This window comes from Sebastes umbrosus, chromosome 2 (genome assembly GCF_015220745.1).
Source record: "Sebastes umbrosus isolate fSebUmb1 chromosome 2, fSebUmb1.pri, whole genome shotgun sequence".
Taxonomy (NCBI): Eukaryota; Metazoa; Chordata; class Actinopteri; order Perciformes; family Sebastidae; genus Sebastes; species Sebastes umbrosus.
This window is the reverse complement of record NC_051270.1, coordinates 36,297,111-36,369,199: the sequence shown is the minus strand read 5'-3', so window position 1 is coordinate 36,369,199 and position 72,089 is coordinate 36,297,111. Positions and strand designations below refer to the sequence as shown.

General features: G+C 41.2%; 2 protein-coding genes and 1 pseudogene across 6 annotated transcripts; 1 reads left to right on the top strand and 2 right to left on the bottom strand.

The window, feature by feature from the left end:
- The first annotated feature begins 30,618 nt into the window (after positions 1-30,618).
- On the top strand, positions 30,619-33,619 carry LOC119478845. Its single transcript, XM_037753860.1, has 5 exons — positions 30,619-30,651; positions 32,067-32,269; positions 32,371-32,849; positions 33,078-33,206; positions 33,336-33,619. Exons 1-5 carry the CDS (start codon positions 30,619-30,621, stop codon positions 33,617-33,619), a joined length of 1,128 nt encoding a protein of 375 aa, XP_037609788.1.
- Positions 33,620-36,720: 3,101 nt separating this feature from the next.
- On the bottom strand, positions 36,721-37,695 carry LOC119477871 (annotated as a pseudogene).
- Positions 37,696-47,360: 9,665 nt separating this feature from the next.
- LOC119482665 (alpha-1,3-galactosyltransferase 2-like) lies at positions 47,361-57,119 on the bottom strand. 5 transcript variants are annotated; one of them, XM_037760448.1, is made up of 8 exons: positions 56,850-56,905; positions 56,569-56,631; positions 56,096-56,156; positions 54,472-54,549; positions 54,257-54,352; positions 49,834-49,971; positions 48,555-49,243; positions 47,361-48,256 (listed from the first exon to the last, which is right to left on the bottom strand). In XM_037760448.1, the coding sequence occupies exons 3-7, from the start codon at positions 56,113-56,115 to the stop codon at positions 48,559-48,561; spliced, it is 1,017 nt and encodes a 338-aa protein (XP_037616376.1). In that variant the 5' UTR covers positions 56,116-56,156; positions 56,569-56,631; positions 56,850-56,905; the 3' UTR covers positions 47,361-48,256; positions 48,555-48,558. The 5 variants fall into 5 exon arrangements, with proteins under 5 accessions (XP_037616376.1, XP_037616348.1, XP_037616357.1 ...); XM_037760420.1 differs by lacking the exon at positions 56,569-56,631 and having other exon boundaries at positions 56,850-57,119; XM_037760429.1 differs by lacking the exon at positions 56,569-56,631 and having other exon boundaries at positions 56,096-56,195; positions 56,850-56,924.
- Positions 57,120-72,089: the final 14,970 nt, after the last annotated feature.

Genomic DNA, 72,089 nt, shown 5'->3' with positions numbered 1-72,089 from the left:
CTGGGCTTTTTATGTTTTTTTTTTGTTTTTTTTTTACATTAAAGCATATAACCACGTTCTGGAAACCATAGATGTATATAGAGAACTGGATACAGTGTCGGAGCCGGGGCCCCGTTCATTCCCATGAAAGTTGCTCAGTGGCGCATGAAGCCGAAATGGTTCAAATGCAGAGTGATAAAGTTGACTATACATTGTCCAATCAACCCCAAACTTGACATGTTTTACAAGAGTCTTTAGCGTCACGCGCTCCGAGCAGAAAATACCCTCTAACTGTTGCGTGTAGTGCCCGACTTATATGGAAATGCACGGCAGCGGGTAACCCAGACGTTCACAAAGGGGCGAGGGCCCGTTCAAAACTGCTTGCAGCTTTAATTATTATTATTTGCGATGTGATTTAAAAAAAACAAAACACTTAGTTAGGTTTAGGTAAATACAACATGGTTAGGAATTAAACTACTAAGTTTTTACAGTAAAAAATGTGACTTGACACACAAGACATGAACAGACAGCTGATTGTAATGTGAAAGTGTAACGTAACTCACGGGACATGAACTATAAAAGCCTTGGGTTTGTTGGACCCATCCACCTCCCCTCCCATCTGCCCTACGTGTCTCTTTTGCTCTTTAAACTACATCACCACAGCACTATCACTGTGCGTTTACTGTTGCCGCAGATGGGTTCACATTGTAGTTAATGGAAAGCCTGGTGTGTTTCATACGCGGGATCGGCGTTTGACGCCATGGGAATGAGAAGGGCTGAAGAAAAAACAAATGACCATTAAATTGAAACAAAACAAAAATGCAACAGAACTACTATAGGTTTAGGCAGCAGAACTACGTGGTTAGGTTTAATAAAAAACATCATGGTTTGGCTTGCAATGACTACGTTTACATTATTAAGGTGCAGGCATAAATTCAATTAAGTGTTAACCTTTAGTTTCACAAGGGACAGCGGCCTCCCGGCTGGAAGTCCTGTGTTTGTTTGACCCATCCAACACCCCGACCTCCTTCCTACGCGGACTATTAATACAAACCTATTGTGACACGTCAAAAACAAACTTAATCTGTGACAAAATACACTTCCCATGAAACTGAATTCACAATGCAGTTTTGCTGTGTGGGAACGTAAGGTGATGATGTGTCACTGTTGTGTCTACAGCTTGTTTCTGCTGCCCCATAAGTGGCCAAAACATCACTTAATGTTGATTTAAGGTGAATAGACAAATTTTTATTTTACTAACATTCAAAATAGCACACTGTTGTACATGAGGATGATGGTCATGTGAGTGGGAATAACAGACTAGCATGCAGATGTTGATTTAAAAGAAAAACTAAATTTATTCGGACCGGCCACAAAAAAGTGAAACATAAACCATTTCATTAGGTTTGTCACTTGGGTTCCTCTGCAGACAAATAATGAGCGAAAACCTTCCGGTGCACAAAAGACTGGCCTTCCTCCATTTTCTGTGAAAAACACAGACCAACCAGATGGTTGTCTTCCATGACATTTTATACCCTGTCACCTGCTCTCTGTGGCCAATCAGGGAGGAGCTCTGAATTGGTGCCACTTTAGCCCAGGTGGCATCAATCTCCACTCATTTGGAGCCAATTGGTAGTCAAATGCACTTTGACAAAAGATATTAATAAATGTACCCTCTCGAACATAAATATTGTTAGTGAGGTAGAGAAACAAGTAAACGTTCTCTTCTTTGGAACTGACTAACATTACCGCAAGAAAAACTACCCACAAGTTCACTCCTTCTTCTTAAAGGGTCAGGCAGGTCAGGGAATTAAAGTCCCCCTACAAGAAAAACCTGTGTGAGCAGGAACACAAGGGAACAAACATGTCTCTAACATCACAAGTTCACGACTCATATAAATGTCGAACAGATGAGCGAGAGGAATGTGCACCTTCTTCTCAGCATACACACCACTCCTGGAAATTATATATTGGGTGTGGAGAAAAATAGGCTCCATGACACACACACATATTGTATGACTCACAAAATACAGAGAGCAACACAGCATGTGTTGCATGTGAAAGTACATGCATTCATTCAATAATAATTTGATCAGAAAAAGAAAGGAAATAGAGGAACACATTTGGAATTGAGACACAGATGGAGAGTCATGGGCAACAGTTTTAAGTGCAGCAGAGAAGGTCAACTTTCAGAGTTAAGTGATTCAACCGGGATGAACTTGTTTATGAAATAATAATCTTTAACTCACAGCACTATTTTTCAATTTGCAAGATGGATACGATACAATTTACTTTTTGTCCCCATAGGGAAATTTGTCTTGGACTCAAATGCTGCACACATGATTTGTAAGCGTAGACTGTATATAAGAAGTGGACGTAGTCAGCGTGACATCACCCATTGGTTTGTGGATTGACATTTTGAAGCCTAGAGTTCGCCATTTTGGCCGTCGCCATCTTGGTTTTTCGCAACCAGAAGTGACCCAAGAGGGTGGAGCTAAGTACAACCTAACGCTGAATAAGACATTTTTAAACGACCAAAAACTATCAAATTAACTCTGATGAACTGAAAACATACTGTGAAAGGGTTAAAGTTGTAAACGTCCTAAAGCATCCCCTGCTTTATGGTCTATCTGACTCTAAATGGGACCATAATTTACTAAATGAACATCATGCTGTATTGAAGAAGACTTGAAACTAGCGATTGAGACCATAAAATCATGTTTACAATGTTTACTGAGGTAATAAATCAAGTGAGAAGTAGGCTCATTTTCTCATAGATTTCTATACAATCAGACTTCTTTTTGCAACCAGAGGAGTCGCCCCCTGCTGGCTGTTAGAAAGAATGCAAGTTTAAGGCACTTCAGCATTGGCTTCACTTTTCAGACCCCGGAGTTGCCCACTATTTGTAATGTACATGAGGAGGTCGTATTGTGTTTTACTTTTTTTTATTCACTTTGGGCAATAAATTTGAATCAGAATCTGGAAAGGAATTTTCCTTGGTATTTGGTGCATAACAATAAACATTGTACAGAGAGGAAAAAACCCCCCCAAAAAAACAAGTACTGCAAAATCAAGAACCATAAATATAAAATAGAAATGCAAAATCTATATTAAAACATTTGAAAATATATATCTGTTTTCAAAATAAGAGGCTGTCTTCACTCTCAACAATCTCTACCGTTATCAGAAATTTGGAGAAGAAAGTGTGTACAGAGTAACACACGACTATAAATCCCACTTTATACAGAATTGAATGGTGGAACGCGACTTAAATAATCTGTCTTCTGATTTTGTCATTAAAATGTGTCTGTTAACAGTGTGAATGTGTGTCAAAGTTTAACAAGGTTGAGTTTGAGCAGATTCATTTTTCTGCAAATCCAGAGATTGTGGCAATTGACAACATTTTACTGTAGTAAACACAGGTGTGAGTGAGACACATGAAATAACTAAAGAGATATAACTGACACAGAAAAAAGATCTTTTTAAACAACAGCTTGTGAGTTGTGAAACACTTTCCAGAGATCTTATGAAGCAATCTGTGTAGTGGAGCGCACTTTTCATCATCAGACTTCTTTGGGAATTTATGGTACTAGAGAACGCAACGAGGCACAAACGCACTTAAACACACATACACAGAACTAATCACACATAGACAAGCACACACAGTCTAACGCTCAAACATGCAAACACATTCAAAAACAAATGAGAGGCTGTGATACAACACGATGTCTTTAGTTTGTGTGTGCAGCAGCGTTGAGTGCAGGTTTAAACATTTTACTGTTTTTCTGGTAAATTCTATTCCACAGCAGAATAGCCAAGCAAGTACCCTCTGACACGCACACACACACACACGCGCACACCACCCATCCATAATCCTCTTCCATCCGCCATCCGTCGGGTCGGGCCAATTACGGAGACCCCCCACAGCGGCAGCATCTTTTATCCCTCTGAGGAGTGTCAGGACTGACAAAAATGTAATCGTCCTCGTCTGATCGGGACTATGGAGATGTGAGATTTTTTTTATGTTTGTTTAACTTTCCACTTTGGAAACTTTTGAAAACTGGAGCACCAAATAAATGACAGAATATAAGAAAATAAAATTTAAAAAAAATCTGTTCAAACGCAGGCTATTTCTGTCACACTTTTCAATACAGTACACAAACTTGTGAATAGTTACTAAGGAACCCTTTATCTAAGGGGCAACCCATAGGGTAAGAAATGGTCATGTAATCATGAAGTAATGAGGGATTACTTCTACTCAGCGGGATGTATCACTTTACTTTGGGGTACACAAGAAGCTTAACTAAACTACACTCAAGTAATTGGTAACAAATGATTTGTTAGTTTGTGCTTCTCAGTGGCTGATTCAGAGTTAATCAGGAGCGACTCATGAAGAAGGTTGTCGATATTTATTGAACTAATCATTACCTAATGATTCATCATTATAAAATCTCACAGTTTTTTCTCCAGTAACATCATTGTCAACTAAATATATAGTCCTCGATTCAGAGTTATTAAGGAACGATTCATTAATTATCTGACTTGTTCCTTAGTAATTGATGCTAGGATTCCAGGTGAACGTGGAAAAGTATCCTAAAGAAGCGTTTGTTGTAATTGAAGATATCAAATCTATTTCCTGATAATAATTATCTTTTTTTCACTTGCACTATACCCATGTAAACGTCATTCCAAATAATTCCATTTTACACAAGTAACTACAGTTTTGATGTGCACAGTGAAAACTTTTCAAAATCTCAAATAAAACTATGAAAAACTGTGTAGGATGATGGGTTGATCTCTTTTACGATTTTCATTCAAACTATTTCATTTCAACTGTGAAGATGTCGCTATAATGTTATGCACACCCTGTTTGGGGAGCTCTTTTTTCGGTATCTGGCTTAAGTTAAGATATGCCTAGGTGCATTAATCCATTGCTCTCCTTAGAAAAGCCGACAGCGTATTGACATTAATCTTGCAGCACACATCCAGCAACCCTGTTAACAATAATTGGCCTTCTGAGGACGCTATTAAGAAAGGTCAAAATGTTAAACTTAAATGTGAGCTGTCAAACACCTGTGGTGTGACGCTGGTAATGACACAGTTTGGCGCTGAGGACTGCTACACCTTACAGCACAGCTTCCTGTCACCCCCTGACATACATGTGTGTCATTCAGAGAATGAAAAAGTTAAAGTGAAAGTTTAGTTCTGTTAATTTACTAAATATCTGTTCTGCTAGTACAACATATACAAACTTGACATTGGTGTCACTCAGTCAGGGATCAGAACTGCGCAGTAAAAGAAAGAATAGCACAAGAAAAATAGCTAGAATACATGATGGGAGAACAGGGAGGCGTGGAGGCAAATGTCTCTAGTAAAATGTCTAACACTTTCCCTCCTTTACGGCAGAGTTGTACACATTTATTTCCATGTTCTCTGTATACAGATACAGATGTGTCAGCGCTAATGTTGTGTATATTTGTGTGTATAGTTGCCCTGGCAGCGTTGTAAACACAGATGTAGCTCTGGTAAATGTGGCAGACAAAGTTTGAAGTCATAGGAAGCTCATTGTCAGGTCAAAGACACCCCAGCGGGGCTGATTCTGTTGTCCAGCACTGGTCTACACAGACTCACAGCAACACACACAGTGTCTAATACTGTATACTAACAACTCATTCTCATCCCAACTTGTAACATGCTGACGCTTGGTCAGGAACCCTTGGGGTCACTTTACTAACGCATTGGGTAGCCCAGCGAGTCAAACTATGATGCTCCCCAACTGTCGCAGTAAAAACGTGCTTAACGTGAATTCAAACAAAAACACTTTAGGCAACAAAACCACTTCGATTTAGGAAAAAAAACATCATGGTTTGGCTTAAAATTACTACGTTTGTAAAGTGAAATTGAAACTTAATGTTGTAAAGACAAACAACACGTAGTTGGTTTCACACGGGACATGAACTGTGGTCTCCTGGTTGAAAGCCCTGTGTCTGTTGGACCCATCCACGACCCCTCCCAACCGCCGTGCGTGTTTTTTCGCTCTTAAAACTATGTCATCCCACTCCCCGACCACTTTCTCTGAGCATTTACTGTTGCTGCGGATGGGTTTACATTGTAGTTAATTGAAAGCCCGATGCGTCTCACACAGACGCTAAAGGGTGCCTTGTGCATCGGTATCACACGACAAGGGTCGTGAAAAAGTGCCGGTATTTGACACCCTGGGAATGAGAACGGGCTGAAAATGCACCATGTACTATGCAATGCAGAGTAGTTTGGCAGTTAGTAAACTATACAAGAAAAAGTATGGAAAACTGTAACATTGGAGAGCTGCTGTCATTTTCAAATGGAAAAATGAATAGCGACCAAAAATATAAAAAAATTGGCAAGTGCCCCTCGGCATCAGAGACCAACGCACCGAGGCACCCTTTAACAACAGTATGTGACGAATCGGGCTTTCAACTAACTCCAATGTAAATCCACCCGCGGCATTATTTGACGGTCGGAGCAAGTGACGTAGTAATGATAGCATCCACTCAGGGCGAGCACGAGGGGTGGTGGATGGGTCAAACAAACAAGACTTTCAACCAGGAGACCTCTGTTCTTCTCCCGTGTGAAACTAAAAGAAACGTTGACTTATTTTGTCACGTCAGTCTTTAGTCACGTGACTCGTTGGTATCGTCAGTCCTGTGAGTCACGAGTTGCTAATCAGTGAAGTTAACAACAACCACGACCGTTTCCTAACACTGACTAAGTGGCTGTGTTGCCTAAACCTAACTTCAGACAGAACCACTCTCGTCATAGATTTAACCATTTATTGCACGAATGAACATACAGTAATGCTTGGGGTTGATGGCTCCACTCTCAAGATGCTCCCTGGATTAGCCAAGCAGCATGCTAAGCCAAGACAGGGAGCGCGATGCAGAAACCCCCCCTTTAGTATACAAGAGGGGCCCAAGGCGAGATATTGAATACTATTTTAACCTTTGAGCCATGCATGTTAGGACTCTGAAGTAGAAGGTGGAGGCTGGGGCGGTGGGGGCAAAGCTTTGCCAGCGGAAGGGGTGTGTTGCAGCATTGATGTAGCAGTGGTTAGTGAAGAGGCAGCTATATTTAAATGGGCCGCCTTGTTGTGAGAATGGGCTGTGATTGGTGTGTGACTGACAGTGATTCAATCAGCTGGCTGTCAGCTGATCTCAGCTGAGCGTATATTGACACGCTGTCCCCGGTCCGTCCAAAAGTAACGCAAGAGGGGTACCCCGCGCGTTGGTCTCCGATGCCGAGGGGGCACTGACCAAGTGGCGGTATTTAACGAGTTGGGAGTGAGAATGTTTTGACACATCATGCATATTCACACATAATGGAACAACAATAAAGACTATAAAAAGATGTAAAAAAAATAATAATTTGTGAATGTTGAAAAATAGGACGGTGCCAAGCGTGAGCAAAAAGTGCATAGCTGCAAGGTATAGCTTTTGTGCAAACGAAGCATGTTTATTGTACTACCAAAGGAAAATTCAAATCTATTGCAATTTGCCCTGTGAACCTGTACCTCTGGCCTGAAGGGAGAAAAGGTTACGTCTCAAAGAGAGGATGCCTGGCGATAAAAGATGTCAAGGAGGTCTGCTGCTTGCCGATGATCTTGCTGGCTACCTTAACAATGTTGCAGTCTTTTTGTTTTTTTGCTTTGGACACTCAGGTTGACATACCCCGATCCTCGCAGATACAACTGAGAGAAGAATATGTTGTATACTGCACATGATGAATTAAATCATGTAGTGAGTGTGTGTGTGTGTGCGTGTGTGCGTGTGTGTGTGTGTGTGTGTGTGTGTGTGTATGTGTGTTTCATGACTTGTGGTCTGCAGACTTTCCGACTGTGGCCCTCTGAAGCCCAGCTGACTCTATAAATACTGTGTGGAGCTTTACATAAGTGTGGTTGTCATTAATGTGGCAGGCCTTCCTCCCTTCCTCCTCCTCTGCAGCACCAACACACACACACACACACACACGCACACACACACACACACACACACTCAGTGTTCCTCGCAAATAGCTGCTTCTCAAGTTACGGCCCATAGGTCCTCGCTGTTGCTCACCAGTGAAATTTTATTTAAAGAAGCACAATTATGGGAAGTAAAATGTTCCAGAGTTTACAAATGCAGACAAGCGTGACTGCGTTTGAGTGGTTACATTTAAAGCGTAACATTTTTGAAAATCCACTGGTTTTTGCAGACCCGTTCAGTGTTAACTGCAGCTAATGCATCAGAGCTGGAACTGGTCTGGATTAGATCTCTGACGAAACAAGTGAAAGGAAAGTCGGTGTGGAAAGAAGAAGGCAGATGCTTTTAGCACCCAGGTGTCAGTAGCCAACAATACTATTTGCACCTGAGGTGGAACAGCCAATGTGGCTTTTTACACCCGGGTGTATGGCATAGCAGAGACAGGCACCCCATGTGTCGAAACGCACAACACGTGGTTAACGTTGTGACACGATTGTTTAGGGTTAGGCAACAAAACTACTCGGTTTAGGTTAGAAAAAAGATCATGGTTTGTGTTCAAATATTAACGTTACAACGCAACTTAAAAGCCGTAACAACATACAGAGTTAGGGGTAACTACTGTAACTAGCGTAAATAAATAACAACTGAACAACTTGAATAAATAACAACTTAGCGGACTTTCTTATGTAACGTTACGTGACGAGCGTAAAGTCAGCTTTTACTTTTGACTTGTTATAGTCGTTATTATACCACGTAACTTTCAATAAATGTCGCTCGCTGTACACCGCACGCTCTGACCGAAAGCCAGAACGCCCGACATTCCACATATCCCTGGTTTGCAGAAACAATGCTGACCTTTTTTCATTGCGGCTGGGCTGGTATTTACCTCCTTAAACAGAAAAAAAAAAAAATCAAACTTATTAAACGTCCATGAATTGAATTTTGTGGCTATGTGTGGGCTGTAAATACAACATTGATATATGGCAAACACATAAGCAAACAGCTTCTTATGTACCCATCCAGCAGACATGGAGCATCATTCATTTGAAGTCTTGTTTCTGACCACCTGCTGAATGTAAGTAATACTCGCACTCCTTTAAGATCTGGTTTGATCTCTACTGACTCCTAAGAAGAAAATCTGTCTCTTTAGCAGTTAAATGTTCCACTTCGTTTACCAGTTCTGTCTGCCGTTTGCTGCTGGACAGATAGCGCACAATGTGTTTATTAGAGCTTTTGTGCAGTTTTAAAGTGGCAGTATAGGCAGTATATTTTTGGCATCATTGGGCAAAAATTCCATAATAACCTTTCAGCATATTGTAATTCAAGTGTTCTGAGAGATAACAAGACTCCTGCACCTCCTCATGGCTCTGTTTACATGCTTTGGAAAATCTAGCCCCATGACAGAGAGAGAGCGTTCCTATTGAGCGTTCCTATTGGCTGTGCTCCGGCTGGTGGGCGGTGCTTGGCATTTCCTCAACTGATCCCAACATGGCTGCTGGGTCACAAACTTTTATCATTTTACAGCTAAACAGTACACTACAAGATGTTTCTGTTAACATTTGAGGAGAGAAATAGGCATTACAGTAACAGAATATTGATTCATATTTGATCAGCGCTGCCTAGTTTGACCGTTTGGTCGGAGTTCGCGAGTGATTGACAGCCGGCTCTCATAGACGGCAGCTGGACGGCAGACTCCTGATCAGCTCTGATTGGCCGTTTTCCGTATGTGAAATGCTGCAGATGCCGTTAGGAGCACTGGAGGACACCGGAGGAAACAGAAGCACATGATTTTTTTTCAGATTACCTGTCTCATGCACTACTGTCAGGATATAGCGACCGTTTTATAAAAAATAACTTTTTTTAATCACATTTGCTCCGTTTCTACCCACTGCAGCTTTAAGGTCAATAACTACTATTAAAGGAACTATTCACCTAAAAATAACATGAGACACCTGTCCTGCGCCTCCCACACCTTACTGTCAGCTCTGACATCGGCATACACACGTTCACTGTATGATCCATTTTACAGTGTAAAAGACCAAACGTAAAGAAGAAGAATAATAGACGGCAGAGAGAAAAGAGGAAGAAGACGGGAAAGAAAAAGAAAAAAAAAAGGGAAAACATCAAAAGAAGAAGAGGACATGATGGAGCAGGCCCGGGGGAGAAGCAATCAAACACCTCCCTCACACACACACACGCACACACACACACACACACACCCAAAGCCGGCATGTCACTCATATGTCAGAGAGGAGGGCAAACCCCTGTTGGAGATTAATTACTCTGTGCCATTCACAGGGGGAATTTGGGAATTTTTTCTCTCTTGTCCCATTTAGCGGACACAATCCTTCACCCGCCTGGGGGACGTTCGACTCCCAAAAAACCTGCCTGCTCTTTTCACGATGACTGTGGGGCAAACTCTGCTTGCTGTGTCTATTTAAGTATTAATAGGATGAAGAGAACATAAACTCTAGTTCACTTTTCACATTTGACTTCTTAGAGTTGTTTGTTCTGCATCAGTGCCAAAGTTTATCATATTATATTCACTTTTTTATCAATAATAACCACATCGACCCACTAGTTAATACTTCAGTGTGAAATCTTTATCGAACACAGAAACCTTTAAGTTTTAATAAGATCACATTGCTCACAAAGGTATCAAATATATCTGGCTGAATTTTGATGAAATATGCATAAAGTGATGCTCAAGACATGATCTGTATTTCCATTTGATGTAACAATGCAGATGCGTCTTAGAGTTAAATATTTCATCCAATGCAATCCACCAAAGGAGGTTATGATCCTTTTTGTTTGTTTGACTGTATGGTTTGCAGGACATCTCAAAAACGTAATGAATTTCAATGATGTTACTTTTTGTATTTGTAATCACTCCACGCATTACTGTCTCATTCGCACTCACTTATTCTGTTGCTCAGGTTAATCATCACAAACATGAAACAAAAATAATGTTTGATTTGTTTTTAGTGCATTTTTAAAGAAGTAGCATTTCATTTAGTTTTGGATGACCTCATGTTAATATCAGTTTTTAGAAAAGGTTTTGATTTTTGATTTCTATTTCAGTAAATTTATTGGATTGTCCTGTGAACACTTCCCTGCTGGTTATGAATGATTTGACAATTCTACAATTTCATTAGGCAGACGCTTTTGTGAAAAGCGACGTACATCTGAAAGTTCGTACAACACGAGCAAGGATCTAGATAGGAGGGAACAACTAAGTTAAGTGCCAAAAACAGCGTCAAGTCCGATCGGACACAGGAGCCGACAGGCAGTGTACAGAGGCAATGCACCGGTCTCGGAGTACAAAATATAGATTATCTTTATTTCATAAACTACAGTCAAATATTTAAAACATGTATAGGGGATCACTGCTACTGCATGGCTGGGTAGCACCGGGCGGCCGGGCGCAAACTATGGCCTCCCCACCTGACTGCAGATACCACTCGTTGGGAATTTAAATACACAAGGCAAGTTACACTACAAACCCAATAATTAGGCTACGAGTTTAAATGCACACAGCAAACAGGGCAGATTATACTGCAAAACACCATAATGCACACAATACACTGCAACCAGAAAATCTACCCACTTCCACACACCTTAAGGTAGCTCAGCTCTGTCCCCTACACACGGGCTAACATTACATAACATACAGCGAACAGATACAAATAACAATTTACAAATGTTAGCACTAGATAAGACTTAAAGAGTCACTCAACAGACGGAGCCAGTTCTGATAGGGGGAGCTGTTTTTGTTGCTGTTTTGTAAGTGAGCAACAGGGTTTTGAATTTAATGCGTTGCGTGTGCTGTTTTGGGTTGGTTGAAGACCAGTTGCGCTGCTGCGTTCTGGATCATCTGCAGAGGTTTGGATGTGCATGCAGGGAGGCCTGCCAGTAGGGAGTTGTTAGTAGTCAATGCGTGATATTACAAGAGCCTTTACCAGGAGTTGTGTTGCATGCTCCGACAGGTAGGGTCTGATCCTCCTGATGTTGTACACGGCAAATCGACACGACCGAGCAATCGAGGCCAAGATCATCATAATTGTACAAGTCAAATTACCAATAAGATGTGAGAGGTGACCAGACTCTACAACATAATAAGCAATATATAATATAATAGACAAGATCTGAAATGAACCAGTGACTATGGGTTTAAGTCCTGGCTCTTAGCTTTAAACTGAGGGGTGTTAACATCCACATCAGATGGACACTGTGGGAAATGTTGCCAATTTCATACTGTACATACCCCCCCCCCCCCCCGAGATAAAAACACACAGAAAGTACAAGACAATGTAACACACATCACTGTCCTGATGCTCTCTGACTGCACTGTATAAACCATACGAGCAACCAGCCTTATTAAGTCTGTTGCGTTGACAGATATTGACTCTTCACAGCAGAAACACATTCCCAGTAAAAACACAGAGTAGATGTTTCCCTTCCCATGTGGCTCAGTGGAAACCTAAATATATCTAGATGAAAATCCTGTGTGCTATACCTGTTAGAGGGAAAACAACTCACTAAAAGGGAGCTTCAGTCTGTATCTATTTATACAAGTATAAAGGGAAAAACACCAAGCAGAATTTGCTTTCATTCATCACCATAGCTGCAGAATGATAGAAACACACTATCCAGATGTAGAATGTCAGTTGCACTCCACTGCTGTAAAGACGTTCTGTTACTTTACTTGGGTATTTCATTTTTTTTTGGTTACTTGTAATCCAGCTGCTGTTGTCTTGTTTCCACAAAGACATTACCTGGGACTCTGATAACAACCTTGTTTAAGCCTCTACAATACCATGAATTAAAGGCTTATTTAGAGTTTTTAGTATCGCTTTTATAGAGTATACTCACACTTAGTGTCTTTTCAGACCAAACTCGAATAATTTGTGTGAATAAATCACGTGTCAATTTAATAATCCAAACCCATCTATCTCTATGAGCATATCCAAACCGAATCCGAAACTTTCCTATTTTTTTGCAGTGCAGTGCAGTGTTTTTTTTTTTTTTTCCACAGCTGTTTCGATTTCTGCGAATTTGACATGCCGATAAAAACAAGCCAACCAATAAAATAATGACTTTTGCTTATGCGATCATTAGGTTTCTCGGACGTCAGTGTCATAATTCTAGTTCATACTGTCACACAACAATATGGATATTGATTGATTGATCATTTGGTCTAGCGTCCTCTTTGACAAACAAAATAAAGTTTACAAAGACAACGAGCATAAAGACAACATCTCGTAAGTATAGCAGTTGAAGTGGCTTGTGATGGTGCAACCCGATATCACGCCGAAGCGTGTAACAGACCTGCCTGTCCACTAGAGGACAGCGTATCTGTGTCACGTTTTGCCTCGCAGAGAGGTGAATATTACACGCCTGTATTAACGTGCAGTATCAGCAGGGGGTGACAAAGCCACTCACTTAGGATTAGGCAACAAAACCACTTAATTAGGTTAAGGGAAAAAGTCATGGTTGGGCTTAAAATAAGTACTTAAATTAAGTAAAACACGTATGGAAAAGTGGGACAAACATCAACCCCCACTACAAAACAAGTAACCTAAAGAGAACCATTTATTTCCAAGTGCATTAGCTGACGTCATGCTATGGTTATTATACATGTCAGAAATTACATGTTACTTTTCAAAGGCATACTACAGTATGAGACCTGACCATAAACTGTAGGATAAGTGAAAGTACATCTTCCACCACTGACATTGAGTCTCTGATCTTCTAGAGGCTTCTGACTGCAGTGGCTGATGTGTCCCCTTACCAAAATAAGTTTATTCAAGTGTGCTATTAGCATACTTATTTCAAACTTAAAATAAGGGAGTATACTTTCAATTTACTTTTACGTAGTTATCAGAGATATACTTAAGTATACTTAGCTCATACAGACAAGTATACGGAAAAGTCTAAGTATGCTTGGCTTATACTTGTACTGATTATGTATTCTTGCATTTATAGGTCTACAGAAACGTCTACTTGGCTTGTACTTGTGCTTACTTTTTGATAGAGTAGCCTTTGATTTGAATTTAAGGCATGTGAGACATTTTTTTTTTTTTTATCATCACAAAACAAGTGAAATAGCAAAAGGAGGTCTCTTTATGTAATACATAAATCATTGGCTAAGTACTATAAGTTAAAGTATACAAATGTACTTTCTAAAACTAAAAAAGTGGACTACAAGTATACTTGCTGTATAAAAACCATTAAACTGAGAGTACTTTAAAATGTACTTTCATAAACTAAAAAGTATACTAACAGTATACCAATTCACTTGTAGTATAGCTCATAGTATAGTTGCAGTACAAAATACAAATTATATGTAAACTAGTTGTGTACTCGAAATTTACTGTTCTTACACTTAAAGTACACTTAAAAGTATACTTTTATAAACTATGCAGTGGGGCAATTTAGTTCCAAGAAGTATTGAATTAGTACACTTACAAGTACACTGCTGGTACATGGATATTAGTATACTTACTAAGTATACTTTGGGGAAATATACTTGAACTTTACTTAAATATACTTCAGTGAAGTATATTACTTTTTCGTAAGGGAAAAGGACTAGCAGCTATGAAAACTTCACCGTCCATGCACACACGCACATAGAGCACGTCGTGTCCCCTTCGACCACAGGTCACGTGACATTAGAGCCACACTATATCACGGTTCATCCATCCTCCTCCTTTCTTCTCTCCTCATCTTTTGAAGTTCACACCTCCTCTCTTTACAGTAGAGAATCATTTACAGGTGGTATTAAAACTGTCAGCCCATAACTCTGCACAATGGAGGTGGCTCAAGGCCAAACGTGTGTGTGTGAGTGTGTCGTAGTGTGTATGTGGTCGTAGCTTATAGGATAGGTAGCAGCGAGGATATGAGTCAGATCCAGTTCATTACAATGGTGCTTTGTGAGCGTGTCAGACAGGAATGTGTATGATGGGAAGGATGAGCCGTGCCAGATGCAGCTCTGTGTTGGTGGACTTTACTTTCATAACTCTGTTTTTCTTTTCTTTTCTTTTCTTTTTGTCTTGCAGTTTTCTCTGCCTTTCTTCTTCTTCTTCTTCCTCTTTTTCTTTTTCTTCTTCCTTTTTTTTAAACTCTTCTCCCTGTTCTTCTTTCCCTCACATGGGTAAATCCATTCACACGTCCTCCACCGTCACAGAGGAATGTGACCCGTGGAGAGTCAAAGTGATACTTTGGAGTATGATGTTACAGCTTTGACATATATCCTCTCACAAGGGCATGGAATGGTGGTGGTGGTGGTGGTGGGGATCTATTGTGTTTAGGGCTTTGTGAAAGTAACTTTTATCAAAGTCAAAAAATCTGTGTGAGAGTCAGCGGGGGTAAAACCTCTAAGACCTCTTAAATCTGCCTTTCATTTCACCAAACAAAGCTCTACTCTTATATTCTTGTGTCTTATTAGAGTTCAAAAAGGAATAAATGACGAGGATAATCCACAGGGATTCCTTTTTAGGTCAGATTTTGGTTTTCTGTAGACCTCTTGGAAGCACTGGACATTATTATTTGCGTTATTGTGTATAAACAGAGTTCGAGAACAACAGAGAACAAAATCACTGAAGGAATTCAACTGCTATTCTCCTGATGCTTTCTGTCCAGAGAGGTTTGCATAAACTGCCTCCTTTACAATGTGTTGTTAGAAAACCACAGAAGAAGAGATGCTGACAAAAGAAGGGGCCGATGTGCGGTACCCAAGACATGCTAATATGATGAGCAAGTGAGTAAAAAAGGCTCCTTTTCTGATCCCTCAACGATGAAAACTGGCAATCTGACCTCATCCCTACTTGTCATATTTTGCCAATTGGGCAGAAGCTTTAATGACGCTGGGGGCAGCCTTGACGCGCTGACGGTTCACGTGCGGTTAACATTGTGAAATGGTGGCATTTAGGTTTAGGCAACAAAACCACTTAGTAACGGTGAGATAAACGTCATGGTTAAAATAAGTACACGTAACGTAGGGTAAGCTATGGACATAACGTCATGTGACGCCATCAGTAAAAAACACTAAACTTTTCGTTTCACATGGGACACAAACGCTGGTCTCTGGAGTAAAAGCCCTGTATTTGTTTGACCCATCCACCACACCTCCCTTAATATTATGTCCGTTGCTCTGAGCGTCTAATAATGACATGGATGGGTTTACATTGGAGTTAATTGAAAGTCCGGTGCGTCTACTGAACACAAAGTACACATCATCAGTCTGACAGTGGCGCTCAGTCTGACTTTGGTGATCCCCTTACCAAAGTTAGTAAGCTTCCTCCTCTGGGGACCATGAATGTTTGTACAAACTGTAATGGCAATCCATCCAATAAGTGTATTTATAGGATATTTTAGTCAGGACCAGAGTGGTGGACCGACTGACCAACACTGCAATCCCTAGCAGCCCAGTTGCCAGAAAAAAATGTCGGCATTGTACGTTTCTGCAAACCACAGATTGGTTGAATCTGTACGTTTTTGCATTCAGTCAAGTGACGTAGTATATTGAGTGACCATCATTTAAAGTGACGTGGTAAAATGTATAATGTAAAAAATAATAATAAAATGTGTAACGAGTATAACAAGCAACAAAGTCCACAAGTGGGGTGGGGTGAATGAGTCAAACAAACATAGGACTTTCACCCAGGAGAACGCTGTTCGTGTCCCATGTGAAACCAAAAGTAAACATTGACTTAAATTGTTTTACGTTGTGTTGTTTTACGTTGTGTTGTTTTACGTTGTGTTGTTTTACGTTGTGTTGTTTTACGTAACGTTGTTTTTACGCTAGTTACGTTGTTAAAGTTGTTACGTTGGTTCTAACATTAAACAAGTAGTTTTGTTGCCTAAACCTAACCAATCATTTTACAGCGTTAACCACTTGTCATTATACCTTTCTGCAAGCGTGATACAAGGCTGATATGAAATATATTTCTGAATTTTTTTGGGGGGTTTCAGAAACGTATTCTGTGGTTTACAGAAACGTACAATGCCAGCATTTTTTTCTGGTGACTGGGTTGTCCCTACAGCCATGAAGCTAACATGGCTTAAAAATACATAATACAATTTTATTTCAGATCCATAACCCCTCTGACCATGATGAATTATTTTACCAAGTTGGACCTGACTACAAAATGGGACTGGGTATTGGAATCAGCCCCACCTCACACAGCCGACTCTCTCACAGTCTTTGGAAAGCAAAGGGACACGGCCTGCAGTACCATTAGAAGGTTTGATTTCCACCTTCATTCATGTTTGTTTGTTTCTTTGTTTGAGTGGACTGCTCACAAGAGCTTTTAAAAATGCAGCTTTTTCAGGGGGAAAGGGCACAGGGAGGCCTAGCAGATCTGCAAACATAAAGTGCATGTGTGCCAAACTACCAGACGCATGCCAGGTGCACATACACTTACTGCTGACTTCATGTTCACCACGATGTTTATGTGTGATTCCAGTTCACCTCCATATTTTCATAGCTGGGTTTCAACATACATGTCACCTCTCGTAAAACACGAGAGCAACATGATGTCAGCTTGTCCCAACCTGAAACATGTTGCTTCCAAAAACATGGTCTGTTGAAGAAATTAACAACCTCACTGGGTAAGAACACTATTGATTCAGTGGAGGAGTTCGATCACTGCAGAGAAACAGGTGACAGGTCCTTCACCTGTGAGTGACCTCTCCATCAGGTGGTTGTTTTTCTGCATGAATAAAACAGTTCTTTTAGGCTTTCTAACACATTTGGCACTCTAAAGGCTGGGAGACTACATGTACAGGGGTTTTTGGTAGCATGCTGTGCCATTTTGGGTGCCCTGTGTCACAACCCGGCTCAAAGGCCATACTTGCCGACCATCCCGATTTTCCCGGGAAACTTCCGTTTTTCTTTGCACTCTCCCTGTTTCCTCCCAGAGTCACAGTTCTCCCGTATTTCTCCCGATTTATAGCAAATTTTCACACTTTCTTTCCTTTTTCGTTATCTTAGCCTGTTTCTGGAACTGAACAGTTCGTATAATCCCTACTGTTTCCACACTGACGACAATAGAGCTACATCAACTGTCGTTTCACGGCTGCGCTCGCCAAAGCATGCAGCGTCCAAAGTTGGGTTTTGCTCGTTGCCGCGAAAAGCCGTTGTTGCGCGGCCTAAGACATTGAAAATAACGGGTTTCAGAGCGCAGTGGTGCCGTTATTGCGTTGCGTCTGAAAGGACCTTTAGAGAGTGAGAGACAGAAATGGAGAGAGCTAAAAGAAAGAAATACTGAAGTGGGAGCAAAAGTAAATATAACAGATGAATATTAGTTTATGTCAGAGATTCACACGCTGAACTCACACCAGAGGGGAAAATTATTCAGTTTTCTTTCCAGGGAGTTAAAGGTAAAATCAAAAGTTTAGCATTAAAATGCTGTTGCAGTGTACTTATTAATTTGTTATTTTCACTCTTTTAAAGTTACCAGAATGCAGGAAACAAAGACTCTGAAACTCAAATTTTTCTGCGGGAGGACCACCAGACCCCACCGGTTTGGTTTTGAAATCCTCCCTCTTTTTAAGGTCTCACGGTTGGCAAGTATGTCAAAGGCTGCGACAAAGATGGGAGACCAGATGAGTTTAAAACAAGTCATATTGGAAGAGGCTGGGAAACAGTCTTGAGTGACACATTCGCAGTTTAACTGGAGCTGCGGTCATGCGTTGCTACTGGCTCAATTTCAGCGAGTGCAGACCAGATTTTACTGCGCTTGTGTTGTACCCCAAGGATGTGACGCGATGATGACATGTGATATCTCCTTTTTCACCCACATTGGTTTAATGTGATAAATAAGCACATTTATTTAACGAAACAAACATGGTAAAGTCAGTACTCAGTCATGTGTGGATGTGTGGAAATGTCTGCAGCAAACAAAACCAAAACAGCAGCCGTGTCAGCAAGGGAACAGAGGGGAGCTCTGTATGAAGGTGGTGAGCTTTTATATGTAGAACCACACCAGGTAATGCCTATTTATCTCCTCAAATGTCTTCAGAATCATCTTGTACTGTACTGTTTAGCTATAAAAATGACAAAGTCTGTGACCCGGCAGCCATGTTGAGATCAGTTGAAGAAATACCAAGCTCCGCCCACCAGCCGAAGCACAGCCAATAGGATTGCTCTCTCTCTGAAATGACCTGTGATTGGTCAAAGTCTCCCGTCACAAGCTAGATTTCCTAAAGCCTGAAAACAGAGCCATGAGGAGGAGCAGAAGTCTAGTTTTCTCTCAGAACACTTGAATTACAATATGCTGAAAGGTTATTATGGATTTTTTCCCCAATGATGCCAAAAACATACTGCCTTCTGCCGCTTTAAATTCACCTTCATGTTCTGTTTCCTGGAGACTGTGGGCCCTTTGCAGCAGCTCAAAAAGCGTACTTAAATCTTTAACCTTTATGCTTTTTTGGTAGAATTGCTTATTAACAAGATTTTGAAGTCACATGTTTCAGAAGTCTATTTCAGAAAATGACGCATTACTTCTGTTCTGAGGTCTCAGTGGTCAGCTGTCAAACTGTACATCCGTGATTGGTGTTGACAAGTACTTCTTTTACACCGCACTACCCCTCCCAAAGCCCAAATAAGTCCTTTAGGGTTTCACTTACTGGAGTTTTACAACAGTTTATTCATAAAAAGGTCCAACAGGGAGTCGGCCCTCTCTGGGATCTAATTGACCCCAAACATACATCACTATGTAATATGTATTTCTTGTCTGTGAATGACTTTTTGGCAAACAAAATGAATATTAGTTTGTGCGTGGCACATATAACATATACAATATTAAATATTTCCTCATTTTATGCAATTACAATGCTTTATGGTCATTTCCATTTTTTGTCTCCTTCATCAAATGTGCCAGTTTATGTTAGAAGCAAGTTTACTTTACAACACTGGGTTATGATAATGTCAGAAGAAAGGAAAAAATATTCAAAGGAAAGAAAATTGGCTTATTTTGCAATTATTATTATTCTTTCTTTAAAAATACAGCATGTGGGACCCCAAACAATGATAAGCCAGTGTCAACAGGAAACAAGGGCTAATTATTTGATTAAAGTGTAAATCGAAAGTAGTGAAATTGTGTCTTTTTTAAACTATGACATATGCTTGATGTTTCAGCATCAATCTTTATTGTGTGTTTCAATTATTTTTAACCTAATAAATGTGTTTCCTTGTTCTTTTATGCATACCCAAATATAATTTGCAAATAGTTGGATATGAACATAATTTGTTGGCATGAGTAAAAATATGTCAGCTTGCTTTTAAAAGCAACTTGTGGAACAGTTTTAGTGTCTACAAATGTCTCTCTCTGAGACACAAACACACACACACACACACACACACACAGTCCTCACAAAGGAATTAAGCTGAGGATTTATTGTGTTGGTGCTGTTGGAAGAATTTACAAGACAACGCTGTCAGTTCTGTGATCCACGGATAATTCAGGACACGCCCTCCCCCTCCCGCTAGAATTCTATACCAGCAGCTGAAGTCATATACACGCCTGTATTTAGCTGTGATCACTATACATGTCATGTACTACATCTCTTGCTCAGTATTTGCAACTTAAAGGGGAACTATGCTCATTTTCAAAATTCATACATGTTATTCCTGTGGTCTAAGACAGTCCAAAAAATATTAGTAAACATGAACAACTCTCTCCCAAATCCAAAAACTAGAGTGCTAAAACTCAAATTGATGATGTCATCAAGTATAAAGTGTGGAAGTAATGCATAGACAATGAATTGGGAAAGATGTTCTGAGTATAAGGGAACATTTCCTGTTTCACAACTGACAACACTACAATAGAATAAAGCTCATTAGGGTATAAAAAAACACCAAAACATTCTGTGGGTCCACAAAGTCTCCCATTCATTGTCTATGGAGCTGCTCCAGACTTTATACCCTATGACATCACAAGTTTGAGACGTTTCTGGCTTTAAGAGAGAGAGTAGCTCATGTTAACAAAAATGTATTGAAATTTCCTACACTGTTAAGAATTTCCCAGTAAAATAACAGTAAAGAGCTGGAAGCAGGGTTGCCATTATTCTACTGTAAAATTAACATTATTATACTGTCGCTGAAATTTACAGCTTTGTACTGTTAATGAAAAATACAGTATATACAGGTTTTTTGATTAATTTCACAGTATTTTATAGTTAATTTACTGTTTAAAGATACATTATATAGCTGTTTTTCCCCTTTCTTTTACATTATCTTACTGATTTGTTTTAATGCACTATTTAGGTTGTATTTTTTACATACATTTTAATAAACATTATTTTTTGCCTATATGAATAGACTTAGCAGGTTACAGACAAAGGAATAGTCACACTAAATACAATTAAAGGCACTTGTTAAGAAAAAGGCTATAATTAAGGCTATGATGCCCAAAATGTCTGTCTATATGGCTACAAGCACAGAATGCAAACCATAAAAACATGTGAGTGAAGAACAGAGCTAATTCACTGCTTTTACAATCATGTACAATGTGTGAGAAAAGAAAATCTACAGCTTATCTTATTGCACTTTACTTTTTATTTTCATATGAAGTTCAACACAGCGCCAACAAAAACCTGGCACAGATAACAAACCAAATTTCAGAAGAAATAGCATTTCTGAAGACATCTGTCAATCTTACTAACCTTACTTTGTGGAACAGTTACAGACAGTTGAGCTATATCATAGAGTTAAAACAAAACTCTCAAATAATATTTTGCCTTATATCATAATGAGCACCAACACCACCAGACATGTGACATCATGTCCAAGTATGAATATTCAGGCTCTAACAAGGCACATGGATAAGTGTGGAAGTCCAAGTATTGGGCGATAATGGGGGAGTGAGTTAGCGAATGACTTATGGCCCACTCAAAGACACCAGTACTCTCAATCCAGCCTTGGTAGCCCGCTGACTGTGTGAGAGAGAGATATATGAGTTCCAACATAACTTTCATTGTAACTTCTCACATACAAAATCAGCGTGTGTAGCCCTCATTTCCTCTTATCATGTATGTAATGTAAACTCACCATTTTAAATGAAGTCCCACTCAAGTCCATGAGTCCCATCAGCAGAGTGGATACATGTGGATGTACGGTTGTAGTCTTGTCTTGTAGCTCGTGAATTTGCCAGTTTTCTTTGAGAAGACTTTGCCCTGTCCATCCTTGGTGCCTCTCTCAGGGTTTATTCCTACGGTGCACCTGAAAAATGATAGTGTTTCTTCAGGTACTGTGTAAAAATCAAGTTGTGTGAATCACTTAGATTAATGCCACAATAAAAATACAGGTTTTACTGAAAGTATCTAACCTTGAGATTAACTTGAGCGTGCAGGTGTAGAAGGTGGAAAATAATGCAGCAAGCCCCATCAAGAAGGTGGGCTGGATCCCTTCACATATGAAGTGGCCCTCAAGGCTGACCATCCAGCGCCAATAGCTTCCTGCTGTTTCACCTGAAACTTAGAAAGAATTTTCCTCAGTCAACTTCATGGATTTTTAGTCAATGTTTTAAATGAATTGTGTTGAGTGGTGTGCATTACTGGTTGAGAAATCGTTTTTTGATCAATTATGAATATTCTGACCATCTGATCTATAGAACATGTGGTTTTCAGATATCATTCAAAAACACTAGTTAGCTAGTAAATAACCTTGCCTTCAATTTTGTATCTGCTCTGCTGAATTACCACCCAATAACCAACGTGCACTGAAGTCTTAATGTTACTTTAAATGTTGAAGGGACTTCCATAGACTGTAAAATGTATACACCGTCGTTATGCATGAATTCACTGGCAAAATACATGTGTCAGCACATTAACTTAGATATTAACTTGAATACATAGATATTAAAATGAGCTCCTTGTGTTGTCCGATTAATAGCACTGTTTTTAGAAATAACAGGTTAATACTGTTGAAATTCTGCTGTAAATTAACAGCAATTGTTTACAGTGTAGGCCATGGAAATAACATACTGAAATTCATAATTTAGGCAGCGTTCCCCTTGTTTTCATATTTCTATGATAGCTGCACTGGTTTTGTCTACAGCTTTTCCATCTGCCATACATAAACACATATATAAAGGCATATACTGTTTGTATAGTGTCTATACAATAAGCCTGTGGCCTGTGCAGAAGGTCTGCACTATACTTAGTGATAGCTTTTCCATCCTTTTTTCTCATTAAACTGTGTTGCATAATGAGTAATTCGCTGTAATACGTAAGTGGAATACTGTAGTCTTTACAGTCATGCATTTGATACATGTAGCCTATGGATACCTTTTGAATTATTTGGAACACAAGCTTTGAAATCTATGAATGAACGTGTCTTTTTAGTATTCAGTAATGATCTGCAACTGTATCAGTGTACACACTTCATTATTTGTAGTTCATTTCAATTCTTTATTTTTGTTTTTTTCAATTGATTAATTGTTTCTGCACATCTGTCCGTCCTGGAAGGGGATCCCTCCTCTGTTGCTCTTTCTGAGGTTTCTTCCATTTTTTCTTTTTTCCCTTTTTTTGGCGGGAAGTTTTTCCTTATCCGATGAGAGGGTCGCACTGTAAAGGGCAGAGGGTGTCGTATCCTGTACAGATTGTAAAGCCCCCTGAAGCAAATTTGTGATTTTTGGCTATACAAATAAAATTAACTTGACTTGACTTGTTTGGTTTAAAATCTCAGAAAATTGTGGAAAAACGCATCCCTGTTGTCCACAGCCCATGTGATGTCTTGAAATTGCTTGTTTTGTCCGGACAACAGTCCAAAACTCAAATATATTCCATTAATAACAATATAAAACCGATAGAAGTAGCAAATCCTCAACACTGAAATAGCCAAGAATGTTTGTCACTTTTGCTGGATAATTGACTCAAATAATTATAAACATTGTTACCTCCACCAAGGCCAAAGGCCTAGGAAGGAGGTTATGTTTTCATCGGCGTTGGATTGTTTGTTGGTTTGTTGGTTTGTTTGTTAGCAGGATTTCTCCAAAAGTCCGCAATGGATTTGAATGAAATATTTTGGAGGGCTGGGGTGTGGCACAATGAACAATCCATTAGATTTTGGTGGCGATTTGGATCATGATCCGGATTCAGGAATATTTTTAAGGATTCCGATCAGCCTGAGCATTAAGACTACAAAGTATAACACATGCGCAGTGTAACTGATGACGCGTTGATGACGCGTGATCCTGCTTCCTTCTGAGAGCAGAGAGATACGTGTGTGGATGTGTGTGCGGAAGCTGCTGTCCGTCCGCGTTGAGAAGGAAAAGAGCGGTAGATGACGGGATGAGAGACAACGTAGTGTAACGTTATACAGACATAACAAGGCTGCTGAATGAGAGAGGCATCCGCCGATACGTTGCACGGAAACACACAGTGTTAATAAGAAGCTGACCGACTCACTGTACCGCCAGCTGTGAGCTGTGATCTGTTTTTAAAGTCACGCGTTGGCGGAGGTCTGCGCTGCTCTGAGTGCAATTCTAGTTGCTTATTATTTTAATTTTTTTTTTTTATATTTTCAGCACCACTGACATGCCTTTAAAAAATACAGATGGAAATTATACAAATATGTTGTTTGTATGAAGTTATAGTATATCTTGATTAGTACCAGAGTACACCCAGAGGAAGAGTTGATGATAAGTATAATGCATCAGACTCACCACGCAGTGTAAACAAAGCTGTGTGTGTTCAGTTAGTAGCAGCATGCATGACCAGCCTGCTGCCTCATTCAAATGGACACAGCAGTTGTGTGCGAGACGCCTGGCATACCGGTGGATATTACTTGAAGGGCCGTGGGCCTGGAGGTGATATCACTTGCTTCACACCCAGGTGAACCACCGAGACTGGAACTACTGTAGTATACCTGCAGATCCAGAGTCAGGTGACACAGGTCTCTACTGTTTCTATTTTCAGCGCAAATGAGGGCACAAGCAGTTCGTGTGAGCTGCTTCTCCTCCTCGAGCTCTATTTCGGCACGGTCATGTGAAACAAACAGGTTTATATTTCTTTCTGTATTTAATGAGAGCCACCATGCCCCGAAACCCTTTTTTCTTGTGTCTTCAGGTGCACAGCTCGACCTCGGCTCTATACTGGAGAAAAGGTCTGTTTAATGTGAGCACAGCTGTGTAGTGTGTCTTGGGCTTTTTTCTGAATACTTTACATGAGCAGATCTGCTCTGGAGGCTGAGTTGGCTACACAATAATGTTGGATTAAAAGAGTTAGAGAGAAGATATGGTTTGTGATATAGGAGAGCACTCTTATATAGTTACAGCTACTTGGTGAACCTCCAGGTAAGATGATCCTCTTAGGACAGACGCATGTCATCACTCTGCAGTCATGAATGTTGTTTTCAGGTTGTCCACATAACACAAGCTCAGTTAGTCCACCAAACCTTTCAGAGATGTTTTTTGAGAAGCCAGCTTGATGTGGCTAAACAACTGTGATTGACTGTGTATGTTGGACCAATGTGTTGTCTGTCATAGGGGAAGACAATAAAACCAAACTTTATGAATACATCATACATCTGAAGAGAGTATAACCAGTTTAAACATTGTCTGTTAAAATATTGCTTAATTGTGCTGTTTTTATAATTTCCTGCTGTTGTCTTTACAGTATTGCTGTATTTGCATTATCTTTTGTCTGGAAAGTGCTTTGTGTGCTTTGAGCGCCACCGTATGGGGTTTCCCAAGTGCTAAGTGAGTAATGTTCCATCCGGTATTTGGCACCGCCTACTGTACTGTATAGAATGCATCTGATCAAATCCAACAATCCATTATCTGTAACTGCTTATCCTATTTGAGGTCGCGGCAGGGCTGGAGCCGATCCCAGCTGACATTGGGCGAAGGCGGGGTACACCCCGGACAGGTCGCCAGACTATCACAGGACTGACACATAGAGACAGACAACCATTCACGCTCACATTCACACCTACGGGCAGTTTAGAGTCTCTGATCAAGTCATTTATGTATATTATTGAGCCCTACATTTTCTTAAAATGTGTAAAAATCCACCAGTGTGGTAAGATTATTTCAACATGTTTGAAATCAACCTGTTTCAACATTCTTTTAGAAAGAAAAGTATTTTGACGGAATAAATCAGATCACAGCACAAGAAAGTGAGCCCCTTGATTATGAAAAATATTTCAAAAAATCTGATTGATCTGTTGAAATAAACAAGATGAAATAATCTCTCTGCACTGTCAGAATTTCACTTTTTCTCAAGGTTTGTTTTCAGTGATGTCAAAAGTTGCAGTGGTAGTGTAATCAAACTCAAACAGTGACATTACCTTTTTTTATTACATTCTATCTTTAAGAGAGGTTGAGCACATAGAGATGTGTAGCAGTCAGTGATGCTGAATAAGTGATATCCACAGCAGAAACACAAATTATCCTTTATTCATAACAATCAGATCATATGACACCATCCTGTGGGATCTGACACAGATAGGTTACCAAAGACTAACTTAACAACCCCTTAAAAAATCTTAAAGCCAATGTGGAAGTGCCTTAAACTTACATTCTTTCTAATGGCCAACAGGGGGCGACTCCTCTGGTTGCAAAAGGAAGTCTGATTGTATAGAAGTCTATGAGAAAATTATGTCATGGTGACTACGTCCACTTCTTATAACACAGTCTATAGTCAGAGGTGAAACATGCTTTAAACTTTCAACCAAAGACGGCAGCAAATCATGTTTAGCTTGGTGTTAATTAATGTGGCTGTGAAGTTTCTGATTTCAGGTGCTGTGGAATGTCACCTTTTAATTTTGCACTGCGAACATCTGCATTACTACAATGCTGTACATACACACACATACTGTACAATATACAACACATGCATTGCTGGAAGGTCTGGTATGAAAGTAGTTGTGTATCAAAGGTAGACTTGACACTTGCACCCTCATGTGGTGGATGACTAAACTACACTTTATTAATATTCAGAACTCTTTGCTCTTCAAACTGGAAAGCAGTGCTGCATAGTGCATTCAAACTACAGATAGCCTCTTACTTTCTTCAGCTTTTTGAGAAAGTGGTGTCTTAATTTATGAAGGCATATACACTGCCTCAGACTGGAGTGTATTGCATATAATCCCCTCACAACCTCACATTTTCTCAAAAACCTATCTATTAGATAGATGTAATCCATCCATCCATTATCCTTTTCAGGGTCACGGGAGCGCTGACATTGGGTGAAGGCGGGGTACACCCTGGACAGGGCTGACACATACAGACAGACAACCATTCACACTCACATTCACACCTACAGGCAATTTAGAGTCAACAATGAACCTAACCTGCATGTCTTTGGACTGTGGGAGGAAACCGGAGAACCTGGGGAAAACCCACGCTAACACGGGGGGAACATGCAAACTTCACACAGTAGGGCCCCAAGCCGGGTTTGAACCTGCGAGTCTCTTGCTGTGAGGTGACAGTGCCTCCAGGTAGACGTTTTTGGAGTATATTACCAGACCCTTAAACTAAAATACCTCTTCATTTGGCCTGTAAACTATAGGCACCAAGACAAAGACTGTTCTGCTGATATACTGCCCTTTTCTTGCTTGTATGTCTTTGACAGGGTGAGTGGTGAGATGGCAAGGTGCACTGATGTGCCAGATGGTGGCAGTCTATGAATAATGCATCATTACTTTCAGTCAGACAGGTCCAAGCTGATCTGAGGTCAGCTGAATGACACAGGTGGCTGCTGTATGGTTCATGCTGAGTGGTGGGGTGGGCCACCCAGGGGTGGGCCGGGCAGTCTGGCCCCTTGACATGCATTACTCATGTCCGTCTCAATTCGGTACCACAGGAGTTTTTAAGTCTTTTAGAGTCTCAGAAAACATTTGAAGACATACAGTAAGTGTGTCTTCTGCAGTCACGTGTACAGGTGCACAGTTAATCACGGCTGCCAGCTAAACAGCTGTCATTATAGGGATGTGTCAGTTTGATTGACAGGCCTTGCTCCAGCCCGGTTTCACAACAAAGCATGTAATAGACCCGCCTGTCCAGTGTCAGTGTAACGTTTTGTGTCGCCGAGACATGAATATTCAACAGTCTCACGGCAGTTCGTAAAATAGTCACAAAGTTTAATCTATTTGATTTGTGTATATAGACACAAATTTCCCTTATTTTTGTGACGCTCAGCACGACTTTCAACAATGGAATTTTTGTGTGTTTTCCTACTAATGTCCAGCAACACATGATGCACGTGGCAATTTCCGCTCCAGTCTTTTAAAAAATGAGACTATTTCATTAGGTTTAGGAAAAGATTGAATTGGTTTGGCTTAGGCAACAAAACCACTTAGTTAGGGTTAGGAAAAGATCACGGTTTGGGTTAAAATAACTCCGGAAGTGTAGCAAGTATGGAAGTTACTCAACAAATGAATCAACTTTGACTTTTTTTTCCCCACGGGACACAAGCACCAGTCCTGTTGGCGAAAGTGTGGTATTTTTTTACACACCCATCCATCCCGACCTCCTCCTTACGCGTTTGACGCTCTCTATACTTCCCGGTTCATAATTACGTAGATCACATGAATTGATTTTGTGCTGACCGTAACGAAAAAAAAAAGTGAAATTCGTGTCTATGTACATGAATCAATACATTAAGTTTCGTGACTATTTCACGAACTGCTGTGTGACTTGGCTGGAGTATTACACACCTACATGAAGGTGCTGTGTTTTGTAGTTACGGAAGTCTAACTTCAGAGCTAGTTACGTAATATATAAAGTGAGAAAGACCCATGGTGGGTGGGTGGTGAGTAGGATGGGTCCAACAAACACAGGGCTTTCAAGCGAGAGACCGTGTTTTATTTGCAAGTTCATTAACGTACAAACGTGTGTTCTGTCCTGACGTTACGTTGTTTCCGTACGTGTTTTACTTCATTTTCGTACTTATTTTAAGCACAACCATTACGTTTTCTCTTAACGTAACTAAGTGGTTTTCTTGCCCGAACCTAAGTCAGTGGCTTTGTCACCGCCTTCTGGTACTGCACGTTAATACAGGCATGTAATATTTATGTCTCTGCGAGGAAAAACATGACACTGACAAACTATCTTCTGGTGGACAGACGGGTCTATTACATACTATTGCGTGATATCGGTTTGCTCTCTCATTTGGCTGTGGTTGTTGCAGTTTGCTTTTTTCCCCCCTTGATCTCCACCTGTGGTTCCACCCTCTACGAGCAAATCTAGATTCTTTTCTCTTTCCAGTTAGTATATTGCAGTAGTAGTATCAAGCTGGTGCTTGATGGCAGTATTGCTCAGAAGTGTGAGACATCATATGGTTCAATATATATTTGTCAATTAATCCCTCAAAAAAATTAAAACATTAACAGCAATTGTGATTTTATTTGGAAAATTACTTTTTATAAAAACATTTACTGAAGACATCTTTAAAATATTAAGTGACGCATATTTGACATCATATCTTTTTACAATCCTTCTGAGACATTCTGGAAAAAAAAGACAACCATTAAGATCTACGTGGGTTGAAATCAATGAAATCAAATTCCAACTTGACAACATCATCAACCAAAAAACACAATTTCTACTTCAAAGACTACGTTATAATAACTTTGCATATAAAGACAAGGCAGGGAAACACTTAGCAAACCAACTAAGAAGAAATAAAGAAAGAAACACTATTGCTGCAATCAAAAACCCCGTTGGGAACACCCATCATGACCCACTAGCCATAAACTAAACTTTTAAAACCTTCTACAGCAAACTGTACACCCCTGAAAAAGAAAATAGCCCTTGCAAAATTAACTCATTCCTCACTAACATCTCACTACCTAAACTGAATGACAAACAAATCAATGCTCTAAATTTCCAGAACAGAATTAAAAAAAGCTCTATCACAATTCCCCAACAATAAAGCACCAGGCACAGACGGATACTCAAATAAAGACCCTACACTGTGCTCAAGCTATCGTCCCATCTCACTCATCAATGCAGATATCAAAATCATCAGTAAAATATTCACAAGCCGGTTAGAACAAGTAATTCCAAATCTAATTCATCCGGACCAAATGGATTTATTAAAGGAAGAAACTCCGATAGCAACACATGAAGCCTCTTTTATCTCATGAACCACCTTCAAAATAAAAAAAATAGAATTAATCATGGTATCACTAGACACAGAAAAAGCATTTGACCGGGTAAATTGGAACTTCCTCTTCACAACACTGAAAATATTCAATATCAGACACTTATTCATTGAATGGATAAGAATATTGTATAACTCATGACTGGCTGCTGTCATCATAATGGAATAACATCACCTAACTTTAGATTACTCTGTGGAACAAGACAAGGTTGCCCTCTCTCACCACTACTGTTTGCCCTCTTTCTAGAACCATTGGCAGCAGCAATCAGACAGAATAATAACATCACCGGCATCTCCACATCTACTACAACCCATAAAATAAGCCTTTATGCAGATGATCATTTTATTCCTCCAAAATCCAACCAAATCTCTCACTGAAGTAACAAAACTCATCAACTCATTCTCTTATATATCTGACAACTAAGTCAATTGGACCAAATCAACTACACTTCTGTTAAAAATCCTTAGGAGGACTAGAAGCTCCGATCTTTAATAAATACTACATAGCTAATCAACTAACATACATCACCACATGGCTTCACTCAACCCCATCCCACCATCCATGGTTAGACATTGAACAAACAGCATGTGCAGAATTATCAATCCAAGACCTCCCATTCCTCTCCAAATCCATCACAAAACATAACTGCTTCAAATACCTCACCATCTCTAACACTCTCCAAGCCTGGCGAAAAGCAAATAACATGATCAATTTCACACTCCGTGCACACTAACCCCACTTTGGCAAAACCCAGATCTCAGAATTAACAACCAACCAATACAGTGCAAAAAATGGAAGGAAAAGGGCATCACACATCCTCATCATCTCTTTATAACTCACTATCATCCTTTGAACAGTTAAACGACAAATTCAACATAGGCAAAGAACAATATCTACAGTACATACCAAAGCAAAAATGGAAATAATCAATAACCCCCTCAGACCATCCCCATTAATAAGAAATATTGCAACCATAGTAAATACCCCAAAACAACTCTCCAAATTTTACAAAATCTTATCTACATCAGACTCCACAATACCCCTACCAATAGAAAAATGGAAAAAGGGTCTCAATATCATCCCGGAAAATAACTCTTGGACGCAAATCTGTCAATCCACCTTTCAAATGACCAGAAATATCAATTTATAACTAATCCAATACAAGATACTACACCACACACATCTCACAGGCCATAAAATGCACACAATGGGATTCACTAATGTACTTCACACATTGTAAACCTGACACCCACGACATTACCTACACCCCCTCTGGTCCTGCCTAAAGGTCCAATTTTTTGCTACAACATCCCACTATCTCATCCATCTACCTTCTTGACCACCTGTTAGACTTAATAACACCAAGCAACACATCTGTCCTTGTGGCTCTAGCTATCGCCAAGAAAACCATTCTCCTCAACTGGAAATCCAGACACCTACTCTCTATAAAACAATGGTTGAACCTCCTCTCAGAACATACAGTATATCACTAGAGCAAGTCTCTGCCAAACAAAATAATCAAATCACGGAATTCAATGAAAATTTCTCATATCTTAATCTGCCGGTGAACTAAAAGCCACCTCGTCACTACTATCATCTTCAAAAAGCCACCTCGTCACTACTGTCATCTTCATATTACAATGAATGAATATTTTTTTTTTGTCACTGTTGTCTGTTTATTGGTTTATATGTCGGCAAGGTGGCCAGTCAATTCACCCCTACTTTTTTTCATTTTGTTTTTTATTATTATTAATTATTTAATTTTTAAGTAATATGGTTTGACTAAGATTATGAATATTATTAGTATCATCACTTATCTTTTCCTTCATTGTCCATTAATTTAAAAAATAATAAAAACAAAGTAAATTTAGTCCTCCGAAGAGGGGGGGTGGTGATGGGCCTAAAAAAAAAAAGATATCCATGCGTTAGATTTACAGAAAAGGTAGAAGGTGTCACGGCTCTGGCCTTGACTCCAGTAGTTTTCCGGTGTTCTGCTTCCCCTGGGTCTCCTCCTCCCCTGCTTGTCTGTGTGGGTGTGGCAGGGGCGCGGCTTCCTCATCAGGCACCTGGTCTCACTCTCCACTCTGCACTCTGCACCTGTCAACAATCACCTAATCAACCCACAGTACAAGAACACCAGCTTTCCTGCAAGTCCTTGCCAGATTGTTCTGCCTACCAGTTGGTATTCTCTCGGCCACTCTGTATTATAATTACCAGAGTTATTCTTGTGTTTCCTTGTGCTTCTGGTATTAACATTGTGTTCTCCTGTGTTCTGGATTCCAGTGCCAGCCTCCCATCGAGCCATCCTCACGCCGCCTCAGCTCATTCCTCCAGCCACTCCACCCTGCTCAGCAGCCTGCCTTTCCCCTGCCTTCTCCAGCACCCTCACCACCTTTGTTATAATAAATCCACCTGCTTTTCAACCACCATCCAGCTGTGTCTGTGTCTGCATCTGGGTCCTAACCAACAGCCCTCACAGAACAATCTGGCCGCCATGGACCCAGCAGACACAGATTCACTCCGCCAAGCTTTGGCCTCCCAGGGTGCTCTGGTTGGACAACATGACAAAGTCCTCCATGAATTGGTGGAGAATCTGCGAGCCCTTTCCTCCAATGTCATTCGACTCGGCAGCCAAATGGACCAGGTCAACGCCCATCTCACAGCCTCATATGCCTCGTCTGCCACAGTAGCTTCACCAGCTGACCCCCCACCAGCGCTCCCCACGCCTCCACCAGGGCATGCCACCCCAGCCCCACTAGCCCGTGAGCCTTTCATTCCGACTCCAGAACGCTACTCTGGGGATTTGGGGGCTTGTGGGCGGTTCCTTCTCCAGTGTTCTCTCGTGTTCCAGCAGCAACCTACCACCTACTTATCAGATAAGTCACGTGTAGCATTTATTTTGGGGTTACTTACTGGTAAAGCTTCTCAGTGGGCTACAGCTTTGTGGGAGAGGCAGTCTCCTACTTGTGATTCTTACCTGTTATTCATAGCTGAGTTGAGAAAAGTTTTTGACCATCCTGTTCAGGGTAAAGAGGCTGCTAACCGTCTCCTCTCCCTCCGTCAGGGCTCTAAATCAGTCGCAGAGTATGCAGTTGAGTTTAGGATCCTGGCAGCAGAGAGTGGGTGGGAGGAAGTTTCTTTACAAGGAGTGTTTGTTCTTGGGTTAGCTGAGAATATTAAGGCTGAGTTGGCAGCAAGGGATGAGACTGATAGTTTAGACTCCCTCATTTCCCTGTCCATTCGTTTAGACAATCGTCTTCGTGAACGCTGTAGGGAGAGAACCGGCCGCCCACATGCCCCCACTTCTCCATTCCTGTCCAAATCTGCCCCCCGGGTGATCCCAGACAGCCAGTCCTTCATCAGCCAGCCCCTCAGTTCCTCAGCTCCACCCTCAATGGAAGAGCCCATGCAGTTGGGACGAGCTTGCCTCTCACCCTCAGAGCGCCAACGGCGAGTCCAGGCTGGTGTGTGTATCTATTGTGGCAAGGCTGGCCACTTCCTCGCCTCTTGTCCTCACCTGCCAAAAGATTAGGCTCATCCGGAACTGGAGAGGCCCTGATGAGCCACACCTCCACCTCTCCATCAGCCCCTCACCCCCGAATGCAATTTAATGCATCCCTTGTGTGCCAGGGTGACTCTATCCCCCTTCTTGCTCTGGTTGATTCTGGGGCTGATGATAATTTCATTGACTCCACCCTCGTTACCCAAGCTGGGATCCCTGTTGAAGCCCTTCCTGCTCCTAAGGATGTCAATGCGCTGGATGGAAGGCTCCTGGCCCGCATTACTCATCACACTGTTCCCCTGAGTCTCATCCTATCAGGTAATCATCACGAATCTATAAAACTGCTAGTTATTCCCTCACCTCATGCTCCTGTGGTCCTAGGTCAGCCCTGGCTTAAACTCCATAACCCCCATATTGATTGGTCCACCGCATCTATTGCTAGTTGGAGCACCTTTTGCCACTCCCACTGTCTCCAGTCAGCCCTAGCTCCCTCTCATTTAACTGCTGCTCCTACTTTTGAGCCCCCTGACCTCTCTTTAGTCCCTCCTGTGTACCATGACTTAGGTGAGGTGTTTAGTAAGCAGCGGGCCCAAACCTTGCCCCCACATAGGCCCTATGATTGTGCAATAGACCTGCACCAGGGTGCCCCCCTTCCCTCGAGCCGTCTCTATAAACTCTCCCGTCCCGAAAGGGAGGCTATGGAGAAGTACATCAATGACTCACTAGTTGCTGGCTTTATTCGACCCTCCTCTTCTCCTGTTGGTGCCGGCTTCTTCTTTGTTGCAAAGAAAGATCACACTCTACGCCCTGTATTGATTTCCGTGGCCTCAACGACATAACTGTTAAAAACAAGTATCCACTACCCCTCATCGACCCCTCTTTCGAGCCCCTGCACAAGGCCACTGTTTTCTCAAAGCTGGACCTCCGGAACGCCTACCATCTGATCCGAGTCAGAGAAGGAGATGAGTGGAAAACTGCATTTAACACTCCCCTGGGCCATTTTGAGTATCAAGTCATGCCCTTTGGCCTCACCAACGCCCCTGCAGTTTTCCAGGCCTTGGTTAATGACATCCTCCGTGACATGCTGAACCACTTCATTTTTGTTTATCTTGATGATATACTCATCTTCTCCCGGAACATGGAAGAACATGTTCAACATGTGAAGTTAGTGCTCTGTCGTCTTCTGGAAAACAAACTGTTTGTAAAAGCTGAAAAGTGTGACTTCCACGTGACTTCTGTGAGTTTTCTGGGCTTCATCATCGAGCAGGGGCAGGTGAAGACGGACCCAGCAAAGGTTCAGGCGGTGGCTGAGTGGCCCAAACCCACTACACGGAAACAGTTGCAGCGGTTCTTAGGATTCGCCAACTTCTACAGACGGTTCATTCGAGACTACAGTAGAGTGGCGGCCCCTCTCACACAACTCACCTCCCCAGCCATCCCCTTTACTTGGATGCGGGAGGTTGACACAGCATTTGACACTCTGAAACAGTTATTCACTAGTGCTCCAATTCTAACTCACTCTGATCCCTCTTTGCAGTTTGTTGTGGAGGTGGATGCCTCTGATTCAGGTGTGGGGGCCGTCCTCTCTCAGCGGTCTCCTAAGGATCACAAGCTGCACCCCTGTGCCTTCTTCTCCCGGCGCCTTTCTCCGGCGGAGCGCAACTACGATGTGGGAAACCGTGAGCTGTTGGCGGTGGTTCTGGCACTTGAGGAATGGAGGCACATGCTGGAAGGGGCTGAGCAGTCATTTGTAGTTTGGACAGATCACAAAAACCTCTCTTACCTCCGCTCTGCTAAACGGCTAAATTCCCGCCAGGCCCGGTGGGCTCTGTTCCTGGGAAGGTTTAACTTCACTCTCACTTACCGTCCTGGCTCACGCAACACCAAACCTGATGCCCTCTCCCGCCAGTCGGTCCCAGAGAAGTCCTGCTCTGAGCCAGAAACCATTCTACCTCATTCCTGTGTGGTGGCCGCAGCTACATGGGAGATTGAGACCTGCATACGGGAGGCACAGCGCTCTCATCCAGACCCAGGTAATGGCCCTCCTAACTGTCTGTTTGTGCCTGATTCAGCCAGATCTCAAGTTCTACAATGGGGCCATTCATCTAAGCTCACCTGCCACCCTGGCTTCCACTGCACGCTCTCCTTCATCAAACGGCGGTTCTGGTGGCCATCCGTGACCCGCGACACCCGTGCCTTCGTGTCCGCCTGCTCCGTCTGTCCCCGCAGCAAGGCCTCCCATCAACCCCCAGCTGGTCTCCTGCGTCCTCTGCCCGTCCCCAGCCGACCCTGGTCCCACATAGCTGTGGACTTTGCCACCGGTTTACCCCCGTCAGAAGGTAACACAATCATATTGACTGTGGTAGACCGTTTTTCCAAGGCTGTGCATTTTGTCCCTCTCCCTAAATTACCTTCAGCCACAGAGACTGCGGACCTCCTAGTCCTCCATGTGTTTCGTCTTCATGGCATCCCCCAGGACATCGTCTCTGACCGGGGACCACAGTTTTCCTCCCAGGTCTGGAAGGCCTTTTGCCAGGTTCTGGGTGCCACAGCTAGTCTCTCCTCTGGGTACTACCCTCAAACGAATGGGCAGACGGAGCGGGCAAACCAAGATCTCGGGGCAGCCCTGCGTTGTGTCACTGCTCACCACCCGTCCTCCTGGAGTAGACAGTTACCCTGGGTTGAGTATGCCCATAACTCACTCACCAGTGCCGCCACAGGTATGTCCCCCTTCATGGCCTCTCTAGGCTATCAACCTCCCCTCTTCTCAGTCCAGGAGGAGGCTGTGGCGGTGCCATCGGTCCAGGCCAACATCCAAAGGTGTCGGCGGATTTGGAGAGAGGTCCGGTCTGCCCTTTTCCGTTCAGCTGCCCGGAATCAACGCCTTGCTGACCGCCATCGATCCCCTGCACCCACTTACCAACCCGGTCAAAAGGTATGGCTTTCCTCCCGTGACTTGCCCCTTCAGGTGGAGTCCCATAAATTGGCTCCCCGATACATTGGACCTTTTGAAGTTGACAAGATCATTAATCCCACTGCTATCAAGTTAAAGTTGCCTTCATCTCTGAGAGTCCACCCCACGTTCCATGTTTCGCTGCTTAAGCCTGTGTCTTCCAGCCCCTTTGCTCCTGAAGGCTGTGCCATCAGTGTGTGAATGAGTATTAGTTTACGTTAAGGTTGGCACCTTACATGGTAACCTCTACCATCAGTGTATAAATGTGTGTGTGAAAGAGTGAATGTTGACATGTAGTGTAAAGCCCTTTGCGTGGTCGGAAGACCATAAAGGTGGTAGATAAATAAGTCCATTTACCAGTCCCAATTTTCAAGTTAAAAATCCAATACAAAGCTTATAATAAACAATCTTGCAAACATAATGCAATTAGTGGCTCTTCTAGCCACTCTACTGAGTACGAAGTTTGGCATGATGTTTTGGTGCCCATATTAGGCGGGTGACGTGAATGTCCTTGTCTTTAGCAACAACCGGGTCCCAGCAGTACTCAGGTGAGAGCATCCTGCTTGGTTTGTTAAGCCAAAAGTACTTGTTCAGATGACTCTCATCATGCCACAGAGCCTCCACACTTTAGTTTGTCCTCCATGATACTCAGAAAGCAGTAATCTGCCAAATCCTTCACATTTTTCCACAAGCCTCCTGTCATAGGTGAACCTATGCTTTGGAAGTTTGTAATACCACGCGTGTTGCAAGACCACAGATTCCCCCTGAGCCTCTGAGCCAAATCTTCCCTTAAACTCCTGATCCACATCTAAGCAGAAGATGTAATTGCAGTGGTGCCGAATCTCTGATTCTATGGCATCTGATATCATTTTCATCCGCATCATGGAGATGTCTTGCCACCTGGAGTACTTTTCCACCGGAATAACCTTCAGGCTTCGATTAGGAGCGAGCTCGATGTTTGGTACCTCCTCTGGCAGATCCGGGAACACGTAATAGGTCACATGTAGTCCCACCATAAAATGTTTTTCTGCAGAGGTCAGGAAAGTCTTGAGGTAGGCATCCAGGTACCTTAGGTAGAGACAGAGAGAAAAGTAATTGCTGTTGCTTATTACTCATTATGATGATGAGAAGAAGAAGAAGATTTTTATTTCATTATTTGAGACAACTATTATACATATGCATTCACGTCTGCTGTCCTTTTAGTCTGTTTTAACACTAGGGTCATTACTTTCAGACTGAACCCAAGCTCAGCAAAGTCTGAAAGTGTTCACCAGCATTCTTAGAAAACAATGTCGTAGTGAAAAATAGAAAAAAAGAGGGATGACGTAGTGGTGGAGCAACGTGAACACAACTGAAGGGAAAGTGAAGAAAAAGTAAAAAAAACACGCATCCCTCCTCTATTACCATCCTAGAAACAAATCTTGTGTCATGAAGTTTGGCTTTAATGTTTTCGTCTTCTCACACTGCGCCACAGTATGATATTCAGCTTTAACTGACCTAATTTTATCTCATTCAGATGGATTCAGGGTTTCTTGATTTACACCCAGGTTTGGAAAAAAACAATAAAGACGCAACGGCGGCAGTGTTTTTTTTTCTCCGACACAGCCTGCCAGGAGATTAAAAAAAGTATTTTTCTAGCAGCTGTATAGCTGACTGAGATCTGTTTGTCTTACTGACCGACTGTCTGACTGACTGAGTGAAGGTATGAGAGGCGACTGACGGTTGATAAAGAATATATGGCTGATGAAGCTGGGAAAGGAGGGAAGGGCTTTCAAAACGCCCGTAGCCAGACGGTCTAAAGTAATATTAAGGATATTATAATTTTGTATAATACTGTGTATAGCCCTCACTAATATCATTGCTGCATGGAACGCTGCATGATGCCAACCAAGAAGCACTGTTAGATTAAATACCTGACCTGAGGTCTGACAGTAGTTGCACTGGGAAGGTCCGATGACATCATTCTGCATAATAAGTAGCCATGTGCTTCCGTTTGTCTGAGATGGAAGATTCAGTGTGAACAATGGACAGATGGAGAAAGATGAATCTGCTTAAGAGTAGATTCATTTCATTCTTATCACTGTGAATGTTTGTTGAAATGATAGTTAACCTAATTTGTTAACTTGTTTAACTTAACAATAATCCGAGGGTAAATAATAGGATTCATTTAATTTGATTTGTTTAGGATATTTCCTTATTATTCATTTACTTTTTCTGAAGAGAAATCGAGCGTAGCGTTAGTTCAGGCAGGCCATGATGTCAAGCTCTGCTCATATGATGGCTATCAGCTGATAACAGCTGATCTTAAGCCAGCCCAATCAGCTGATGCATCAGCTGACGGATCAGCTGATTCCTCTCTATGCATTCATTGGTCAATTTCATACAGGGCGCCCTATTTAAGCCGCTTCAGCCGGCCTACCGTTGCTGCTTCCTCTACAAACTGCTCGCAACATGAGAACAACCAGATTTTCCACGTACAAGCTTCAACTTACCCTGCTGCTCGTCATGTCGATTTCCGTCCATGATGACTGGGCTATGGAGTCACAACAACAGCATCCGAGGCATAGGAAGCCATCGGCAAAGAGAGCCCGTTCCCTATCCGCCGGAGCTCGCATCTGATAAGTAGACATTCAAGTTCTGCTCCCAGCATTTCCTAATGGCCAGTGTCCAGGCTACTACAAGTCCTGGTTGCAAACCACATCACGGCTCCAGTCGGGTCTCCTCATGAAGAGCTTTTTGAAATGTTTTTGGAAAGCGTCCATGGCGAAACTCCACCAGCAGATCTTCTAAAATCCTGCGCTCCCAGGAAAGCCGCTGAGAAAAGGAAAGAAAGTACCCGAAACTCCGCTGCAGTCCCAGCTACGGCCGCTGAGCCGCCTTCCAAAAGAGCACGAGATCCAACGGTCCGAGCCCCGGTCCGAGCCCCGGTCCAAGCCCAGCAGTCCAAGCTCCAGCGGCCCGAGCTACAGCCCCGGCAGCCGGCTCCCTGGAGCAGGAGGACAACCCTGTCATGACAGCTCTATCCAGCATCCAGTCGTCACTCGCCAGTATGACTCCAGATCCAAGTCCTGGACTCCATGTCGGCATCTCCAGCAAGCCGGCTTCTTTCAAAACACGGAAGGGCCGTCACCTCCACGCGCGCCGCAGATCGATGACGTCATTCCATCGAGCTTTGATGACGTCACAGTCCCGCGGAGATTTCTGGGAATTGCAGTCCAAATCTCCACCAGGGTCCATTATTTCCACCTGCTGCTGCAATTTCGCACATCTGAGAAGCCAAATCCTTGCAGCCATCCTTCATAAAGGGTGCTTTGGTGCTTACACAGACCTGTTATTAGAAACTGTTTTCCTCACAGCATTTTCAGGTTTCTTAAAGGTGGCGAGTTCACTACACGCACCAAATTTTCGATCCTTCGCATGATCTCACTATAGCTGACGTAACCATTAACACTCAGTATTTCACCATATTTTAAAAAAAAAAAATACGCAAGACTGATGAAGATCATCTGTTTTAATCTCTGAGTCTAATCCCGTCTTCAATGATCCACTATCTGAGATGCCAACCTCAAGCCAGCCAATGAGAGTCATTCTTTGTCACAGAGGAGGGGAAGCCCATGTCCCAAGCTTGGTTTGCCTCACACCTTCGCCTCCTCTGCCAATCATGCGGACTGCCGCCAGAACGCTGCACTGCGCATTCTCTCCGCATAGGAGCAGAAACAACAGCAGCATTAACAGCTCTGGTCTCCACACTCGAGGCTTGGGGCCGATGGTCATCAACCGCTTATGAGCGTTATCTCCGGCCGGAGGCTCAAGACATCCTCGAAGCTCAAAAGCTATGAGTGCTCAGTAACTTGCTGGCTATATATAGTAAATGTTACGGCATATCTGCTTGACTCTCTCATTTAACTTTCTAGCCATATGCCTCAGCCTGCAACCTGTGAAGAATCAAAAGGCTTCACTGTATATGTTTTAGTCTAATTAGCTTTCCATTAAGTCGTACTGCTGGCCCCTCCTGCTGGCTCTTCCATGTAGGCGCATGGAAGGCCAGGGAGGTTTTCTTGGAGTGGTCATTTTCGGGGCTCCCTGCGCTCCCTGCTTTTAGCTTCCATGTATGCACATGGAAGGGCAAGGAGGTGTGCTCTCCTTGCCTTATGCTTTCCACGTATGCGCATGGAACCACGTATGCACGTGGAAGGGTGCAACCTGTGTAGATGCAGGCGAGCTGAAGCTTCATGAAGCATCAAAGCTTTCCAGCATATTGGTTCGGAAAAGGGTTAATATCTGGATGCATCATGTGCATGAAACCACCTGGTGGTCAAAGATTGTAAAACAGGCAGATATGATCTTAACCATGTGATCTGTGGTATACTATATTTTGCGCCAGTAAAGGCTGTTCAGAATGACTATATATTACAAGGTAATCCATTTATATCCATATAATATAATGTCCATTTTCTAGTAGGTATATTTTGAGTTTATAACATACATGTATATTAAACTGTAATTGTTTTATGCATCTTATGTGTGTAAACCAATTCTTGGTCAATAATTGTATTGTAGTGTAGTATAATATAATAATGGCAGGAGGGGTAATATTAGTGTTCTGTGTCACTTCTGGAAAGTGGCATTGGTTTAACCAGTGTACGGGTTTTCACTGGGTGCTCAGCTAGCTCCTCCTGTGGCTCTTCCATGTAAGCGCATGGAAGGCCAGGGAGGATTGCCTGGTATGGTTGTTTGGGGGTCTTTGCTGCTGCTCTCCCTGCCTTTGGCTTTCCATGTCTGCACATGGAAGGGCAGGGAGGAGTGCTCTCCTTGCCTCATGCTACCACGTAGGCTCGTGGATCCACGCATGCGCGTGGATGAGCAGGGAGGTCCCAGAGCAGAGCCATACCGCCAAATATAATGTATATATTACTGCAAATGGGATAAGTGTTTTTGACTAAAGTGGTCCTGACTGAAATGTGTTTTATCTGTTTTTGCAAATTAACTCTTCATTTATACACTTATTTCGGTCTGCAATTAATGACAGAAATGTAAACACAAGCAAATGTGTCAAACAGAGTTCACAGTTGGCGGGGAGCTATCGTTTGTGAGTGAACACAGAACAGTTAACGCTGTCAGCGGATCCAGCTGTGACGCCGTCATCAGAAACGGACGTCGCTTCACGTGACGCTTCAGAGGAAACGACCGTTTCATGTCTCTTAAATCGTATTTCCTCGCTTCCTCTCTCCTCGCATGGTTTCCTTGCGTCTCTCCATGCTTCCCTGGTGGGAGGGACTAAGACGCAAGGAAAAGACGCAAGTGAGGGAAACGGGGATGCAATTAAGAGCTTTGGGATGCAGCTAAACTTAGAAAGGGTTCTGCCCCTTCGGGGCTTGAACCCTAATTAAGGCTATTGTTAGTACTCACAGCTGTCAAGCTATAGCAGCTTGTGGAAGACTCCAGTGATGTGCAAAGAGTGCACGGGCAGAGTGCAAGCAGGCAGGCAGCCCGTCCAATCATAACATTTGGGCCGAATGAAATGATTGGACGGGCTTATTACAGTCCTGCAACAGCCACAGATTCCGCATTATTTTCTTTCTTTTTGTTTTTCTAAGTATTTGATTTATTGATTGATGTCGGGATGTCATGAGAATTTCAACAAATATAACAAAAAATGTTTTTGAAGAGATTACAACCCTACCTTTTAAAGTCCCATATTGTAAAAAGTGAGATTGTAATATCTTTTAATTATAAAGCAAGTTTAAGTGCTATATAAATACTGTAGGTAAGTATTGAAACGCTCAATCCACGGAGAAATACTCATAGTCCGTATTCAGAAACTGTGCCTTTGAAACGAGCTGTCAAAATTCATGTACTTTTTACAATATTTAGACTATTTCACATTCTAAATGTGTCCCAGTTTATTTCCGGTTGCAGTGCATGTGAATGACAGTTGATGTTGAGAGGAAGTAAACATAGACCCAAGCTCTTGCCCAGCAACGTATTTTGGTGGCAATTACGTTAAAAATTCGCGAAAACTGAGCATTTCAGAGAATACAGGCATATTCAGGGAGACGGTATGAGGAAATTAATGTATTTTTTAAACATTACAGCATGTCAACACTTTCTAGTAGAAATATATAAAATAAGTATAAACATGAAAGTTGTCAAGTCAATTTTATTTATATAATGTAGCGGTACACTTTTCATATAAAGCAGGTCTAGATTATGGCGACGGCGGCAAGGAAAAACTCCCCTTTAACGGGAAGAACCTCGAGCAGAACAAAGCTCTGGGTGGTTATCCTGTGAAATATCTCAATATCTACTGGATGGATTGGCACACAATTTTGTACAGATGTTCATGGTTTCCAGAGGAGAAGATGAAATGGAATGTATCAAATTCAAATCATCTATCCCTAACCACTGGCCCAGTTTCCAACTTGGACTTACTCCTACCATTTACATTAGTCTGCATTTACTTGACAACTGCAATTTCTCTCTTTCACAGTGTGTTTTAAGTTAATACAAGTTAATTATAACCTTTTTGTTCACCTGAAACCATATTTTTCAGCGATCGGAGGTACTAAACTCCACCTTCTCGCGTCACTTCTGGTTTAAAAAAAAACAACACAATGGCGACGGCCAAATACCATGATGGTGACGGCCAAAATGCCGAACTCAAGGCTTTCAAAATGCAGTCTACAAAACAATGGGTAACGTTGTCATGACTACGTCCACTTCCTACAGTCTATGGTACTTATTTTAATGCCCAACCATGACATTTTTCCTAAAGTGGTTTTGTTGACACGCGAAAATATGTCAAACAAACAGTTTGCAGAAGAAAGTCCAACTTCTGACTATATAGTAGACCTGCCTACTCCTGTTCTTTGTAAATGGAGTCAGGAGAGGTTTTGACCTCAGGGCTTCTTTTTGTCCAGTCTGCCTGGTTTTAGGATCATATAGCCCATAATTCCTCCTCATATCCATTCCCGTCTTTTATGTTGTTGTCCTACATGTCATAGAATATGTTGGCTGAAGGACGCCAGTATTATCCCACTGTCACATCATAGCTAAGATCGATGACACACACAGAATAAACGAGCTGAACAAAACAAAGAAGTTGTTTGGTGTGTCCACAAAATCAGGGCTGTGCCCAAGATCGTTTCCTCTTTCACATATTCACTACTCCCAACACTCCCATAAGTCATAATCACTGTGGGCTACATTGTGAGATTGTTAGCAAAAGCAATGTACACGGCCTGGACACAATTTCATTCCGTTGTGAGAATTTTGACAGCATATAGGGTACTATATAGTAAATAGTGAGTGATTTTGGACACTGCTAAAGACTAGGATCATTTTCAATCAAAACAAGAGAAGGCTAATATCAATTAATACATCTTATTTTATCATGATTTATTCAAATAAATATGAAATGCACACACATATTCAGACAGACAGTATGAGGAAAGTAATGCATTTTTAAAACATTACAGCATGTAAACACTTTCTAGTAGAAACATGAAAGTTGTCAAGTAAATTTTATTTATATAGTGTAGCGGCAAATCACAACAGAAGTTATCTCTTGACACTTTTTATATAAAGCAGGTCTAGATTACGGCGACAAGGAAAAACTCCCCTTTAACGGGTAGAACCTCGAGCAGAACAAAGCTCTGGGTGGTTATCCTGTGAAATATCTCAATATCTACTGGATGGATTGGCACACAATTAGTAAAGATATTCATGGATCCCAGAGGAGAAGATGATAATAATTTCTCTCGTTGCTCTGCCAGAGAGATGAACTTCCCTTCCAGCCAGACTAGTGCTTGTAAATGCTCTCTGCAAACATGGACTTTACCCTCCTAGATGAGAGAGAAGGTCCATTTCGTTCCACCCTCCTCAGGAAACATCATTAAACTCCCGGCCCCAACTGATCATCCACATACCTCCCCCTCTTTATCGTATCACTAGCAAGGCTGCTGTTTGTTCTCACACTTGAGAATTTGTATTCTTTCAAGGACATCCAACCCCAGTGTTTTAATCTCAGCCTGGATGCCATCCATGCTGCTGCTTAATGTTTAAGCTCCAGCAAAGAATACACCTTTTGTAAGTGGCATGAAGAGGAAATAACTTTTATTATAATCACGTTTTATTGTGCTTACTGAGATCAGGTTCAACTCCGTCAACCATACCGGAAACATCACACAGTAATTCAATTATTTGAAGACAGTACAGCCCATTTGCCAAACATTACCTTTCCAAAATTGTTGGGATTAATAATTCAACATATCCACACATGGCGACTAATTAGGCAACTAATGCCGGGTGCACTCTACACGAGAATCAAGCAGATGTTGGGCCTGATTACCCTCTCCTGGCAATGTCCAGCAAAGCCCAGATTTTTTGATGGTTCTAAAGATTATCTTTCCAGATATTCCTGTGGTGTGAGGTATGTTAAGAATGTTTTACAATATTTACGATTGTATCTCCTGTTACGTGTGGGGAACCCCGAGGACAGCCGATGACGCAGTCATGTGGGAAAGTACGATAGCCGATTAAGAACCGAGCTGACTGAAGTGGAAGGACAACAACCGCGGTTACGGCGGCCGTGGCTACGGCGGCCGCGGCTAATGCATGAGCTAATGCATAACGCGAAGCACAAAGTAGTAGTAAGATGGACCTCAGAAATGGAGCACCAACTTGTTGATTTGTGGAAAGAATGCGAGCAACATCCTTCGTGAATTTTCAGTACAAAGTAGGGCAAAAACAAACATCGCTAATTTGTCCAGCTGTTCCAAGCTGCAATCTCCTGGAGTGATGTTGCATTTATGTCCATTTCAAATGACCCGCTCATTTATTTAAACTTACTGAGTGAAAAATAAATACTGTATGTATTCTGAGTTTGGCCAACACGTTCTCATCCCAACTCGTCACATACTAATGCTTTGTCAGAACCACCGGCATCACTTTTCGGTTGTAGTAAAAAAAAGCAAAAACACTGGCATGGTTTAGTCAACAACTTAGTTAGGTTTAGGAAAAACCAACATGGTTGGGCTTTAAATATAAAATATTAAAGTATAACTTGACATTGTGAACATGGGACTCCAGCAGTCTCCTGGATGAAAGCCAGTTTCTTTGGACCCCTCCACCTCCCCTCCCGCCGCCCTGTGTATCTCTTTCGCTCTTTATAATACGTCACCACAGCACTTTCCCTGTGCACTTACTGTTGCTACTGATGGGTTTACATTGTAGTTAATGGAAAGCACAGTATATTTCCTACCGCCGCTAAAGTATTGAACGCAGACGGCCGGGACAAAGTGTGAAAATGTCTGCAGCAAACAACACCAAAACTGCTGTGCCAGCCAAGGCAGGGAGCCTTCTGTGGGAAGGTAGGGAGCTTTAATATCACCACACCGAGCCCAGGTGTGGCTCATTAACCTGACGACACTCCGACCTGCAAAACAAAGACAAACCTGCAAAGGACCTCGGAACACCTAGTGGAGCGGAGGGGTCGTCACAAACGGCATTTGCAACACAGACCAAAGTTGTTTTTGCACCTAGGGTGTTGTTGTTCACAACGTTTAGTTTCAATTTCACTTTACAAACATAGTATTTTCAACCCAAACCACAATATTTTTTTCCTAAACCTAAATAAAATTTAAATTGGTAACACTGTTACATTTGAGGAAAAAAAAAACTATATTGTCAGTGTTAACTCCTGGGAAAGCCTAAGAAACAGCATTTAGCCCACCATGCGGAACGTAAAGTCTGCACTGAAACCAGACTAAAGTATTAACTTGTTTGCAGTCTTGACTACATTACTGTTTCAACAAAACAATGTTAAAACATTGAAAGAATTGAGAAATAAATGATAGTTGAAGTAAGGTAATATTGTGATATATATCAGTTTCTTTGCAGCTGTGTTGGCAAGGTCTACCCTTAGAAGCCAGACAACAATCACTGCAAAACATCTCCATCATAACATGACTTATTATTGAGTCCTAAAAACCATTCATCATAACCAGTGGGCATCTCTGGGGTCTGAAAAGTGTAGCCAATGCTGAAGTGCCTTAAACTGGCATTCTTTCTAATATCCAACAGGGGGCGACTCCTCTGGTTGCAAAAAGAAGTCTGATTGTATAGAAGTCTTTGAGAAAATGAGCCTACTTCTCACTTGATTTATTACCTCAGTAAACATTGTAATTGACAGGTCGCTACCACTGCGTTGTCCGGTCTGGGAGTTGTCTGTGTTTTCGTCGTAGAACATTAACCTTTTCCCAGTGTGTTTTCAGCTCATGGAAGTTAATTGTAACATTTTGTCCGCCTAAAAAATGTCTTAATCAGCGCTCAGTTGAACTGAGCTCCACCCTCTTGTGTCACTTGTGGTTTCAAAGAAACAAGATGGCGACGCCAAAAAAAAGAAGATGGTGACAGCCAAAATGATGAACTTGAGGCTTCAAAACTGGAGTCCATAAACCAATGGGGGACGTCAAGGTGACTAAGTCCACTTCTTTTATACAGTCTATGATCATAACCCAGTTTCTGAAGGTCACTGAACACTGTTCCAAATTTTTACTAGTTCTTTATACCATTAATGACTTAGTAAGTACAGTATAAACCAAAGTTGAAGTTTGTAGATGAACATCCTGATGTACTATGTGCTTCATCGTGGACTGAAAAGCGTTGGTCCCACAATATAGTTGTTCTTTATAATACAAGTGTTGATTTAGTTTTGACCTCTTCAGTATCTGATAGAACAAGACAGTACATGCAGATTGCTGCTCTAGAATCAAAGAAAAATAATGCTTGATTGTAGAAAACTGAAACTATGCACTATGATATGCAAATATTAGAGTTTAATGTGAAGTGTTGCCATAGAGTTAGCCAGCTGAACAATGGGAAACCAGTGAGAAACAATAAACCATCGACTTAGCAGTCTTGAAGGATCATACAGTATAGCATGACATGAGACAGAAACTTACATGTCAAATGTAAAAACACTTAAATCAGAGGTTAAAGGAAAACTACACACTCAAATTATGCTATAACCCTTCCTCCCTGCATATATAAAAAAGTCTGGCAGAGCTTTGACAGTAACTTGAAGCACATTTATAACCTTTTGCGAGGGTGTGGATACAGGTGTTACAATTATAATATTCTGTTTACTGTGATAATGATATTTAACATGAGCAACATCTTTTATTTCAATTGAACTGCTGTTAGCTTTTGACTCTGCCGTTGTTGCATGAAACCTTTTAACTTTTCTCCCTGGCAACTGGATCTGAGTTTACCTAAACTCGTTCTCTGAATTCATTCCTGATCTCGGACAACTACTAAGTAGTTCCAGTGAAACTTTCAGCTCACTGCGGGCTGTGTGGCTGGTCTAACCTGTTAACACGGACGCCGGAATAAAAAACGACCGTCACGCCACGCGCTGCTCATTATTTTGAGCAAATATGTACATCTTTGTATTGCCTATAATGGTCTAATGATGCCAATTGTAGTTTTGCACTTGTGCTTCATCTTAAATTTAAATCATTCATCATTATGATGATTATTATGACGATGATCATAATTGTGGTGCACCCTCCGACACTTGGTGCCCTATGCGCAGCGCGTGGTGGGAGCGGCAGCCCTGACTGTTACACTTCGAAACCAATACAAAGTTTAAAGTAAACAATCTTGCAAATCTTGCATCTTGCAAACATAATTCAATTAGTGGCTCTTCTAGCTCCTGCAGGGTGTGCCATCGGTGTGTGAATGAGTATTAGTTTACATCCTGATGGGCAGGTTGGCACCTTACATGGCAGCCTCTGCCATCAGTGTATGAATGTGTGTGTGAAAGGGTGAATGTTGACATGTAGTGTAAAGCGCTTTGAGTGGTCGGAAGACCAGAAAGGCCCTATATATATATACAAGTCCATTTACCAGTCCCCAATTTTTCTCCAAGTTAAGAATCCAAAACAAAGCTTATAGTAAATAATTTTACACATTTCTCAGAAGATTATTGCAATGAGTGGCTCTTCTAGCCACTCTACCGAGTACGAAGTTTGGCATAATGTTTTGGTGCCCATATTAGGCGGGTGACGTGTATGTCCTTTATTTCCAAAATAACTGGGTCCCAGCAGTACTCAGGCGAGAGCAACCTGCTTGGTTTGTTAAGCCAAAAGTACTTGTTGAGATGACTCTCATCATGCCACAGAGCCTCCACACTGTTTAGTTTGTCCTCCATGATACTCAGAAAGCAGTAATCTGCCAAATCCTTCACATTTTTCCACAAGCCTCCAAAGATAGCAGCATGGTAGTAGTAATCTCCAGTTTCCATGTAGGCTTTGGATTTGGGGTTTCTGTCATAGGTGAACCTATGCTTTGGAAGTTTGTAATACCACGCGTGTTGCAAAGCCACAGATTCCCCCAGAGCCTCTGAGCCAAATCTTCCCTTAAACTCCTGATCCACATCTAAGCAGAAGATGTAATTGCAGTGGTGCCGAATCTCTGATTCTATGGCATCTGATATCGTTTTCATCCGCATCATGGAGATGTCCTGCCACCTGGAGTACTTTTCCACCGGAATAACCTTCAGGCTTCGATTAGGAGCGAGCTCGATGTTTGGTACCTCCTCTGGCAGATCCGTGAACACGTAATAGGTCACATGTAGTCCCACCATAAAATGTTTTTCTGCAGAGGTCAGGAAAGTCTTGAGGTAGGCATCCAGGTACCTTAGGTAGAGACAGAGAGAAAAGTAATTGCTGTTGCTTATTACTCATTATGATGATGAGAAGAAGAAGAAGATTTTTATTTCATTATTTGAGACAACTATTATACATATGCATTCACGTGAAAAATAGAAAAAAAGAGGGATGACGTAGTGGTGGAGCAACGTGAACACAACTGAAGGGAAAGTGAAGAAAAAGTCAAAACAAAACACGCATCCCTCCTCTACTACCATCCTAGAAACAAATCTTGTGTGTCATTAAGTTTGGCTTTAATGTTTTCGTCTTCTCACCGTGCGCCACAGTATGATATTCAGCTTTAACTGACCTAATTTTATCTCATTCAGATGGATTCAGGGTTTCTTGATTTACACCCAGGTTTGGAAAAAACAATACCAAATCTTTTGGCAAAGCGCTACCAGATTCAGACTGAACTGCTAGTAATAGTAATATGTCACTTGTTTTTCTCTAGAGGTAAGGAAAGTCTTGAGGTAGCCATCCAGGTACCTTAGGTAGAGAAAAAACTGTTTCAGATGGAACGGCTAGTGTGAAGGCGCTGGTGTTTTCACGATCACAGTGTTTATGGAGAAACAAACCTCCCCACAGCAAACACGGTGAGGGCAACAGATGACTGGTTTTGGATGTGCTTTTGGTCGTAAAGATTGGGGTCAAACATCCCCTCCCAGATGATAGGAGCTTTCCAAGATGCTCGTGTTTCAACTTCTTGTCTGGCCCTGAAATGGAAGATGAAAACAAAGACAAATGTTGAACGGCCATATGAGGAGGAGATTTACAGATTCCGAACTGCTGCTTCTCAACGGAGCAAACACAGACTTTTCCAGATCTTCCGCCCTGTGCTTCACCGAATCCTGGCCTGGAAGCCCATCCCGGGTAGTACACTACATCTGCTGGGCGTCCCACCCCGCAGAGCAGACCACCTTACGGATTGCCTTCTTTACTGTAGTTGTGTTTAGTCCAAAAAATGCACCATAGGACCGAAAGCCCATTAATCCGACAACCCACCTGTTGTTCCGAAATCCTGTTCTTCTGAAAATACACGCTCTCCCTGCATGGCAGTCTTACCGCATGGGCTTACCGGGGCTCAAGCCTCCGGGTCCAGCGATGTAAAATGGCCCACGAGGCTGGGATGCTCCGCGCATAAAGACGCAACGGCGGCAGTGTTTTTTTTTCTCCGACACAGCCTGCCAGGAGATTAAAAAAAGTATTTTTCTAGCAGCTGAATAGCTGACTGAGATCTGTTTGTCTTACTGACCGACTGTCTGACTGACTGAGTGAAGGTATGAGAGGCGACTGACGGTTGATAAAGAATATATGGCTGTTGAAGCTGGGAAAGGGCTTTCAAAACGCCCGTAGTCAGACAGCTTAAAGTAATATTAAGGATATTATAATTTTGTTTAATACTGTGTATAGCCCTCACTAATATCACTGCTGCATGGAAAGCTGCATGATGCCAACCAAGAAGCACTGTTAGATTAAATACCTGACCTGAGATCTGACAGTAGTTGCACTGGGAAGGTCCGATGACATCATTCTGCATAATAAGTAGCCATGTGCTTCTGTTTGTCTGAGATGGAAGATTCAGTGTGAACAATGGACAGATGGAGAAAGATAAATCTGCTTTAGAGTAGATTAATTTCATTCTTATCACTGTGAATGTTTGTTGAAATGATAATTAACCTAATTTGTTAACTTGTTTAACTTAACAATAATCCGAGGACAAATAATGGGATTCATTTAATTTTATTTGTTTAGGATATTATATATATTTACTTTTTCTGAAGAGAAACAGAAATGAGGAAAGCAAGCAAACAAGTATGTATGGTTCATTTCCTATTAAAACCCCTCTAAAGTAAAGCCGTCTGGGTATTTGTATTTGTATTTGACAACTCAGAGCAACCTAACAACCGAATCATGTACATCTGGTTACTCTTAGATCTGTGTCTCCTCTCAAACATACTCATAGTTCAACCCGATCTCACAGGAAGGTGTATAAATAGCACAACATTACAAGGACATTCAGCGTGTCAAAACTACGGTAACGTCCAGGGTGAAAAGCCCCCACCAGTCACTGTGACCCAAATGATCAATGTCCTCTACTAAAAATGCCAGACCGTATAGACGTACAAGGTGTAGAAGAACCACCTTCACCTTAATGAAACTGCTTCCACATATTGATCTAATTAATGCCAAAGAAGCCAACTTTAATATCACTTGTGGACTAAATGACAGTGCGGCGACCCCTGCTGTCGCCTGTATAGTAAGGTTCTTCTAGCCTGTCATTAGGGCCTTCTGGGAGCACCTGGACCCGTTGCTCCCAGACTATAAATCCAAGGCTCATGACTCATTCGCTCTCTCACCATCCTCACCCAGAGATACATACAGAGAGCCATCCATAACCCTGCCATGACACAGTTAATCCACAAAAGACATTGGGCCACCAGAACACCCCTCTGCATAATACTCCAAAACAAACCACCATAACTGTCAACCCCCCCACCACCACCACCAATATTAACCCATGATCACATTTAACTCCAGTTATAGTCCACACACCACATACAACCACATCATCCTTTTTTTAAGCCATCATTCTCTTTTAAAACATCATCTTTTTATCTGTGGCCCTATTAAACACCATCCTTTTAGCATCATTATTTTACTTCTATCTATCTACCTATTTATATTTATTTTACTTTGTTTTATCTTATCTTATTCTTTTTAATCTTGCCCTAATTTGATTTGCACCCTGACTGACAGCCAGCCACCCCAACCCTCTCAAGCGCACACACACAGTCACATGATATCATCCTACCCAGTTGTGTTGGCATTTTTAAAGTTTTCTTTCTTTGTTTGTTTATTTATTTTTATTTTTTATTTTTTTATTTTTTTATTTTTTAAATTTTTTTTAAATTTTTTTTCTTTAATTTATTTTTCTCTCCATTTTGTTTTATCCATACTTCATTTTATTTTATTTTGTTATGCGGAAAGGGAAGAAAGAAAAAAGAAAAAATAAATCCTCAACTCTGCCGGGCCATGATGCCTCAGCACCAACTGGGCTCCTCCTCCATCTCCTCTCTCCTCCCTCCAATGATTTCCTCTATGGATAGAAAAGGGCTATCTAACCAAGCTCACAAATTTACGAGTACGAGTACGAGATTCTCTCTCTTTTCCCCAACAGACACCATCGCTGGGCATGTGGCAGCCTTAGGTTTTCCTTAATTCATCTTTTGCCTGTTTTATACATCTTACAACATGCACAAGCCATTTACACTCTTCATGCACTCTTCTTTTTTTATTATATACTTTTTTATATTATGTACTTTCAGGCATCATGTGTAAATGACACTCTTCAGTGATGATTACTTGCATGCAAAGAATGTTCCTCCTTTTTTTTCTTAATCAAATATTTTTTTGCATACTGTGGTTTCTATGCTGTAAGCTTCTTGTCCCAGTTTCATGATTCCCACCTGTATGCATACACAGTCAAAGTTGATCCTCAATGGAGTGTAATTAAACCAGGACAAGAAGTAAACTTTCAGTCCCTCAATGTGTACTGTACAGTGTTTATGATAAGTTATATGTTACCCTTAGAAATATTTGACATTTTTAAAGGAGTTGTGGCTGAAAAACATTGAAAGAAAAAAGGGGGAAAAGCTATTGTTCAATGAAATGTGTTATGCTGGACTGTATTGTGTTGCATTGATAGTTTACATTATTCAGAAAATAATTTACTGATTTTTGAAATTCTGTATTGATATAAAATATGTTTGTGATGTTTTTATATCAGTTTTAACATAAATTGTATGACTTTTATGATTTAAATATTGGTAGTGTAAAAAAAACATCATTGATTAATGATTCAGATTAATAACTGTGGGAAAACATGATTTTTGACTCTTTCTCATGTTGTACTGAGTACATATTTGCCATCATAATGTACAAAGTGCTTGTCACTGGGGCAGTACCCTCTTAAAGGCCAAATTTGTACCATTTCCAAGGGTACATTTAAGTCCTAGAGAATTAAGGTCCATTTTTGTCCCCAAGTGTACTAGTTGGCCCCATAAGGTACAAACGGTAAGGGTACTAAAATGCACCCTTGTTAAGGGGTACAATGGGTGTACCTTTATGGGTACTGCTCCAGTGAAGAGCTGTTGGACCCCTTAAGGTACAAACGTAGCACGTTATTTCTGATAGTGTTGGAGAAAAACCCCCCGTCATATTTGGAATTAAAATAAGTACGGAAACTAAGTAAAATACGTACGGAAATAACGTTACATAAGTACTGAAAACACGTCACGAAAGTCATCAAAAAACATGTGACAAACGTCACAAATGTAACTTACAAAAGAAAACACCGGTCTCCTGATTGAAAGTCCTGTGTTTGTTGGACCCATCCACCTTCCTTGCACCAAGTGGGCTTTCTCGCTTATTATTCTACGTCACTAGCTCTAAGCATAGCCTTTTTATGCAGATGTAGATTTACATTGTATTCAGTACAGACTACATGACGTCCAAAAGCAAGAAAGGTGTTCTTATTGCACCCTAAATGCCTTGCACATTGTGATGGTCACAGCCACACAGGGTAATATCATTTCGGTTAACATTCTCTTATCTCATTAGTTAACTACCTACACAGGTTCATGACATCACCATGTTAGAGGAAAAAAGGCAGGAATTCAAGCAAGAAGTTTCAGGCAGTTCAGGAGCAGTGTTTCTGTGGGGGAGAGTAACTCCCTTTGGCGTGGACTTTGGGCTTTGTAACTTTGCAGACATTTTACGTGTGCAAAAAAATATATATATTACGCACTAAAGGAAAGGGGGAAAGCACAAAGGCGCAATAGGTCTTCTTTAAATTGTGTTTATTATACAGTTATTATTCACCATGAAATCTCTCTGTAAAAGCGATGGGCAACGTGTTGTTTTTTAAATATGCCATTTAGCTAAATTTACTTGATTTCTGAGCCCATATAGTCAAAAGTAGAGTGACAATTCTCTTACCCAAAGTCAAGTGTGTCGTCCAAATTGATGCTCTGTCTCAATTGTCCTTCACTGGCCACCGGCAGGTTGTCTGGAGAGACGAGGGATGCTAAATTTCTAATGAAAAATGAGACTGGAATAAAATCATTTTGAAATGACTCTCGCAAATAAATCAAATCGGCTCATATGTGCTCTTATTGGTCTTCAAGAGCAATAACGATGACTTCGTGACTCACCTTAAATATAAGGAAGTGGAGCTGACAATGAGCAACACAAAACAGCAGACGATTCTACCGCTCCTTTCCTTGAGCACACTGAAATGATGCAAAAACAAACAAGCAAAAAAGAGAACACATCAGTTCAACCTATACAATATATGGTTAAAAAAACAACATAAAATATTTGATGTTATAATGAGCATGTCAAGATATGCAATAAGGACCAAAATAAATTATTATTACTACTACCACTACTTGATATGGCCAAGCTGTATGGGGGAGAAAAACTGAAGTGGCCGTTGGCTGAAGAATAACAACAGCAATTCTGATCTTTAATTTAGTTAAATTCACTAACACATTTACCTTAAAACTCTTATTCTAATATACATACCTTCTATGTTTTGTGGGAGGGCTATTTTACAGATTTTATTATCTCCTCATCCAATTCACCAATTAAAAAAAAAGAAAAAAAAAAACAGGAATGAAAAGTATCCAAGCCGCTGGGAGTGTGGTTTCTACTGTAAACACTCCCATTCATTCAATTGCAGGGTGTCACCACAAGATGGTGGTTCCTTCACAAACACATACTGTATATACCACTGAAGTACAATGAATGTTTCTTTGTTAAGGCCATGTTTTGCACTGTTTGTTTCTCAGACTTACAGGAATGGCTTAAACTTCAATGTTTGCCGCCCCTCAGTTGTCAATCGTTATCATTTACCTATTTTTTAACCATTTAATTTTCAGTGGTGGAATTTAACTAAGTAGGCCTGCATTCAATCAGGTACCTTACTGAAGTACAACTTTGATGTACTTGTACTTTACTTAGTATTTCCGTTTTATGCTTCTTTATACTTCAACTGCATCTCAGAGGCCCAGTTTTTGCGGTGTGTCCCGCACCGTCCGCTCTAGTCTGCCCGTGTTGGAGGTTTTTTTGGCCGATTCGGCTTTCGGCGCCCGTCGGTGAAAGAAATCACTCTGATTGGCTGTTCGGCTTAAACGAATCAGTGCACGAGAAGAGAAACGAAAGTGAGGAAAGCAAGCCAACGAATCAAGTCAAGAGGAAAAACACATTTTTCATCTTCATCTCATCTGATCACTCCAATACACGGATATTTTCACAACGACATGGCCATCTGGAATGAAGCCAAGTGGTGAGTGAGAGTGGTGTGAAAATGGTCGGCAAACGTCGCTTTGTTTCGTGTACGTATCATAACAACGGCTTGTATATCCGCTGTCCTCGGTCTTCCAGTTTCCTTTTTTTGAATGACGAATACAGACTAACGCCGCCTGCTGGTGTGGAGAGTTATTTCATGTCAGGAAGGCGCAGAACATACGTGTTAACTGGTCGTCAGCTGTAGTCTTTGCAATGTGTTCGGGTGCAACTTGTGGGCCAAAACAATGGCGATATGAGGCAACGAAACAGGCGGCCTTCGTCGCCTCTAGTTCTCTGATGTCGGGTTGGCGTGTCCCCAGCTTAACAGATCTGGGATCCCCGTTACACAGATGATACTCCTAAATCATAACGCATGACTTTGTATGACTCCTAAAGAAAGACTTTTTATTTCGGCTGATATTTAACTTAAAAATAGAAAAACCTGGAAGATGAGAGACCAAATACCTCATAGCACCTCATAGATACCTGAAAAACTGCCGCTTCATTTTTCCAGCAAACAAACTCTGGCAGGAGGTGAAGATGGCACCTTGAAGATAAAAAAATTCAGTCTACACTGCAGTGAAACCTGTTAAACAACAGACACACACCAGTACACCCCTGTCACATCATAGGTAAAACACCAGTATTGTCCCACTGTCACACCATAGCAAAGATTGATGACACACAATAAACTCAAGTTGTTTGTGTTGCACACAAAAACACACATTAGCAATGAAGTTTAACCCTTTTATACATTTTTAAACAACAAAATAATTGGGAAAAAAGTGACATATAACAATGAAGAGAGAAACCAAAATTGAGGTTATACTGTACATAAATTGTATCTAATTATTATTTAGATTTTCAATTAATCTGTTGATTATTTTTTTCGATCAATCAATTAGTTGTTTGGTCTATAAAATGTCAGAATATGGTGAAAAATGTCAATCAGTGTTTACCAAAGCCCAAGATGACGTCCTCAAATGTCTTGTTTTGTCCACAACTCTAAGGTATTCAGTTTACTGTCATAGAGGAGTAAAGAAACCAGAAAAATATTCACATTTAAGAAGCTGAAATCAGAGAATTTTGCATTTTTTTTTCTTTAAAAAATTACTCAAAAGAAAAAAAAAAGTTGGAGATGAATTTAATAGTTAACTAATCGATTAAGTGTTGCAGCTTTAATTCTAAACAGTCAAAGTGAGCCGCATTTTTCCCAGCAGAGACAATGCTGATGACTTACCTGTTTTCAGGTATAAATCCACAACACGTCCAGAGCATCAACAGCATCAATATCCAAATGGATTCTACTGCTGCAGAAACCTCCCTCCTCAGGTCATACATATAATATCAGGGAGGAGACAAAGGGGGAGGGACTCCTCTGAAAAAGGTTCAGGTTGCAAAGCTTGTTTTTCTTGACTTCTAGTATGTTTTGAGGGACGACACATGAGCCATGCACCATCTTTTTTTTTTAAATTAGAAAATATTCCACTGCATGATTTCAGTAAAAAGCACATCTTGATGTCTGCATCAAAAAAACTGCCATAAAACGAAATATTAGGGCTGTAAATCGATGAAAATATTTAATCATGATTAATCACAAATTAATCACACATTTATTATCTCTTCAAAAATGTACTTTAAAAAAAGATTTGTCAAGTATTTTTGTACATAGTTGTCCTCAGTCTCATTTGCTTAAATTGGTCATGGAGGCATCACTATAATACATTTTATTGTTCTTGTTAACTGTATTTTATGTAGTATTAATATCTGTGGATGTGTTGTGGTTGTGCCTTTTGAGTAAGGTGAGAGAGTATTGAAGCAGAAGTGTTGCTGGAGTTTACCATCTCTACACCTCAGAGCACTTGAGTCCCATGCTTACGGTATGTACATTCAGGTGTCTGAATAGCTTCAGGACTTAACAGCAGTATAACACCAGTATTACTATCTCTACACCTCAGGGCACTTCAGTCCATGCTAATGTACATTCGTGTGTCTGGGTAGCTTCAGGACTTAACAGAAGTTTTCCTGATTACACTTCATGTTTACTTCCCCTGATATTTACCTCACTATTGGTTTACCAAACAAAGCAAGGTCAACAGGGGCATCACATTAAGTAAACATTTCTATTACATGTTATATTGTTATATTACATTATTATTGTATTACATGTTTATTATTGTATTATAGTACATGCAGTGGTGGAAGTACTCAGATATTGTAGTTCAGTTAAAGTAGCAATACTACCATGTATAAAATACTCTGTTACAAGTAAGGGTCCTGCATTCAAAATCCTTCTTAAAGGGACTATTTGTACCTTTCAGAATTGCTGCTTAACAGCGACACCTGTGGCCGTTAAATCAACGAAAGTCAACGTCGAGCTCGCGCTTGCTCGTTCTACATAGACTTGAACGAGCATCGCTCAAAACAGTGAGGCGACACACGTCAGCTAAAACCACAATATCACTCTATATTTCAGCTGCTTGGCAGTAATGTTAGCTAATAATAATAATAATAATACATTTTATTTAGTGGCGCCTTTCTGGACACCCAAGGACACCTTACAAGAATCAATTAAAACATTGACAGATAAAACAATATAAAAACAACAGGACATGACAGAGACATAATTGTACAGACACATAGGATGGGTGATGATGAGTACTAGAGAGAGTAGGCCAGTTTAAACAGTAGGGTTTTGAGGAGGGATTTGAATGATGCGATATTATCAGACTGCCGGATGTGTGGGGGGAGTGAGTTCCATAACCTGGGAGCAGAGCAGCTGAATGCCCTGGCTCCCATTGTGCGGAGGCGTGAGGTGGGGGTGGTCAGAAGTCCGGCTGATGATGAGCGGAGGGAACGGGAGGGAGTGTACTCCTGGAGGAGGTCTGTGAGGTAGGTGGGGGCGAGGTTATGGAGGGCTTTGTAGGTAAGCAGAAGGTTTTTGTAGTCGATCCGGGATTTAACAGGGAGCCAGTGCAGCTGGATGAGGATGGGGGTGATGTGGTCGGAGGATTTGGTGCGGGTGATGATCCGGGCGGCAGAGTTCTGAATGATTTGGAGTCTGTTGAGTAGTTTGATGGGAATGCCAGAGAGGACAGCGTTGCAATAGTCGATCCGGGATGTAACCAAAGCGTGAACCAGGATTTCAGTGCTGGAGTGGGACAGGGATGGGCGGAGTCTAGAGATGTTGCGGAGGTCTGGTCTAGCTGACCAGACGAAGGTCTCTCCATGAACATGATTTAGATCTGATCCTAGTGTTGGCTTTTCCTGCCTCAGCCTCCTGCGCCCGCAGGTAGACACCGGCAACCGGAGCCTCTCCTCCGCTGCCTGCTTGCCTTCACTGACACAGCGTGCACCAACAGACGTTTTCCGTGTCTTGTGAAGTGACGGGGCTCCGCAGAGAGAAAAGTGAACCGTGACACTGGCACCCGGTGTCTCCCTGCGGGCGCAGGAGGGAGGCGATAACATTTCTCGCTGCGGAGCCCCGTCACTTCACAAGACACGGATAACCTCTGGAGGAGCTGCAGCAGTTATTTGTGCACAAACGTCCACTGTACATTCACTAGATATTCTCAGAGCTAAACTAACTCTTCTGCAGCGTGGCGTGAGCACGCGTTCAAGTCTAGAGGTGGAGCGAGTACGCGAGAGCGCACGCTCTGTCTGAGTGAAGGCGAGCAGGCCGAGGAGACAAGGCTCCGGCCACACGCGAGCGCGCAGAAGCGAGCGCGCATGTGTCCCGACCCGGTACATTTATACGATTAAAAAGTTACAAACAGTGCCTTTAAGTAAAAGTGCAAAAATATTAGCATATGAATATACAAAAAAGTACCAAACATAAAAATACACATTATGCAGAATAATGTATTGGATTATACTTATTGATGCATTATTGTGTTCATCACTTTAATGTTGCAGCTGGTTAAGGTGGAGCTCATTTTAATGACTTTATATACTGCTGGTTCTATAATAATACATCATCAGTTATTTGTTGATTATATTTTGTATATATAATCTGAATCTGTAAAGTAACTAAAGTTATTAAATCAATGTAGTGGAGTAAAAAGTCTAATATTTCTCTCTGAGATGTAGTGGAGTAGAAGTAGAACGTATCAGAACATGGAAATACTCAAGTAAAGTACAAGTACCTCAAAATTGTACTTAAGTACAGTACTTAAGTAAATGTACTTAGTTACTTTCCACCACTGAGTACATGTTACACTGTTGTGTTTTTCTAAGCATTCTTTACGGCTCCCATGGGAATAAAATAATTGTTGATTATTTAACTGAGAAGTAGTAATGTGTTTTTGATACCGTCACTTTTTTGCATTAAATCATACCGGGATGTTTGCTGAAATTGATTGGATGTGACACAGCCCTACCTAGAAACATTTCCACCAGCTGCCACTGGTTAAAATAACACCAGAAGTGCGATTTAATACAGAAGTCAAATAAATCAACGTTGTGTTCTGGTTCATGGGGCACACACAGCGGTCTCCTGGGCAAAAGTCTGCTGTTTGTTATGTTCATATGAATTACAGTGCATTACTTTTCATAGGTTTAGCTACGAACGATTTACGTACAAGCTGTTTTCACCAACTAAATTGTTTGTCTGATGATAAAAAATAAATAAAAAAAGTTTGCTAATCAAATTAATGGGGTGGGGTAAATGAAATTGATATAATTGGAATTGTAAGAATATTAAAAAAATAAAAATAAAAATAAAATGATATAAATTCTATTGACATGATGATTATTATAGAAGTCATTGATTCCATTGTAGGACCTCTGACGTATATATGTAACCAGTCTTTTCAAAGAGGTGTTCTTCCTAACAATATAAAATCAGCAAAGGTAATAACAATGGAGTTAAGCATTACATGGACAATCATAAATCGGTAACAACTGGATCATCTACCCCTGTAGCTGAGTAAATGGTCTAGCAAAGAGTGAGTGAAGAACTGGAGTTAATATACTGCAGCGTTTATGAGTAGAAGGATTGCAGTTGTAAAGCTTGAAACAGGTGAATCAGCTTGACAGCAATCAGGGAGCCAGCTGGGGCAGTGAGTGGAGGAGCCACCCCCACACCAACACACACAGAGTGTCACGATCCGTCTGTCTGGGTGCACCCCAAAGCTCTTATTTGTCGTTTCCTCGCTCCTCTGTCCTCGCTCCTCGCTTGCACTGGAAGTTGTTCTCGTGCGCCATCTTGAAGACCGTCCCAAAGCTCTTATTTCTGCACCGAGGAGCAAGGATCGAGGAGGGATCTCTGAGGAGCTGTCATCAGAAATGGACGTCGCTTCACATGACGCTTCAGAGGAAACAACGTCTCATCTCTCTTAAAACGTATTTCCTCGTATGGTTTCCTTGCGTCTCTCCATGCTTCCCTGGTGGGAGGGACTAAGACGCAAGGAAAAGACGTAAGTGAAGGAAACGTGGATGCAATTAAGAGCTTTGGGATGCACCAAGAATGTCACGATCCGTCCGTCTGGGTGCACCCCAAAGCTCTTATTTGTCGTTTCAGAGAGAGAAGGAGAGTCTGTTAGCAATAAAAAAGTTTTACATAATTCAATTGTCATTTCCATTCAGTCAAATGTGAAGCTGATAATTCCTGAACGTCAGGTTTGATATGATCTATATCATTTACATTTTCTCTGAAACATTTAGCCTAATACATAATGTCCAGTGTTCAAAAGACACCATAGTCATATTCTGGGTTATTAAATAATGATCTCACAATCAGAATATCAATAACTACAGACGCTAATAATGAATAAATAATATAAAGACATTGTGCCAGTAGAGATGGTTCCTGGTCCTCTAAGCAGGGACTCAGTCCACAGTAGAAATACAGACTGCAGCTGTTATTCATGTGCAGGTTTTTGTTAAACAGGTAACAGGCTATAGAGAGAAAACACTGCTGCTCTGCCACTGAGAATAACTGTGTGTCTACATTAGTATTATTAGTACAGTTCAGACATAAACTCCATCTAAAGTCTCTACAGCTGTTAAAGTCGACCGACAGCTGATCCAGCTGTGATCAGCTGCTGCTGTCATCAGAAACGGACATCGCTTCACGTGACGCTTCAGAGGAAACGGCGTCTCATTTCTCTTCAAACGTATTTCCTCGTTTCTTCTCTCCTCGCATAGTTTCCTTGCGTCTCTCCATGCTTCCCTGGTGGGAGGGACTAAGACACAACGAAAAGACGGATGCAATTAAGAGCTTTGGGATGCACCTTCTGCTTCACAAATTCCCACTTCTTGCAAACCTCCAGTTTGTAATGCTGTTGTTAATTTTAAAGATCCCATATTACAAAAAGTTACATTTTCATGGCTTTTATATTATAAAGCAGGTTTAAGTTCTATATAAGTACTGTGAAAGTATCGAAACGCTTAATCCATGGAGAAATACACACAGCCCGTATTCAGAAACTGAGCTTTTGAAACAAGCCGTCAGGGTTTCTGTCTATTTGTGATGTCACAAATATACAATATTTATTCCATTTCAAAGTTTTAAACGTAAACATTCTAAATGGGTCCCAGTTTATTTCCTGTTGCGGTATATATGAGCGACATCAGCTGACAGGAAGTAAACATGGACCCAAGCTGTTGCGTAGCAATGCAATTCTGTTGCAATTCCATTGAACTGTACTAAAATGGAACGTTTCAGACAGAGGGTAAATACAGGTATATTCAAGCAGACAGCATTAGGAAAATAAAGTTTTTTTTAAACATTATAGTATGTAAACATGTTCTAGTAGAAACCCCAGATACAAATATGAACCTGAAAATGAGCCTCCACATTCTGAGGGCATTGTCTGTATCGGCAGTTGTGTACAATTAGCCAGCTCTGTTGACAGTTTCATGGCTCTGGTGGCCCTGGTGATGTTAAGGTCTATGGTTTGGCAAGAAGCTGTGCTTGTGTTCCTGCAGCTAAGGAGACAAATAATGAAGACAAATGAAGTGCAGCATGCCAGTAACACTTATTATAAGAAAGCATATGAGAAGAACATCAGTATACATATTTACTAGGGTTGGGAAAAAAACATTCACTTATGTATCGCAATTTTTTTTTTTCCGTACGATTTTGAAATAAGAATCAATGTATTTGCTTAATTTGAGTCTATACGTGGAGGTAGAAGGAAGTATCAAGAGCCTCTTGCAACTTATTCCTATTTATTCATTATTTCTTTAAGCATGTTGAACTGTGTCAGTCATGATCAGTTGTGATTTAATTTCTATATACAGTATACTTGGGCTATGCATCTTCTGTAATAGGCCTATAATACTCCAATAATATTCACACTGGAACATTATAGGGTTAAGGTGGCGTGTTTGTATATAGTGTTCATACTTAAAGGGCTTTCTGTGTTATTTGTAGCCTACAGCATCACTAGGCTCTATAGGCATCTATAGGCTGGAACCAACAGCAGCCAGTCAGACATGCAGGTATACATGAAGAAGTTGTTGTAAATTGACTATACATAGTCCAATCTGCTCCAAACTTCACAAGCTGGATAATAGTCCAGGCCTGAAGACATATATGTGGTATTATGAGTGAACGTCATAGCGCCCCCTACAGGAAACAGGAAGTTGTTGTAAATTGACTATACATTGTCCAATCTTCCCCAAATTTGACATGTTTTAAAAGAGTCTTGGCCTGAAGACATGTACGTGCCTGGACCCCCATGGCCCGCCCCTAACGCCGACACTGCTGACCAGACGAAGGTCTCCCATGAATCAATGCTGATTCTAGTGTTGGCTTTTCCTGCCTCAGCCTCCCGCCCGCGGCCGGAGGGAACAGGGGATCTCAGAGTTTTGGTCGGAGACGATAACCTTTCTCTCTGTGGAGCCCCGTCACTTCACAAGACACGGAAAACCTCTGTTGGTCTGGAGGAGCTGCAGCAGTTATTTCTGCACAAACGTCCACTGTACATTCACTAAATATTGTCAGAGCTAAACTAACTCTTCTGCAGTGTGTAGTGTGCACGCATGCATGTGAGAGTGGAACGAAAGAGTGAGAACAAGCGCGGTGTGTGAGTGAGGGCAGGCAAAGCAGGCAGAGGAGCAAAGGAGCAGAGACTCCGGTCCTGGAGACCAAAGCTACGGTCTCTGACCGCAGCCAACACTGTTTAACAGACGGGCTTCACTATATAGAACTTTGTGGTTTTGGTGCTTCCGTGTAGTTTCTGTTGGAGTCTTGTCTGAACAGCGTAGCCACACGTGAGCGCGCATGAGACACCGACCCGTAATGATTTACACGTGTAAGAAGTTACAAACAGTCCCTTTAACTTTTATTAATGATACTATTAAAGTCAGAGAGAGACGGAGAGTCTGTCTGTCAGCAACAAACACGTTTTACATTATTTATCGTCATTTCCATTCAGTCACATGTGAGGCTGATAATTCCTGAACGTCGGGTTTGATATGAGTTATATCATTTACATTTTCCCTGAAACATTCAGCCTAATAATTTGGTCTCCAGGACCATAGTCTCTGCTGTACTCTGCTCCTCTGAACTGCCTGCCTTCACTCAGCTGTATATTGTACTTATTATTCACATATACTTATAGGCAGGGTCTGAAATTAGCAACCGCCACCTGCCAAATGCAGGTAAATTGTTGGCAGGTAAAATTGGCAGGCCATCCGCCATTTTGGCAGACAGTAAAAAATATTAGGGGAGGGAATAGAGAACAGACTCCTTATTGTCTGATTCCTTGGTATCTCAAGCCTCCGTGACTACTGATTCCTCTGTATTGATGCCCTTCCACAGTAACGTGTGCACAATGACGCATAAGCACATTGTAACATGTTGCTGTTTGTTTTGGACCGGAGACACTGCCTGAGGGACGCACCCTGTTTTTTCTTTGATAATGCAACACTGTGAACAACAAACCTGTTGGCCAGGAGGAGAGTTAGTAATGTTACCTGTTAGCAGCCGGTGGGCAGCACAGTCCTGCTTGGTTAAATAACAGATCTACTAATGTTAATGGAGGTGCCATTAGGCAGTTGTTATTACTATGTGGCGTTCAAACCCAAGCTCAGGAAAAATGACTATTGGTAAATTACGTTATCGTCTTGTTCAAATGTAACCTCGTAAAATTATGTTTTTGGCGAGAAACTTGAATAAATCCAGTTGTTTGAAGGAGATGTTTTCACAGCAATATAAAATAGATAATAGAGAGGGAATTACAGTATGATCTGTTTAACATCCTAACACTAGCTCTCAACAGCTTGCCAAGATTTTTCTAATCAAAGCAAATATTTAAATAATCATAATCATTTGAATTGTGTGTTTTTATGCAAACAACCCCTATAGATGACAATAACAAAGTACAGTACAGTACTGTGTACAGTACCCTCCCTGCCCCGAAAAATAGGGCTCCCGGAAGCCACGGTGTAATTCGAATATTGTAATTTACCATGCATATAATGTTTTTTGTGTAAAATATATTGAACATTGAATGACATCAGATCTAAGATGTTATTATACCCCCGTAAGTAGTTGGGGATATATAGCGTTCCATGTGCCCTTCCGTCCGTCCGCCCGTTCACCTGTCACATTTTCGTGTCCGGAGCAAAACTATTTAATTTAGGAACTTCAAATTTGGTATGATGGTTGACAGTGTGGTCTAGTTGTGCCTTTTGGGGGTTAGAAGTCCACGGTGCCCAAACCTTTTTTGAGTTTTTCCAAAATGGCAAAACCTTTGGTGTTACTTTAGTAGGGATCAAGCAGTGAGCGGGGGTATCTGAGCCATGCTCACTTTTGCCTTGTTCCTTCATTTGGCGCAGAGATTTCAAAAGTGGCAGATAACATTTCTGAGTGGCAGACAAAAAAAAGGTACTTGTTTGCCACAGTGGCAGGCAATGAAAAAAGTTCATTTCAGAACCTGCTCATAGGTCATGGCTGCTGGAGTCGGACTACTTGATGTCTTTTGCACAAATAATTGCACAGTTCACTGTACACAGAAGTACACAGAAGCTATAATCTAAAATATTAACGTGACGCTTAAGAGGAAACAACGTCTCATTTCTCTTAAAACATGTGACTTCCTGTAAATTTAGTGAAGGCTGCTTCAAACTGCAAACCGTAGCTTTTAGTCACCGCCCTGCTGCTGCTGCCACCTGATCTCATCTACAGTTTGATTGTAATCTGAGTTCACATCAGTGAAAAATGTGTCTGAACTGGTCTGACAGCTTGGATCAACTTGACTGAGGTTTATTTTTAACTGTTAAGACTCAAGAGTACGACAGAGTATTAGGGCCACAATGAGGAAACAAATAAATCTTAGATTTTTAGAATAAAGTCATACGTTTACGAGAAAAAAGTCGTAATATTACGAGAAAAAAGTCATAAGTTTAGGTTAAAAAGTCATAATATGAGAAAAAAAGTTTTAATATTATGAGATTAAAGTTAAAAGATTAGAGATATTTGGGTAGCTGGTTTTGCCACACCTGATGTGTTTAGTTTATGCTTCATATAGACAAGGTCTTGCATGCAAACTAACCATCTTTTCTAACCCACTGCATTATCTGACACACATTAAGATCAAATACATAAACTTGAATTAGTTTTAAATATAAACATACACATTCTCAACCCCCCACATCACACCCCCCTTTGTCCTTTCTGAGCACATTTGCTCCAAAAAAACAAAGAGGCAAGGAAATAACGTCTAACTTGTGCGTGCAGTGTCCGATGGTCACTGAAATGTACGGGTGTGTCGACCGGCGTCTCGCCAGTACCCCTGACGTGCGGGAAGGTGCGAGGGCCCGTTCATCGCTGCTTGCAGCTTTAATTGTTTTTATTATTTATCACAGTCTGGAAATGTTTGCCTTGTAAAATCATATTCTATAAATCAAAAGAGCAGATTCAGAAAACGTTTCAATCATTTTTCATTAATAATGACGGGACGTGAACATTGTATTGATAAATTACAGCACACCCTCTCTCCCCCCAGAGTTTTGATTCCTCGGATTCCCTCCCAGTCCCTCTCCCCAATCACTTTTCAAAATCCATCCACTATATCTATTAGAAACAGTCTTGTGTCACAGCTGTTTGTGATCGTAGGTTTTAAATCATTTACTTATTCTACATATGTGTCAGTTGTGTCTAAACAGAGAGAGAGAGAGAGAGAGAGAGAGAGGAGCAGATACACACAAGCACACAGACACAGAGTGAGAGATGGATAGTGAACAGCAGAGGATCAGAATCGCTTGTTGACCAGCACAGAGAAATGCGCTTCTGATGTGAACAGCCAGGCTTCAGCATCTTCTGTACTGCTGCATACTGGCCCACTTCGAGCACTGCGTGACGTCATATCCTGCCTGACGCTGCGTCATTATGAATCTCCATTATGAATCTCCCAGAGAACCTGATATGGAGAGGGCAGAGGAGAGTACCGACAGCTTGTGAGAAGATCCGGTACGCATGAAAAAGTCACAGTACGCCAAGGAGTAAAATGTAGAACTGCCGGTATTGCATATATGCTGCGTACCGACACTGCCTGTTACCAGTACTCCTGAATCTGAAAAGTATATTTTAAAGTAATATTGTTTAATAAATCCTTTACCTAAAATAGGATAAATCATTTATTTGGTGTTTTGAATGTGATTGTGAATGATTGTCTGTCTCTATGTGTCCGCCCTGTGATAGTCTGGCAACCAGTGCAGGGTGCAATGCACTTAACCCCAAATTGCTCCGGACTCATAGACATTGGTGTGTGAATGAGTATTTAGATTAGATCCTGATGGGCAAAGTTGGCACCTTGCATGGCAGCCTTCTGCCATTAGTGTATGAATGTGTGTGTGTGAATGGGTGAATGCTGACATGTAGTGTAAAGCGCTTTGAGTGGTTGGAAGACTAGAAAAACGTTATATAAAATGCAAGTCCATTTACCAATATAGACATTTTCCCCAGACTTATTAAAAAAAATTATGAAGAAAAACAATATACGACTAAAATTACAATACATTAACTTATTATGCACCGAAAAATGAATTTCCATGGGCGCCCCCATTTCGGACAACATCAACAAACACATCGAAACTCGTAAACTCTGAGCTTTCAGAAACTTTCCACTTCCGAGGTCGTGAATGCGACATGAGGGTGGCGTTCATATGGACTCTTCTCTTGAACAATTGCTGTTAATATACAGCAGGATTTCAACAGTATTAACCTGTTATTGCTAAAAACAGTGCTTTACTGTTAATACAAAAGAAAATCTGTTAAATTACGCTCGTAGGCCGTTTTTTAACTCAACTATAATGCATTCTTTAAAAAACAGCACTTTACTGCTGATCAACTGTCTAAAGTATCATCAGTAACAGTTTCATGCAGTATTTTTTTAATTCTGGGACCTGATCTGCACATGTGAGGTTTGTACAGTGTACATGATTGTAAAATCAGTGAATGAGCTCTGTTCTTCACTCACATGTTGTTATGGTTTGCATTCTGTGCTTGTAGCCAGCTATAGACACACATTTTGGGAAAAGTGTCAACAAATCTATTATAGCCTTTTTCCACTAACAAGTGCCTTTAATTGTATTTAGTGTGACTATTCCTATGTCTGTAACCTGCTAAGTCTATTCATTTAGGCAAAAAATAATGTTTATTAAAATGTATGTAAATAGTGCATTAAAACAAAATCAGTAAGATAATGTAAAAGAAAGGGGGAAAACAGCAATGTATCTTTAAACAGTAAATTAACTGTAAAAATAATGTGAAATTAATAAAAAAAAACAGTTCATACTGTATTTTTCATTAACAGTACAAAGCTGTACATTTCAGTGACAGTATAATAATGTTAATTTGTACAGTAACATAATGGCAACCCTGCGCCAGTTCTTTACCGTTCTTTTACTGGGAAATTCTTTGCACCTGTGCACCTGTAGTCATCACAACAGCAGAATCGGTTTGTTTGTCTCCAAACTGAGAAAGGTGCTGCGTTTAGTTTCTGCGTTCCGTTCACAGTGTGATTATGTGTAATTGAATGTGTATTTCAGAGCGTTTTCAGCGTTTCCTTGTTTTCTTTTTTTGAAGACTAACAAATGTAATAACTCATTCTAGAACCAGGCTTTTCTTGTGAGTTGATGCAGTGGTTTGCTCAAGACAAGCTGTCCACGATGCAGATAGACGGGATCAGTAAAGGCCTCATGGCTCTACTCATCATCTCTTTTGTGATTTATGGAGGACTTTCTGCACCTGTGCTGAGCAGGTAGGTCTTCTTTACTTCTATTTTAAGATAATCGTCATGTGAACATGTTGAAGCACAAGTTGAGGCTTTTGGCAGTTTGGTGTGATATTGTTATTTGAATAGTTTCTTGAAAGATAGCATATCTAAAAATTCATCAAGGACGTGAGGGAGCAATGGCTGTAGCAGGGTGTGTCAGAAAACACGGACTGCTGCAAATGTTGTTGTTGTTGTTGTTGAAACAGAGAATGACGGTCCTTGTGCACTTTTTCATGTCATATTATATCTGAGCTGTGCTTTGCCTCCCCTTACAAAAAATCATTTTATTCAAGTGTGCTCACAGTAAACTTCTTTAAAATTAAAATAAGTATGTTTGAGTAAGCTTGCAGTTTACTTTTTATGTGCATTTCAGAGATACACTTAACAAAATTATACTTAAGTATACTTGGCTTATACCGACAAGTATACAGAAAAGTCCAAGTATACTTGGCTTATACTGAAATGTTTACAGAAAAGTATATTTGGCTAAGTACTATGAGTTCACTTAAAGAAAACGTACAAGTATACTAGCAGTAAAATCTATTAAACTAGTAATTTATGGAGAGTATACTTTAAAGTATACTTTCATGAACTAAAAAGTGGGTTACAACTAGTAAACTAACAGTATACCTATAATTTCACTTGTAGTATTGTTCATATTATAGTTGCGGTACAAAACACAACTTGGATGTAAACTAGTTGTGTACTCAAAGTTTACTACTCTTACATTTAAAGTATACTTAAAAGCATACTTTTATAAACTAAAAAGTGGGCCAATTTAATCCCAGTAAGTAGTACACTTACAAGTATACTACTAGTGCATTGATATTAGTATACTTATTTCATAAAGTATTTTTGGGATTATACTTGAACTATACTTAAGTATACTTCCTTTTCTTAAGGGTATTTATCTTTTCATAGGCTTCATAAAGAGGCTTTGCGGCTTCCTTTTATTTGTGTGAGAGACTGTGACGCGTTCAGTCTTTTCCTGGGAAATGATCATACATTCTTGTGTGGCTCTTAACATATGAGTGGTTGCTTATAAATAAATAAATATAAAATAATTAATATAAATAAACTTGAAGTATACTTCTGTTTTGTAAGGGTCTGCAAGGCTCTGCGCCCTACCTTGCAGTGAGTGAAGAGCAAATTTGTTATCATGTGAAGGCAGCTTAACGCTATCAGCATCTATGCCTAACAAGTACAAACTGGGACTTTTTGTAGTTCAGTCAGGACCACTTTAGTCAAAGACACTTATTACATTGCAGTAATATATACATTATATTTGGCGGTATGGCTCTGCTCTGGGACCTCCCTGCCCATCCACGCGCATGCGTGGATCCACGAGCCTACGTGGTAGCATGAGGCAAGGAGAGCACTCCTCCTTGCCCTTCCATGTGCACACATGGAAAGCCAAAGGCAGGGAGAGCAGCAGCAAAGACCCCCCTGGGTGCAGAACAGAGCCGGAATCAATGACAACAGAACTGACATTGATTAAGTCATAAACAGTTAGGGGTGGGCGACACATCGAATATAGTCGATGTATCGCGGCTTGTCCCCCGCGCGGTACAGAAAACGACTACATCGCGAACATCGAACACAAATTGTCATGTAATGTTTCCAAGCCAACCCTTTTTGTATGAAAGATTAAAATTGTTCCAAAGAACCACTAATGAATATCAACAGAGATTTTAATGCAGACATATGCTGCAGGGACTACAAGATCATAATATTGGTGTGATTGGATGCATCAAAGGGTTAAATTGAGCATTTATGAAGTGCTTAGAGGATATTTGAAAATATTGCGATATATATCGTGTATTGCGATATAGCCTAAAATATCGCGATATTATCCTAGGCCATACCGCCCAGCCCTAGAACAGTATTAAAAGGAGGTGGTGGGGTGGAGGTGGGTTGCGAGCGGCTTGTAGAGGAAGCAGCAACGGTAGGCCGGCTGAAGCAGCTTAAATAAGGCACCCTGTATGAAATTGACCAATGAATGCATAGAGAGGAATCAGCTGATCTGTCAGCTGATGCATCAGCTGATTGGGCTGGCTTAAGATCAGCTGTTATCAGCTGATCGCCATCGTATGAGCAGAGCTTGACATCATGGCCTGCCTGAACTAACGCTACGCTCGATTTGTTTTTGCACCTGTCTGCATACGTGCCAACGTACGTCAGTGACTGAACAAACTTCGGCACACCTATGCGTCCACTCCTCATATGACATGCCCTTTCTCAGAATGCTGAGGTGAACTTTGCCAAAACGGATACGATTGCCCAGAACAGCAGACCTGAAAACCAGTTCAACAACCACTCTTTTATTTTTTTGCCAGAGAGGAGTGGATTAAAATCTCTCTCAAATCTCTCGTATGGCGACACAAACCTACAGTATATGCCACATTTGTGCCTCTGTGTTGTGCTCTAGCCCCACCTTGCAGTGTGCACAGCTCATACTGCAGATCATGTGTAGCGAGCCTTAAGCCTAACTTTCCACATATGCGAGTATACGAGGGTCCGCAAAGGTCCGCGTGACATAAATTTCATCATCAGAGGATGTAACGCATATAGGCTCTGTGTGGAAGTTTGCTGCAGGTGGTAGCGTAGCAATCTACTGTGCATGTGTGGAACGCGTCCGCCAAGCGGACGGTACAATCAGGACTACTACTCATTCGTGGTGACCCTTGATGTTTTGTGATGATAAAAAGAAAAAAAATGTTTTTCTCGCATGCCTCCACAGTGAACGGAGAATCCAAAAAAGTAGAAGATTCTTGATGAATTGAAGTAAACTACAAGCCAAGTATACCTTTCTGTAGGCCTTTAAGGCAAGAATACTTAATTATGCTTTCCTTAAGTATATCTCGATCAAAAGGTTAAGTACAAATATAAGCCAAGTATAGTTAGACTTTTCTGTATACTTGTCAGTACAAGCCAAGTATACTTAAGTATACTTTTGTAAAGTATATCTCTGGTAAATACATAAAAAAGTAAACTGAAAGTATACTCTCTTATTTAAAGTTTAAAGGAAGTATACTAATAGCACACTTGAATTAACTTGTTTTTGGTAATGGTAGACTTCCTCAGCACATCTGGACTTCAGATTTTTCTCCACATTTCACTGGATGGAGCAGCTCAATTGTTCCATTATCTGGGGATTGCCGTGCACGGGGTTCCTATGTACACTTTGTAACTGTAATAGTTCCTTTTTCAGATTATCATCCATAGATTATCATGTGCATGTAGACATAGAC

Bases quoted from the DNA above. Each gene is read 5' to 3' on its own strand.
- LOC119478845 (XM_037753860.1), top strand. From the start codon at position 30,619: ATGGCTTCACTCAACCCCATCCCACCATCCATG. The intron at 30,652-32,066 runs GTTAGACATTGA...TGACTCCAGTAG, and splicing joins ACCCCATCCCACCATCCATG to TTTTCCGGTGTTCTGCTTCC. The intron at 32,270-32,370 runs GTATTCTCTCGG...TCTGGATTCCAG, and splicing joins ATTGTTCTGCCTACCAGTTG to TGCCAGCCTCCCATCGAGCC.
- LOC119482665 (XM_037760420.1), bottom strand. From the start codon at position 56,115: ATGAAGCGGCAGTTTTTCAG. The intron at 49,972-54,256 runs GTAAGAGAATTG...CTTCCATTTCAG, and splicing joins GACGACACACTTGACTTTGG to GGCCAGACAAGAAGTTGAAA. The intron at 49,244-49,833 runs GTTTGTTTCTCC...TCTCTACCTAAG, and splicing joins ACCGTGTTTGCTGTGGGGAG to GTACCTGGATGCCTACCTCA.